This window comes from Sesamum indicum, linkage group LG2 (genome assembly GCF_026168435.1).
Source record: "Sesamum indicum cultivar Baizhima isolate 11 linkage group LG2, ASM2616843v1, whole genome shotgun sequence".
Lineage (NCBI taxonomy): Eukaryota > Viridiplantae > Streptophyta > Magnoliopsida > Lamiales > Pedaliaceae > Sesamum > Sesamum indicum.
The window spans coordinates 11,844,048-11,916,136 of NC_142658.1; the positions used below are offsets into that span (position 1 = coordinate 11,844,048).

Below are 72,089 nucleotides of genomic sequence, written 5' to 3' on the forward strand. Positions count from 1 at the left end.
ACGACGACTCCTATAATTTTTAATTCTTAAACAAAATGGCGGGATTTATTGTTTAAAATAATGACTAGGGCTCGTTAAATGAAAGTAACATGTGGGCATGTTTTAAAAAATAAAGATCATTTAACATATGTGTAGTGAAAAATTATTCATTGGGAATAATCATTTTAAATGATGAGTCTGACCATTTGATACTCGTTACTCATTTATCAATTTAAAAGTCAAAGTTATAGAAGTCGTCGCGTGATGACTTCTATATTAAAAAATAAGTAAAAAAACATTACGAGTGCCGTAAACTAAAACATTGATCTCCAAGGGACCTAATAAATCAATTATGGGCCTATGGGTCCAAAAATATGAATATGGTCTATTTTAGGTCATGAAGTGAAAGAATTCTTCTAGATTTTGGAACAGAAAAAGGAAAAGATAACTGAGTTATCAGTGGCAATTAAGTGGGTTTGGGTCAAGTGTAAATGGGTTGATTTAAAAGCTCTAAAATTTTAATCTATGGGTCCAAATTAATAGGGTTGCAAATGGGTCAAGTCCGTAATAATCATTTAGAATCACTTTAGTCTCTCAAATTTAGTTTTTAACTTTAGCATCCTTAAACTTTATTTTTTATCTTAGTTTGGTCTCTCTAACCATTTTTCGACAAAAATGTGGCTGGATTTTAACTCTTTGGAGTGTCAAATGCTCAATAAGTTTGATTTTCACTTTAGTCCCTTAAATTTGTAAAATTGTCAAATTAATTCTTTCTTTCATGAAAAAAAATAACTTTTCTGTATTATTTTATGCTTATATATTGTAATTATCTTATGTGAATAATGAAAATTTTGAACTCTTGTCGACATAATAATAATATATTGCGTAGTTCAAAATAAACAGTCTCTTTTTTTAGTACATAGTGAAACAAAAACTAATATTATGAATAAATTTCATAAAACTTTATCTAATATAAAAATATAATATATAAGTCCACCAAATAATCTAATTAAAAGTACATTACATCAATTTTTTCTTCAAAATTGTAGTTGTTAATATTTAATAACATTATTAAGATTTAATTTTATTAGATATAAACTGAAAAATTAACTTAAATTTTTTTATTATATTTTTAGATTAGATAAATTTTGCAATATTTATTTATAATTTTGATTTTTTTGGTCATTTTTGAAAGTGAAGAAAAGAGACTATTTTATTTTGAGCTAACAATATATTAATATTCTGTTCACAAGAGTTCAAAATTTTTATTTTTTATACAAGATAATTACATCATATTCACTATATATAAAAATATAAAAAAAAATAGTTTCCTTTCTAAAAAGAATTAATTTGGTTATTTTATAAATTTAAGGGACTAAAGTGATAAAATTAAATTTAAATTGACCATTTTACCTTCCCAAATGTCAAACTCCGGCCACATTTTCGCCGAAAAATGGTCAAAGGGACCAAACTTAGATAAAAAATTAAAGTTTAGGAATGCTAAAGTCAAGAAATGAATCTAAGGGATTAAAGTGATTTTAAACAAAAATTGTAGGGACCAAATATAACATTTATCCTTTTATATTTAAAAATTTCAAAATTTTACATAACGAAAAAAAAAAAAAAAAGATTTGGTTTTATTGTTTATCAAAAGATAGACAACATCGCCTTTGTCTTAAATAGATTTAAATTCAATCATGTGTTACTAAATGCAGTTCAAGAATGAGATCTAATTATTTGAATCTTCAAAACAAGGATAACAAAAACTAGATATTCTTACACAAACACTACAAAAAATTAATTATTTGTTACATTATAAATCACTGCAATTTATAAACTCTGATATATTGATATTGTTGATCATGATTAAATAAAATTTGTAGCACCCTCTAAGACATTACACATAATTACCGCTAATTATTATACAACCTTCTTAATCATAACCCGTCTTATAAGAATTTTTCTTTTAAAATGAATAAGATAAATTCTATTATTTTTTTGTCACTTTTGGCCCAAGATCATTTTTTATTGGTAGGCCCAACCCACTACCTGATGGCCCAAGAACCCGACCCAGCCCACCAACCCATGACCCGACCTGATCATATTAAAAACCCCTAAAATTCGCCTACATCCTCATTTTGTTTTGCTACACTCTCTCTCTTCTTCACACGACTAACTCTCTCCTTCTCTCTTCTCTCTTCTCTCTTCTCTCTTCTCTCTTCTCTCTTCTCTCTCTTGTTTTTTATTTTCTACCATTTTCAATATTTGGAAATACTTACCACTGCCCAAAAATCTTCATCATTTCATCAGTATAAATCACCCACTTTTTGGACCGAAAATAAGAGAGCCAAGAATGAGAATCTAACAAAGGAAATCGAGAGTTTATGAGAAGTGGGTCTGTGCCTTGGTGGCCATGGTTTCTTGGTGCAACTGGTGGTGTGCTCTCGGTGATGAGGCCATGTGCTTCGCTCCCCGAGCTGGCTCCCTGAGCCTCTTTGATTATGTTTCGATCATTTTATGTTTCTGCCTTATTTTTTAGTATTACTGTTGATAAACTCTAATTGTTGTTATAATTAAATGTGGTTGTATAATGTTTGGGCTCATCATTTTGGGATGAAAAATCCTAACAGTGGTATCAGAGTAAGGTCTCTGATCTTTCGCCTCGGTGGTGGTAATATTTTCTCTAAACCCCTCCTTTATTTTTTGCGAAAATTTGCTGCTGTTTTTTATTTGCTTTAGCCGAAAATTCTTGTTGTTTTTTAAGCGAAAAATGCTGCTGTTTTTGGCGAAAATTGTTGTTGTTTTATATTGTTTTAAGTGAATATTACTGTTGTTTTTTATTTGTTTGGGCCATAGTCTGCTGAAGTTGAAATCTATTTTTGGGAGATAATTTTTTCTTATTATTCCTATCTCGAATATCTCTGGTTGTCGCCATTATTTTTTGTATTACATTGAAATATTTGTTTGAGATATTTCTTGTAAATATTATTGTTGTCCCAATCTCCCTGTCAAACCACTCACCTAGCCCAACCCTTGCGGTCGCGGGTATCTAGTCGAGTTTTGGCTTTGGAGTTCTTGGTTTTCTTGCTTTGTGAATGCTACGTGCAATTTAACGCTAAGTGCATTAATATTGAAGAATATTATTGGCTTTGTGCATATGATCGCTATGTGTATTTCTGTTGTGTGTAATATTAATGCTTAATGCATTAAGGATGGTCCTTTGTGGATGTTGTGTTCATGTTTATACTAAGTGTATGATTAGTGCTCCTAAGTATTTTTTGAGCCTTAGTGTCATTAGCCTAGGTGGCTAGCTGTCTTTGAAATGAGCTTATGTGGATGTTTAATTGAGCCTTAGTGGTTGTATGAATGTGCCTAAGTGGCTAGTTGAACCTATGTGATTGTGTGTCTTTGTGACATTGCCTTGGTGGTGGTTTTAGCCTATGTGGCTACGTGGATTAGCCTAAGTGGCTGATTGAGCCTTAATGGCTGTTTGATTTAGCCTTGGTGGCTACGGGTTTTATAGCGTCGCTATCTGCTTGGTGCTTGCTGTGTGCAAAAGTTAATTATGTTGTGTGCAAAGGTTAATTGGTGTGCAATGCTCTATGCATGAAATATCATAAGTTGAATACTATTACTAGCATCTTTGTTTTCCAGGTATAAATGTAATGATGATAGGCCAGATCGGTTCTTAGACTAGGTTCCCTTTTGGGACCTAGTCCAAGGGAAAATTTATTGAATTATTTAGCCCGGACCAATTTTTATTGGTAGGCCCAACCTACCACCTGATGGCCCAAGAACCCGACCCAGCCCACCAACCCATGACCCGACTCGGTCTTATTAAAAGCCCCTAAAATTCCCCTCCATCCTCATTTTGTTTTGTTGCACTCCCTCTTTTCTTCACACGGCCGACTCTCTCCCTTCTCTCTTCTCTCTCTTGTTCTTTATTGATGTAGGTCGTGCGAAATCAGGATAGTTGGGTCGGATCGCAGTACCTGGGTTGCTGAATCCTTCTTTCGAACTACCTGATAGTGGATCCTGAGAACGAAGCAAACGTGAGACTAGTCGAGTATTCCTTATTCCTCTCTTATTCCAGCTTTTAATATCATGTGTTCTAGGTCTAGGAGTCTTTTCGTTCCTGTGTCTGCTTCCGAGTCTGACTCGAGCTCCGATACGAGCTCTATGTCGGGATCGTCAGCGACCTCCCTAAGGGAGACCGCTGGTACTTCTCGCGATCCCACTTCTTCCGTTCCTAAACCTCATTCTGACCTTCCTGAAGAAATTGCTAAATCCGATGAGGCCCCTGTTTTTCAAAGATATACTGAAATGATGCAACAAAAGCCATGGTTATCGATCGTGAGCATCATTAAAACAACTCCTGTGCAATTAAAAAGAAAATATTATATTCCTGCTGATTATGATATCATCATTCCTCGTTCGTTTGATCGCATGCATTAACCCCCAGAGGGCTATTGTGCATTATCCATACTCCATTTAGATGCTGGATTACGTTTTCCATTACACCGCGAAGTGAACAATATCGTTGTCCGATTAGGTCTCTGCCCTATGCAGTTATCCCCCAATTCTATTAGCCACATACTCCTGTTTATAATTGTCATGAAACACCTTGATTTACCTCTCTCCTTGGACAATTTCTGGTCGTTATACAATATCACCGCTTCCAAAAGATCAGGGGAAATTGGGTGGTTCTACTTAACCACGCGCAAGGACTGTTGTTACTTGGACGATTTAAGGTCCAATGTTGGTCCTTGGCATGATAGGTATTTCTTTCTTCGACCTCCACCTGGGCAATCTTGCGATTTTTATTTGGGTTGGCATAGGTCTAAGCCCAAACCCGAAACTTATGGGGAGGGGTTCGAGAGCGACCTCATAAATTACATAACTCTATTTTGGTACCTTCCGAAAGTATTACTACAGGAGAAAGTCTTGAAGCTCGTGGGCCTCTCCCCTGTATTCCAGTTAAAAGCTCATTAGGTGATTTCAGAAGTCCCATTTCTTTGTTTCCTTTCTCCTTAAGCGATCTCTAACAAATTTCTTTTTGCAGAATCTGAAATCATGCTTGCCAAGATCGCAAACAAAGCCAGAGCGAATAAGGGAACACTACCTCCCTCCGTTGATCACGAACTCAAACGTGCTGCAGCGGCTGCCAAAGGGAATCAAAAGAGTGTGTCCCAACTCCTACCCCATCTCCTACAACCGCCACAGCCTCCGAACAACCATCATCTCCCACCGAAGCATGGGATCATACCCCCGACAAACAAGTAGAAGTGGTGGAAAGAGGTAAGGAGAAAGCGATCCCCGAAGCAGAAACTCCAGCAGAACCAACAGAGAGCAGGAGTGATCCTTCCTCAAGATCAACCAGGCAAGGCAGACTAGAGGCCAAGCTCGCTGCCGACCGGATCGCCGAGCCCGAGAGTAGAAAAAGATTTGCCACGTTTCAAGAAGTGTGGCAACGGACAAGAGACGAGCGATCTCCCTTTGCTCGAACTACTGAGATATCTGGAGAAAAATGGGCCCCTCACTGGAAAATCTCGAAGAACAGCAGCGTTCTGCGGACCCTAGCCAGACAAGATTCTTGGGAGATCTACAAGGCTGCTTGCCTCGAACGGGATCAGATCATCCTTGCGTAGACCTCTCATACCTCCATGGAGGATCATTTCGCGCACAACATGACTCAAGTAACCAACAGCTTCCCCTTCTCACGAACTGATTTTTCGTAACTAACTCTTTCCTTTTCAACAGGCCATGGCCTTTGCCCATAATCTCTCCCTCCAATGCTTGATGTGGAGGCATGATAAAATTGTCCTCGAAGCAAAAACTATGGAGATGAAGAAGAAGATTTTGGAGCAGCAATCCTTGATCGAATCTTTACAATCTGATGCTCGAGAGAAAAGAGAATTTTCTTCCAAGCTTGAAACTTCTGAGAAGGAATTGGAGGAAGCAAGATCCACGGCCCGGAGCGATCGTGAAGCTGCCTTTGAAGCAGGCAGGGAATAGGGTTTTTTTGAAGGCCGGCCCAATTTTTGCAGAGCCAAGAGCACAAGAGCATGTTAGATCAAGCTCACATGAATGGTGCTCGCGATTTCCTGAAATCCAGAACGTTTAGGGAGGCCGTGGAGAACCAAGCATCAGAATTCATGATCGAGGGATTTGAAAAATGCCGAGGCCAAATTCAGAAGCTCGAAGGATTTGTGGAAGATTTTGATCTTGATCAGCTGGATGTATATTTGGATAAAAATCTCGAGCCATACCCTCCTGGTCCAGCACCTGTCGATGACTTCCCTGAATTTCTACCTTTAATGGACGAACTTCCTCCCCCAGCTCCTATTTCATAGATGTATATGGATAACAAATAATTTTTGTAACTACCATTCAACTTTTTGTGTTTTGAACTGTTGATGGTGATTTAGGGATTAGTTCCCCTTTTTGTACACTGATAATTATCAATATAACATTTTGTTCAATTAAGCCTCGGGCAGTTTGCATTCTTTCATATTCATGAAGATTCCTGCTAAGGTCATTTAATTGATTTTGAATCTTTGCCAGATCATAAATGTTTCTTTGGCAAATCCCAAAAACATTTTCAGATCGCGTAGTCACCCCTCTTTTCAGATCGAGCTTTCCAACATGCTTCGACACTTCAACTTTCTTCAATACCAGGTTGCCGACTTGAAAACTTCTCGGTCGCATTCTTCAATTATAATTTCTGGTCATCATACTCTTGTATCTCAGGATCTTTGTATACACGTGATCTCTACCTTCTTCAATTACTGTAAGGTCAAATGACCGTTCTTGAGAATTTCCTTCTGCTTCATACTGGGCAACTCGAGCAGTCTCTTCCCCTATTTCAGGAGGTATGACGGCTTCATTACCATATACCAAACAAAAAGGGGTCTCGCCCGTGGTTATTCGTGGGGTCGTTCGATATGCCCAGAGTACTCCAGGCAGCTCTTCGACCCATGCCCCTTTCGCTCCTTACAACTTGGTCTTCAAGTATTGTAACAATGTTCGGTTTGTAACCTCGACCTGCCTATTCGCTTGTGCATTCCCGACCGCTGTGAAGTTCTGTTGGATTTTCAGCTCCCTACACCATGCCATGATCTTCATGCCTTGGAACTGAGTTCCATTGTCTGACACCGGAACGCGCAGGATCCCGAACCTGCAAATAATATTTTTTCAAATAAAATTAATTACCTCGTTTTCAGAGAGTTTTGCCAAAGCTTCAGCCTCGACTCATTTGGAAAAGTATCCGACCGCAACAATCAAGAAATTTTTTTGAGCCACTGCTTGAGGAAATGGACCAACAATGTCTTTCCCCTATTGATCAAAAGGACATGCGACCTTTAAAGGCTCCAGAGGGGTCATTGGGGAATGCAACAGTCCCGTATATTTCTGGAAACTTTCACATTTTCTAGCGAACTCCTTCGCATCTTCCACCATTGTGGGTCAAAAATAGTCTTGCCTGAGGATCTTCTGGGCCAACGATCTTCCTCCCGAATGATTTCCGCAACTGTCTTCATGTACTTCTTTCATAACATACAGCGACCTTTCAGCATCTAAGCATTTCAATAAAATACCTTCTGGAGTTCTCTTGTATAGATCGTCTTTGATCAAAGTAAAACGATTAGTTTTGAACTGTAGTCTCTTTGCAATGATCGCATCACTAGGAAGTTCCCCATGCTTTAAGTATCGAACAAAAGGCGTTTTCCAAGAATCTGCCACCTCGACCGCGTGAACTTCCACCTCATCTATTACTGGTTGTGATTTTACCATCACAGTGATCTTCCTCTAATTAACTCCTTCCACCAACGATCGAAATTTTGATAGGGCCTCTGCTCGCGCGTTTTCGTCCCTCGGGATCTGGTTAATTGTGCATCTGTCAAATTTTTTCATCATGTCTTTCACCTTCGCCAAGTATTGTGTCATGGATCTCTCTCGCGTCTCGTAAGTACCCTGTACCTGCATCGCGACCAGCTGTGAGTCCGTATAAACATCTATCTGCCTTATACCTCCATCCCAAGCTGTCTGCAATCCTTGAATTAGAGCCTCATACTCAGCTTCATTGTTGGTCGCCGAGAAATTAAGCCTCACGGCAATCTCGATCTCAACACCATTCGGGCTCTGTAGGTAAATTCCAGCTCCTCCGTTCTTTGAAGTCGACGACCTATCAACGTGTAGCAGCCATCTTTCCTCTTTTTCTAGTTGTTCGCCGACGAGCTCGATCAAGAAATCAACAAATACTTGCGCTTTAATTGCACTCCTCATTTGGAACTCTATGTCAAATTCGCCCAGCTCCACCGCCCACTTGACCATCCTACTAGATGTATCCGGCCTTGACATAACCTGCTTCAGCGGATGGTTAGTTAACACAACAATAGGATGGGACTGGAAGTAAGGTCGCAACTTCCTTGCCGTTGTAACCAAAGCCGACGCTAGCTTCTCGATCTGAATATACTTTTTCTCCGCCCCTTGCAACATTTTGCTTACGTAGTAAACAGGGCTTTGCTTTCCATTTTCTTCACGAACCAGCACCGAGCTAACCGCGTTATCTGAAACAGCTAAATATACATACAATGTTTCCCCAATCATAGGATTAGAGAGTAGTGGGGGGTAGTCAAATACATTTTCAGCTCTTAAGAGCTTGCTCGCACTCATCATTCCACTCAAAATTATTTACTTTCCGCAGAACCTTAAAGAAAGGTAAATTACGATCAGCTGACCTGGCTATAAAGCGATTCAGCGAGGCGACCTTCCCCGTCAATTGCTACACCTCCTTTATCGATTTTGGCGACCCCAACTGCATAATCGCCGTTATCTTTTTAGGATAGGCCTCTATGCCCCGCTCGCTAACCATGTAGCCCAAAAACTTGCCCCCTCGTACCCCAAAAGTACATTTAGATGGATTCAACTTCATGCCATAGGATCGCATGATGCTAAAGGCTATTTGCAGGTGCGCTAAATAATCACATTCTTGCTTGCTTTTGACCAACATGTCATCTACATATACCTCCATCGTACTTCCAATGTGGTCTTTAAACATACGATTCACCAGCCGTAGATAGGTCGCACCTGCGTTCTTCAATTCGAAGGGCATTACATTGTAGCTGTAGACTCCTTTTTCGGTCACGAATGCGATTTTTCAGCATCTTTCTTCGCCATAAAAATTTGATGGTAACCCTGGTATGCATCCATCATACTAAACAGCGCACACCCCGTAGTTGAGTCAACCAGCAGATCGATCCTTGGGAGCGGGTACGGGTCCTTTGGGCATGCTTTGTTAAGATCAGTGTAGTCCGTGCATATTCTTCATTTTCCAGCGGCTTTGGGAACAATAACCACGTTCGAGAGCCTAGTCGTATATTGGATCTCCCTAACGAACCCGGCTTGCAGCAACTTGTTGACTTCCCCTTCGATAATCTTATTCCTCTCGACCCCGAACACTCTCTTTTTCTGCTTCACCAATTTAACCTGCGAATCAATGTTTAGGCTATGCACTCTGGCTTTAGCCTGCTAATTGTGCATAAATGTTCCGAACAACCTAATTTTTATAGCAGGCTAATTTTTACTTGATATATTTTTTAAGAGGGACCCATGCAAAAAGGTCGTTATTGCTCCGCAAGAAGTCAATCATCATCGTTTTCATTTCCGCCGTCAACTGCGACCCAATACGGGTCGTCTTTTGGAAATTTCCCGAAATTAATTCCACCTCCTTGTATTCCTCTGACGGTTCGATTCTTTCCATATTTCCTCGCTTTACATCTTCACTCTGGCTCATGTCTTCCTTTCTTTTCTCTTTTTTCGCCGTCTCTTCCTGCTTAATAGCCAAATTATGACATTGCCTGGCTATTCGCTGATCGCACATCTTACCTCCCCAACTCCCTGCGGTGTTGGAAACTTCATCTTCAAATGGTACGTAGATACCACTGCCTTAAACTTGTTCAATCCTGGTTGCCCCAATACCACGTTGTATGCGAATGGGCTGTCGACCACCAAAAATTAAACCATGCAAATCTTCCTTCTGGGTTCCTCCCCCAAAGAGACTGGTAGCTTGATCACACCTTCAGGCACGACCTCACTGCCTCCAAATCCGACCAGAGGTGTTCGAACTGGCTTCAATCTCAAATTTCCCAAGTCCGCTTTTCCTGAGAACATCACTGAAAATAATATAAACGGAACTGCCATTATCTATCAACACTTTATGTACCTGATAGTTGGCAATGTCCATCTTAATGACCATGGGGTCATTCTGATCGCGCACATCCGAACTTAAATCTTCATTTTCAAAGACTATATTTTCTTGCTTCTCTACATGCATCATTTGTTCTCCATACTTGAACCTGCTATCCCTGGCATATTTCTTTCTCGCTTCCATCAAATCTCCGTTCGTCGGTCCACCCGAGATAGTATGGATAATACCATTCGTGGGTGCATTATCCCGAGCTATGCTCTTTCCTGCTTCATCCTTATGGTGCCGCTCACGGCTCCGCGACCTGTTACAGTCACCTGCTTCAGCCCTCCTTTCGATCAAGTATTTCAGATAACCTTGTCTTATCAGTCTTTCAATCTCGTCCCTCAACTGGTAGCAGTCTTCAATGTTATGACCTTTGTCTTTATGGAATCTGCAATACTTATGAGAATTTTTCTTTGCAGGTGTACCTTGCATCTTACTTGGCCACTACAGAAGGCCTTCCTTCTCCACCATCGTCATCACTCTTTCTCTGATCGTAGTTAAGGGAGTGTACTTGTGATATCGAGGTTGGTATGGTCCTTTCCGTTCACGATCTTTTTCAGATTGCTGTTTGCCATCTCTTGATCGTTCTCCTCTCGATCGCCTCGGATCCCTTGTCCAGTCATTATCCTTCATGGCATTCATCTCCTCTTCATCAATGTATTTTTGTGCCATTTCCACTAACTGCTCTGTTCCCGTTGGTGGATCTCGAGCCAGTGCCGACGCGAACGGGCCTTTCTTCAATCCATGTATCAAGATGCTCACCATCATGTCGATTCGTAAGTCTTGGACCTCCAACACTTCATTATTAAATCTCCCCATGAAAGCCTTCAAAGTTTCGTCCTCCCTTTGTCTGATCGTGAAGAGGTGAGTGGCTGACCTCTTCGTCTTTCTTTTGCTAGCAAAATGAAAAGAAAATTTATGAATTAACTGTTCGTAAGAATCAATTGTTCCACTACCTAGGCTCGTGAACCATTCCTGAGCCTTGCCCTTCAAAGTAGTTACAAACAACTTCGCTTTGATTGGATCGGTCTGGCCGTATAAGTTCATGACCAGGTCGAATGCAACCACATGTTCCCTAGGATCCTTGCTCCCATCGTACTTGGGAAGATCCAGGAACCGAAAGCTACTATCCACCACCTCCAACAGGATCCGATTAGTGAAATGTGAGCTCCTGTTCTGCAACACGATCTCTCCTCTTTTCTTCAACTCCTCAATTTGCTTTCCCAGCTTCTCAATCTGCTTGCTAACACTATCCACATCTGCTCGCGATATGCCTGGTTGTCTAGTGACCGTTCTTCTGTTGGTCATTGTTCTTTTGCTGGTCACTTTGTTTGATAAAGTTCTTTCAGGGCCTTTTTCAGGCACCCTCGAGACCTCTCTCCTCTGCTCTGTTTCTCCTTCTTGGAATAACTGTCTCCTAACCCCTTCTCTAGTTGGGGTTATCGTTCTGCGTTAATACTCCACAATGGCCTTTCTACTTGCCTCTTCGATCATTCGTTGCAATTCTTCCTTCGTCATCTGTACCATTCGCTCTTCTGCTCTCACTGGGGTTTCTTCCATCTGTTGAAATCGCCGAGATGACCCTTCCATTTCTAGTTCGTTCTCAATTTCCCACAGATGGCGCCAAATGATGTAGGTTGCGCGAAATCGGGATCGCTGGGTCGGATCGCAGTACCTGGGTCGCTAAATCCTTCTTTCGAACTACCTGATAGTGGATCCTGAGAACAAAGCAAACATGAAACTAGCCGAGTAGCCTCGGCGATGGCCCTCCGATGCTTAAGTTAGAAAAGTGGGGTCGAAAATATGAAAATGGGATCGAATGAGATCAAGAAATGGCGGCAAAATGGTAGATGAAAACGTAGTTTGAATAATCATAAATGGAGCTATTTATAGCCGTACGGTACCGTCTACGAGGGCGTCACGTGTCCCCCCTAAGATGCTGCCACGTCATCATGATCCTAAAGCCTTGATTTATTCCCTGGTCAAAATGATCAAAATAGTCAACTATGGGGATTTAAATGCCTTTAATTGATAGGGGTATTTAGGTAATTTAATAATCTCCTTCATCATTTATTTTATACTATTTTCAATATTTTGGAAATACTCACCACCGCCCAAATCTTCATCATTTCATCAGTATAAATCACCCCCTTTTTCGACAGAAAATAAGAGAGCCAAGAATGAGAAACTGACAAAGGAAACCGAGAGTTTGTGAGAAATGGGTCTGTGCCTTGGTGGTTCCCCTTTATTTCTTAGCATTACTGATGATAAACTTTGATTGGTGTTATAGTTAAATGTGGTTGTATAATGTTTGGACTTGTCACTTTGGGATGAAATCCCAACAATATATATATGTTTTAAGCAATGACAGACGTCGTTAATATTCTATATTTACCATGCTACTGGTGTACTCATGAACAAGAACCAAAGAAAAGGAAAGTGGACTTTCTAGTTATAATAAATATTGAAATACGATTTCAATCAAAGCTTGTAACTACAGCATCGAACACTTTGTTCAGAATGTCTTCTCAATTTAATATATTGAATAACATGACGAAAAATCATATGTGCAATCACAATCTCAACTAGGATCTACTGCACTACGATCAAAGCCAACATTCTACGGCTTGGCCTCATCCTAATTTCGGTATGCACAACTCAAGTACCTTACATTATTTAAATTGAGAAGGCCAAATCTGAACCACAAAAATTGAGTATGGAGAAGAGTATTTTGAAGTTCAGTTAGTGTGGGATCAAATGAAAACATTATTTTAACAATAAAGCAGGAACCTTGTCAGATGGAGTAGGGTAAAGTAATCTATTGTTAACAATATTAACCAAAGTTACATAAATAGAATTAATTTGGAGCAATAAAAAACGAATATTCCACAAAGTCTCGAATAATTCAGGACATATAGAAAAATAATTATTTGCATACATTTGGTAGAGTAGTTCCATCAGACTGAAAAACTAACATTAGGATAATGCATTAATCGAAATGTGATGTGTGTATTTCCCTGTAAATATGGCCTACAGATATAGCCCGACGATGTATCAATATAATGTATCTTAGGGGATGTGTGTAAATCTTCAAAATAGTAAATGTATTTATAATTACTACAACCTCAAGAATCGTATTTATAAGTAAAAAAAAAAAAGTATAAAATATTCGTATAATTAAATTTCAATTTTTGTGACACTTATATAATTTGTCTTAAAAATTATTTATAGGGAGTCAGCGCCTAATTGATTGAGACCATAGAAATAGAATAACGTAAAGTTTTAGGTGACAACCCCAAATCATAGAATAGTGATGTGACAGGTGCAGACAAATATCATCTAAAATTCTTTGAGGAGAAGGAATTTATTTATACTAATTATTAAATATATATACATCGTATTAAAAGAACCTAATATCAATCATTAGCACTATGTCAAAGTCAAATAAGATAAAGTCCCTTGATTACAAATCCATGCTCACAAACATATTAAATCATCATTTACACAGAGCTTTATTATACTTATTTAATTGAATAAAAATTATAAAATATAAAACCAATAGTTAATCAAAATTAATACAACCAATTAACTATTAATCTGTATGATTAATAAATTATTGATAAAAAAATAAATTTTTGTAGAGAAATATGTGTATGAGGGATATTTTAGGTAATTCACATTTAGTTGTGGTTAAAATTCAAATTTATAATAGGCAAAATTAATAGACCATAAAAAGTATAATTTTAGTCCTGTAACTTATGAGGGTGACATTTTTTATCCTACACGAATTAATTTTCACAATTTAGTTTTGTCATTTTCAAAATTTTGCAATTTTCGTCATTTTTCTGCTAATTTGTGACTTGCACACATAGCCCAATTAAATTGCAATTTTAGTCCTTAACTTAGGGGACGTTGTCAATTTTAGTCCTACAACTCAAGGGAATTTTCAATTTTGGTCGTGCATGAATTTATTTACAAGACTAAAATTGTCAAAATTATAAAATTACATAACTAAATTGCAAAACTCAATCATACAAAACTAATAATATGTACCACTCCTATATTGCAGAATTAAAATTGCAATTTTTTCTAATTTATAATATATAATATCCATATTTATGTGGCGTTTCCTCGACAATTAAATTTGACTTAAACCCATACTTATCAGTTTCGTGTCGGCCGAGTAGACCAAAAAACAAAAACGCTAAAAGAAAAGTATAGAGGCTGAATATTAACACCCACGTCTAAGACATGCAACCAATTCAAACAGACATGGTGGCATACATGATACATGGTACATAGATGTTAGGTACTACATAAAAGTCAACACTTTTTATAAAATCCACAGATACATATAATCAAAGATATTGTCTGAAATCGATACTTCTTGGTAGGATACATCTCTTGCACGAGTTCATTCTTAATTGAGATTAACTTTAATTACAACTTCAAGCAAATCGATTAGGGTGATATAATTATCGATGTTTAATGGGAACACATGAATTTAATGTAATTTATCCCCATGTAATATTGCAAACCAGTAAATTATCTTTAAATAAAAAAAAATAATAATTTATTTTATTATATCTTTTAAAACGAAATAGTTTACCTCTTTGTTACCTCACTAAATTATTGTGTTTTAAAGAAGATATAAAGATAAATTATTGTATTTTTTATTTGGATTGATGAACTGAAAAACAAAAGGAGACCTTTTTGTCCCATATAACTGTTTGTCTCATTATATACCTAACCCTATCCGGCTACCCATAACCCCCACTCGACCGAACTAACAAAACACCCAATTTCGATTTCTTCTGCATCTGTCGGAAAACTATATAAAGCTCAGCCAAATTTCCTTCAAGGCACACACACAAACATCCAAAATCTCAATCAAGAACAACATTGACAACAAGAGAATCCAACCATGACTCCATCTCTCATTCTTGCCTCCCTTCTTCATTACCTTCTCATACAACTACTCTTGCTGCCATGTCAGCAAAACACTCTCACACTCGCGGCACCTGGTGGCGGCAAGTGGAACCTCCTCCTCTCCGACATAGGCGTCTCTGCCATGCACATGCAGCTCCTTAATACAGATCGTGTTGTCATTTTTGACCGTACAGATTTTGGACCCTCCAACATCTCTCTCCCCAATAACCATTGCCGCAATGACCCCAATGATCTAATGCTTAAAGTCGATTGTACTGCCCATTCGGTAGAATACGATGTAGCTTCCAACTCCATCCGGCCTCTCAACGTTCTCACCGATGTCTGGTGCTCCTCCGGCTCAGTCATGCCTGATGGCTCTTTAATGCAGACTGGTGGATTCAATGACGGAGACCGCAATGTCAGAGTTTACAAACCATGCGGGGATAATTCTTGTGACTGGCAAGAATTTGACGCAGTTCTTAGGCAGAGAAGATGGTATGCCACCAATCATATTTTGCCTGATGGTAGACAGATTATTGTTGGTGGTCGTGGGCAGTTCAGTTATGAATTTTACCCTAAGAAAGCTGGAGCTGATCAATCATACAATTTGCCATTCCTTTCACAGACTAATGACCCGAGAATTGAGAACAATTTGTACCCGTTTGTTTTTCTTAACGTGGATGGAAATTTATTTATTTTCGCCAACAACCGAGCTATCTTGTTCGATTATACGAATGGGGTGGTGGTGAGGAACTACCCCACAATTCCAGGTGGGGATCCGAGGAGTTATCCTAGTTCAGGGTCTGCAGTCTTGCTTCCATTGAGGGACTTGCAAGCTGGTTCGAATGTTACTGCTGAAGTTTTAGTGTGCGGTGGTGCACCAAAAGGATCTTTCACTAGTGCAAACAATGGAAAATTTGTTGGGGCACTTAATTCCTGCGGAAGGATCCGAATAACCGACCCAAATCCACAGTGGGTCATGGAGACCATGCCTTTGGCTCGAGTCATGGGTGACATGGTGTTGCTACCGAATGGCAATGTACTGATCATCAATGGGGCATCCACGGGTACGGCTGGGTGGGATTTGGGTCGTGATCCAGTATTAACACCCCTCATTTATCGACCCAATAACCCAGTGGGGTTGAGATTTGAAGCCCAAAACTCAACTTCCATACCTCGAATGTATCACTCAACTGCGATCTTGCTTCGTGATGGTCGTATTCTTGTTAGCGGTAGCAATCCTCATGCTTATTACAATTTCACAGGGGTACTTTTTCCTACAGATTTGACAATGGAAACATTTTCACCCGACTATTTGGATCCACGTTTGGTACGTGTACGCCCTAGAATTGTTTCGCCGGCTTCACACTCTCAAATCGAATATGGACAGCAACTTGTTATTAATTTCACAGCTCAAGGCAGAATAAATAGAGGTTTTATCACAGTAACAATGGTTGCACCTCCATTTACTACGCACTCTTTCTCAATGAATCAAAGACTATTGGTTCTTACGAACAGGACGGGAATCAGTGCTAGTGTGACACCACTTGGAAGATCGAATTATCAAGTTCGGGTTATGACACCGGGTTCGAATATTCTTGCTCCTCCCGGATACTATCTTCTGTTCGTGGTTTATCGAGAAGTTCCTAGTCAAGGCATTTGGATCCAAATCAAGTAGTTAATAACTCAGATATCATTTATTCTCTTCCAGTGCTTCATTTGGTGTCACTGTGTTTTTTTTCCCAGGAAAATGGGAAATGTATAATGGGTGATCTAAGTGATAGATATTATATATTCAATTTGGAACTGTAAAAATGTTTTGTTTTAGAATTCTGGTGTAAAAGATGTTGTTTCGTTTTACTTCTATTTCAGTATTGCAAAGTACCTCTCACTTTTTACTAGCCTTATTCCCATACTATTGATAATTATAACATATTAAAAATACTATAATATTTATTATATAATTAATTATTTTTTCTTAAGTTGTAAATTGTACTCTGGTCACCCAATTGGAGTTAAGAATTTCTAAAGTGTTATAAAAAAAAATGTTTGCGTATATTTTAAATTAAGACTGAGAACAAAATTATCAACATTAGTTTAAACAAAATATACGTTAAATATACAATATGAAATCAACTAATTATAACTACATTTTCTATCTCCAGACAACATTGTACGAGCTTTGTTCTTTTCGTAACGAACAAATTACCCTTATATTAAAAATAATAGTAATTTACCCACTATATTTTTTAAAATGAAGCAACTTATCTCCCTATCTAAGAAGGTAAATTGCTTCATTAATTTTAAAAAACATAGAGAGGTACATTGTTGTATATTAAAAAATGCAGGAGGTAAATCGCTATTTTTTATCATATGGGGCTAATTTACTCTGTTTGCAATATTACAGGAGGTTGCTTGCATTTTTTCCATAAAAGAATATATGATATATGTTCGTACTAGTCGATGTAAATTTTTGGTATTTAACAAATATAGTTTAAAATGAGAATAAAATAATTTTAATTATCCAGATAAATCCAAACGTTTCATTATTAAGTATTTCAATCTTATTTTTGTTTTCGTTCTATCAATTTTTTTGTTATATTTGATTGTGAGATTTTACGAAGGATTCCTAATAAAATAAGACTTGTAATGTATTTGCTTCCCCTCACCAACAATAAATAAATCGAGTATAATCTATACATTAACCTCCACACTCATAAATAGCAGTTAATGACACAATCACACCACTTTTGTGTGAAGCAAAAAAGCCCTTCAATTAACTAGTAACTAACTTATTGAATTTTTCAAATTTTATATTAATTGATAAATTAATTTTCTATTCTTTCTTTCATTCTTTTCGTTTTGATAATATAATACATTATTTTATATATTTTATTTTTATTTATAATATACTTTAAATATAAAATATTATTAATTATATATGTACAAGAACACCGTGCCACAAAATATAATATATGTGTTGTTGTATAAAGGGTATGTAGGTAACAACCCCTGAAACCTTGAACACCAACGTGGCCACGGACCAATGATTCTTGTAATGGGAATGAAATATCATTAATTAATATATTTACAGTGTACTCATAGCATAAAAGAACATAATCTAATCATTACCAGCAGGTCAAACTGTATAAAGAAATTATGAGTTCTGTTTTCTGTTTGCAGAAATTATGAGTTGTGAGTTATCCATTACTTTTCTGTTTGCAGAAATTATGAGTTATGTTTTCTGTTTGCGTTGGTTGCATTGGTTGCATTGTGTAAGTGAAGTCAAATGCCATGAAGCAGGGGTATTTAAGTGTTCTGTTTTTCTTTGTATTGTTGAAGTTTTGGTGTGCAGAAATTTTGCCAGAAAGTATGTATATTACAGTCCAAATAGTAACATATGAATTTTTGGTTTGGTTTGCAGGAAATGTTGAAGTTTTGGTTTGCAGGAAAAGTAATGTGCAGAAACAGGATTACACATAACCAAATGGTAGCATATGAATTTGTAATACAATTAATTGAAAGATGAAACTAAATACTAAATACTAAATACAATACAATACATTGAAACAGGGGAAAATTCCATTACATATAACCAGTGATACAAGTACTTCAAAAATACCAAATACAATACATTCAAAGCCTAACCATCTTCTTCATCTTTTACACCCTACTAAGCCTAACCATCTTCTTCATCTTCTACACCCTACATTTTTCTTGTTGCTTCTTCGAACACAATCCAACATTCACCCAAATGCACATTATGCAAACAACCAACAAAACAACTGTCAGTCTCCAAAGTCTTCCATGTCTGAAGTTTAGTTTCAAAATTTCAGCTTCCATTTCATTCTTCTTGTGCAATAAACCTGGGATAATTGTACGCGCCCTTCTACACATTGGAGGGTCCTCCCAATAAAAAACACCACACCCACCCATCTACAATCAGTTAAGAAAATAAGAAAAATATAATGAGGAGAAAATTCAGCAAAGTGGAGATGAACAAAAAAGAAAAACAAACTTACATTGTAGTTTTTACATGAATGAAATCTCCTTCCAGGATTGATCTCAGTCCATGAGGTCCGAAGCACTGCCCTCTTTCCACAATAGCAATCGACAAGAGATGAAACGCTGCTCATTTCAATTCCTTGCTCAATTTCTCCTTAAATCGTGCCTTGGGAGCGAATTTTTTCTTGCGTGCCAAAGATTGGGAGTAAGCGAACTAGGGTTCTTGCAAAGATTAGGGGTAAGCTGTGAATACGTTTTGCAGAGCAAAAAGAGCGATTTTAATAGGCAAGCTGACGTGGGCTTTTTTCCACGTCAGCTTTGCCACGTCATCTTTGGCCCCCTTTTTTTTTTACACGTAAGCGGTATCACCGGACACGTATGCTTCCCCCAATTTTCAACCGCTCACGTGCCCCAAACGTGCACAATTCCGGCTGATTTAGGGTTCTACGTCAGCTTTGCCACGTCATCTTTGGACCCCCTTTTTTTTACATGTAAGCGGTATCACCGGACACGTATGCTTCCCCCAATTTTCAACCGCTCACGTGCCCCAAACGTGCACAATTCCGGCTGATTTAGGGTAATTTGTTCTAAAATTGTCAAATTTTTTTAATTACTGTTCTACTATACTATTTTGAAAAAGACCTGAACTGGAAACGCCACTGCCCATAAGAAACTGGACTAAAATTGCAATTTTCCCGAGACAACCTAATATCAATCAAAGTCAAACAGGATAGAATGCCTTGATTATAAATCCATGTTGACCACTCATAAAAATAAAAAAAAATCCATGCTCACCAACAAATTAAACTATTATTTACGGAGAGCAATTATAATATTTGTATATATATGATATTTATAAAATATCATATATATGAATGAATTACGTGGTGATTATATGAATAGATAATAGAAAAATAAATGAAAAACATCAATTCAACAAAACAATATTAATGATGAAATTTTGAGTATTATTCAATATGATAAAATTATTTCTTAAATATTTTTGTATCAGAGTTCAACGAAACATTCAATTAATGATGTTCAGAGTTTAAAATTTTGTCATTAATAAAAGGTTCACTATAAAAAAAATTGAATTTTTACTATACTATAAATGACCACGGCTTAAAAATCATGATAAATCAATACTATTAACCATGGTTAGATAAAACGAAACCAAAAACTTAATTTTTTTTACAACGACTGATCAATATTTTCCATAATTTTTAGCTATAGCCAAAACATTTGCCATGACTAATATTTTGATTACAATTACAGAAACAACAACCAATAGCCATTGCGAAGCATTGATTGATTTGTATTTGCCACTATTTTCTTCTTTTGACTATAATAATTAACCATAGCGAAAAATCACATTTTTTGTAGTGGTTTTTAATCGTGTCTAAATTAAATACATATATATATATATATATATATAAAATTACGTTAACTATTTGTACATTAAACAAAAGTTATCTATGAGAGCAAATTCGATGCATGCGCATAATTTATATTTTTGTATTTTTATTTAATTATATAGAAAAACAAAAAATAAAATAAATAACTGGTTATAACAGATACTTTTAAAATAATTTTTATTAATTTTAAATATTTATGAATAGAATAGCTCGGATCGAATCAGTAAATCCGATCTCTTATCATTGGAATAAGTTTGGCAGCAGATTTTTTATAACATTTTAAAAAGTGGCCATTTTGTATAAAAATAAATGAATTTGATTTTATATACGTACATTTAATTTTTCTACTAGAGTTGGTTACTCTAACTCCCAAAAACTTAATAAATAATATGGATATGACTTATTCTTTGTAAGGATTCACTTGTCGCATTACATTAACCTTAATCGTATGTTGACATAGCGAAGCAATATAATAAATTGCATCTAATCAACATTAAATATTTCAAAATTATAAGGCTGTAATAAGTCAATTTTCTAAAATAAAACCTCCACTAAAAGACAGCTTAAAATATATGACAAATCAATATTATATATCATGATCAAACAAAATCGATACAAAAGTTTAATGATGGTTAATCAACATTCGTATAATTTTATCTATGATCAAAATATTTAGCATAGTTTTTAATTGTAAGAAATGTTTTTGGGCAAGTGTTAATGTGATTATTTCGGCGAATATATATTTTTGGTCTTATAAGTTTGGCACTTTGACATTTTTATTTTTTATTTTTATGGGGTTGCAAAATAGTCCTGTAATATTTTTGATAGTTTGTAATTTTGGTCCTTTCGGTACCGAATTTTTATAAAAGTTGTCATAATAAAGTACGTGCCTCTGCAATTTTTTTGCACTTTTATCTTTTATCTTTCTAGGGATTGAAAAAGAGTCCTGTAATTTTTTGATATTTTGCAATTTTGGTCCTTTGGATTCCAGATTTAGCAAATATTTTTGGAATAAATCATGTACTAAATTATTTTTTTTTATTTTTTCTTCCATATGAACCAATCAGAACAAAAGTTCCAATTTAGATAAACCACATGAGGCATACATAATTTATTCTGACGACTTTGATAAACTCGGGCACCGAAATGACCAAAATTCCAAAATATTAAAAAATTGCAGGACTTTTTTATAATTATAAAAAGATAAAGAATAAAAATGTCAAATTGCTAAAATTACACGATCAAAACTATATCCAAACCTGATTATTTTCATCAGCACATTGAATTGACAGTGTTATATATATATATATATTAATGAACAAGTTTTAATAACCAAAAGTATAACGAAGTAATAAGATGCATATATAAATTAAATTTGAGTAAAACCCGTAGCATTTCTGTGTCAACACTTCGTAACTGGATAACAACATCCAAAATTTTAACCCAAAACAATTCCGCTAAACTAAATCAATTCAATGATATACTATTATTTTTTTTAATTGTATATCAATCACATCATAAATATACTACATTTGACATATAATTGATTTAAATTTGATTAAATTCAATTTGGATCAGAATTTCAAATAAAAACATTATCCTTTTTATTGAAACGATCTAATACATTGAAACAAACAAACAGACATTCCACGACGAGAGTGAGAGCTTTGAACAAGAGAAATAAAGCAATATTAATTGAAACTTGTCAAGTACGTAGGAATCCACAATTAAACATATACATATATACATGGATGGCAGATGGACGTACGTTTTGAAGAAAAAAGTCAAACGTTTGATAACATCCAATCATTAGATCACTGTCTGAAAATCTCACTGCCTCCTTATAAAGAAATCAATAAGTTGAGTTTTCTTCTCCTTTGTTTATTTCAAACATTTTTAATGACAATTATGTAATAATTTTGTATTCTTCTACTTTAGTCGTTTGCATTATGTGTCTTTTCTTTCCTGAAATTGTATTATGTGTTTCAGATTTTTTTTATTAAGAGTAATAAATGTTATTAATTGAAATAAATAAATTACATTATTCTTGTCGAATATCTAATAAAGATCATTACGACAATCTTACCTTGATCGATAATATCAAATAAACTAAATTTAACCAACACCTACATGTAATAGAAACAACATAGCACGCACATGAGGGGTTCAAACCCATGACTTGGAGCCTCAACTTCGTCAAGTGAGCTAAGCCTCATGCGAAACAAGTTTAGAGTTTTAGAATTCTATATTTTAGGATAATAATATCTTCTATGTTTAGGCTGCTTAAATAATTTTATGAGAAGCAAGTTATAATTCTTTTTGTGATTGAAAAATAGTAATTTTAATACTGTAACTTAAAGGAATGACGTCTTTAACCTTGTATAAATTGATTTTTCGCAATTAGTCCTGTAAATTTATGATTCTTTTGGCAATTTTAGTTCTTTTCTAACCAATTTAGCTGGAACTGCAATTTACTTGCAATTTGAGTCCTACAAATTAATTAATGTAGGATAAAAATATCAACTATTAACTACAAATTAATTAAAGTGGTGGGGAAAGCACGTGGTTAATGCCGCCTCTCGCAACCTATTAGCATCTCTAGTATATCACATTTGGCAGGAGTGCAATAGGAGGAAATTTCAGCAATTAGATCGAGACCCGTAGGCAATGCCTAAGATTATTCTAGACGAAATTCGATTATGTATACTTAGTGCAGAATTGCCGAATAAAATTAGTACGATAGCATTGTATAGATTATGACAAATTTCATGGCACAGAACATCAACCATATAACTGTACATTACGATTTTTCTTAATGCAATTTACCTTTACCGAAAAAAAAAAATATTAACTCCCCTAAGTTATAGGACTAAAATGTCAACACCCCCAAGTTACAAAACCATACAATTATAATTTAATAAGGTCATGTGCAAGTGGCATACAATTTTCCAACCAAAACAATGAAAATCGTCAAATTTTTAAAGTTACAAGATTAAAATTGCAAAAAAATCTATTCGTGCAGATCCAAAATGCCAACCTCGTAAATTACATGACTAAAATTGCATTTTTTTAATCATGTTACAGGACTCTTATTCACATTCACATTGCTTAATTAATTTTATGTGAAGTAGGTTACTAAATTCTTTGTGTAATAGGATTCACATTCACGTTCAGATTTCTTCATTGCATTGATAAGATCTTATACCTTAAATTATAAAAAAAATGTATAAATTTATAAAAACTTTTGAGTGAATTTACCCAAATACCTTCTAAATAAAATATAGCACTATGATCCATAAAAGTTCCATTACTTACAGCATTTAATAATCGAGAATTTTAGGTAACAGCCCTCCAAAATCGTTGAACAATGATTAGCAGATATTCCACGACGAGAATGAATTAATCAATATTAAATGCATCTAACACGTATTAAAACGGTCTAATCAATCATTAGCATTATGTCAAACAACATGAAGTTAATCTACCTAATTAAAACAAAACAATATAAGTTAACTGAGGATAACAGAATATGCATGAAACCTTTCAACACGAGAAATAAAACTATGTTAATTGAAGCTTCTCTTGTATGAAAAAGCATCACTCAGTGATCTGTCATGTTGGATAGTTCACACTCATGTCTAGTACGTAGGAATCGACAATTAAACATATTCATATACATGATGCATGAATGGTAGATGGACATACATTTTGAAGTGAAAAGTCAAACGTTTGATAGCATCCAATCATTGGATCACTGTCTGAAAATCTCACTTCGGTTAGGAAACATTAGTGTGTTTGAATTGAAGGATGTGAAGAAGCAATTATTGATTCCAGGAAAGAGCTTTCACAAACCCAAAACCAAACTCCTATCTAAGCAAATGCACTACTATATATAGCCCAACCAAACTCCATACATGACCACAACTCACAAACATCTAAACACCGTCGAGAGCAAGGACAAACAAAAAAACCCACCCATGGCGACAACCCCGACTCTCATTCTTGTTCCTCTTCTCCATTACCTCCTCATACAACTACTCTTGCTGCCATACCAGCAACACGTTCTCACACTCGCTGCACCTGGCGGTGGCAAGTGGAACCTCCTCCTCTCCAACATAGGCGTCTCCGCCATGCACATGCAGCTCCTCAATACAGATCGTGTTATCATTTTCGACCGTACAGATTTTGGACCCTCCAATATATCTCTCCCCAATAACCAATGCCGCAATGACCCCAATGACCTAACCCTTAAAGTTGATTGCACTGCTCATTCCGTTGAGTATGATGTAGCTTCCAACTCCATCCGACCTCTCAACGTGCTCACTGATGTCTGGTGCTCCTCCGGCTCCGCCATGCCAGATGGCTCTTTAATGCAAACTGGTGGGTTCAATGACGGCGACCGCAACGTTAGAGTTTACAAACCGTGTAGTGATGATTCTTGTGACTGGCAAGAATTTGATGTTGCTCTTAGACAGAGAAGGTGGTATGCCACCAATCATATTCTGCCAGATGGTAGGCAAATTATTGTTGGTGGTCGTGGGCAATTCAGTTATGAATTTTACCCTAAGAAAGCTGGAGCAGATCAATCATATAATCTGCCATTCCTTTCGCAGACTAATGACCCACGAATTGAGAACAATTTGTACCCATTTGTTTTCTTGAACACGGATGGGAATTTATTCATTTTCGCCAACAATCGAGCTATCTTGTTTGATTATGTTAATGGGCTGGTGGTGAGAAACTACCCAACAATCCCAGGTGGGGATCCGAGAAGTTATCCTAGTTCAGGATCTGCAGTTTTGCTTCCACTTAGGGACTTGCAAGGTGGAGCAAATGTTACCGCTGAAGTTTTGGTCTGTGGTGGTGCACCAAAAGGATCTTTTACTAGTGCAAATAATGGAAACTTTGTTGGGGCCCTTAACACCTGCGGGAGGATTCGAATAAGTGACCCAAATCCACAGTGGGCCATGGAGACCATGCCCTTGGCTCGAGTCATGGGTGACATGGTGTTGCTACCAAATGGCAATATACTCATAATCAACGGGGCATCCTCAGGTACTGCTGGGTGGGATTTCGGACGTAATCCAGTATTGACACCAGTCATTTACCGACCCAATAACCCTGTTGGATTGAGATTTGAAGCCCAAAATTCGAGTTCAATTCCTCGAATGTACCACTCAACTGCGATCTTATTGCGTGATGGCCGTATTCTTGTTAGTGGAAGCAATCCCCATGCATACTATAATTTCACGGGGGTTGTTTTTCCTACTGATTTGACGATAGAAGCATTTTCACCTGACTATTTGGATTCACGTTTGATACGTGTGCGTCCTATGATTGTCTCACCTGCTTCACATTCTCAAATTGGATATGGGCAACAACTTGTTATTAATTTCAAAGCTCAAGGCAGAATAAACAGAGGTTTTATCACAGTGACAATGGTCGCACCACCATTTACTACACACTCATTTTCAATGAACCAAAGACTATTGGTTCTTACTAATAGCACTGGGATCAGCGCTAGTGTGACATCTCTTGGGGGATCAAATTATCAAGTTCGGGTCAGGACACCAAGTTCAAATATTCTTGCTCCACCTGGATACTATCTTCTATTTGTGGTTTATCGAGAAGTTCCTAGTCAAGGCATTTGGGTCCAAATCAAGTAGGAAAAGGGGTTCAACTATATATGTAACTAACGTTAATGCTGCATTTTGTATACACCATTCTATTTGAAACTTCAAACATGATTTTCTCTTCCTAGTTTGTTGATGTATCTTAGGGCTTCTTTTAATTATTTGATGAGGTGTAATCACACTGTACTGTTTATCGTGTTGTAGTCATTACCTGGGTACTAAAGTGATTACCAAATTTAAAGCTTAAAAACCTTATTTTAAAAACAAATTAGTATTTGAATAAAATAAGGTGACGGTGTTTATAAGATGTAGTAACAACAGATTTATAATGTATTTAAAGAATTTTTTTAAAACCTTAAAATAAGTTAGAAACTTTACTTTTTTACAATGAACTTATAAGCTTCTAACATTTTTTTGAGCTTATAATTTTTTTTCCTTAAAAAAGTTTGATATCACAAAAACTTAAAAAAGAATTTATTCCATGTTAAATTAGTCCGTAATTCACTCTCTTTTTTAATTTTTCTTACAATTTTGACATAATTTCTAATAATGAATTGAATAATTTTCTTTTATCGAAAAGATGTAGAGAGTCAGCTCTCAATCGACTATAGGGCTGCAAGATTGGATGAAATTTGGTCAGGCAAAAGAAATAGAATTATCGAGATTTTTAGGTAACATTCACCCAAAGTCGTTGAACAGTCATGGTATAGAACAATGATTAGCAGATATTCTACGAGGAGAATGAATAAATCAATATTAAATTAGTACTTCTAACTCGTATTAAAACGGTTTAATCAATCATTAGCAGTATGTCAAACAACATAAAATACTTCTATCTATTTATACTTTACTATTAAATTAAATCAGAGTATCCTTTTGATGCTTTTATTTCTTTTTTTTTTATCGATCAATTTTTTAATTATATTATTTGTTTTTATTTTTCTTTCCCTTCTCAACTTCCTATCCCCCTCTTCTCAATTTCTATATCTATTTTTGTTTTCTCTTTTTTTTCCCCAATAATTTCCTATATTTTGTTGTATTTTTTTTAATCTAATGGATAAATTTTTATTTTCATTATCTGGGAGAGCGTCCCGAGAGGTCTCAAGCCAGCGTCCTTGCTCTGGTCTGGCAGCAAGAATTTTTGTTGCGTAAGTTTGCACTCCTACTCCTCCAAGTACTCCATGGTTTTTGCAATTTAGTCATGTAATTTTAAAAAATTGGCAATTTTCATTCTTTATTGTACATGATTCAATAAAAAATTACAATTTTAATCCTGTAACTTATAAGACGTTAACATTTTTAGTCCTATAACTTAGTAGAGTTGACATTTTTGGTCCTGTATGAATTTATTTACAAGACTAAAATTGCACGTAAATTGCATTCTTGGTCCAGTATGAATTTATTTGTAAGACTAGAATTCCCGAAATTATAAAATTATTGGACTAAATTGCAAAAATCAAATTATATAGGACTAAAAATGTCACCCTCTAAATAGTAAAATTACAATTTTCTCCATACATGCAAGATGTTATAATAAGTGGTGTCTGATATTTTTTGCCTTGTATGCTAGGAACTCTCCCATCTTATCGCTCTCTGTCTCTCATCCAAATACACACACTAGCACACACATGTGCTTTGAATCTTTCAACTAGTTTCAAGAGGTTGAAACCTTCGATTGAGTATCTATTCGATTAAAAGTTGTTCTAATCATCTCTAGTGAGTTTGAGACCTCTAGCAAAAAAACTTGAATAGTCCCTTTCATAGAGGTGGTAAATTTAGTAATCACTTTAGTACCTCGGTAATGACTGCTACATGATAAACAATGCACTTGCTGTTAGACCTCATCACATAATTAAAAGAAGCCTTGAGATACAATGACAAAATACAAAGACAAAATCATGTTTGAAGTTTCAAATAGAATGGTGTATACAAAATGCAGCATTAACTTTAGTTACATGTATAGTTGAACCCCTTTTCCTACTTGATTTGGACCCAAATGCCTTGGCTAGGAACTTCACGATAAACCACAAATAGAAGATAGTATCCGGGTGGAGCAAGAATATTTGAACCCGGTGTCATGACCCGAACTTGATAATTTGATCCCCCAAGAGATGTCACACTAGCGCTGATCCCAGTGCTATTAGTAAGAACCAATAGTCTTTGGTTCATTGAAAATGAGTGTGTAGTAAATGGTGGTGCAACCATTGTCACTGTGATAAAACCTCTGTTTATTCTGCCTTGAGCTTTGAAATTAATAACAAGTTGCTGCCCATATCCGATTTGAGAATGTGAAGCAGGTGAGACAATCATAGGACGCACACGTATCAAACGTGGATCCAAATAGTCAGGTGAAAATGCTTCCATCGTCAAATCAGTTGGAAAAACAACCCCCGTGAAATTATAGTATGCATGGGGATTGCTTCCACTAACAAGAATACGGCCATCACGTAATAAGATCGCAGTTGAGTGGTACATTCGAGGAATTGAACTCGAATTTTGGGCTTCAAATCTCAATCCAACAGGGTTATTGGGTCGGTAAATGACTGGTGTAAATACTGGGTTACGTCCTAAATCCCACCCAGCAGTACCTGAGGATGCCCCGTTGATGATGAGTATATTGCCATTTGGTAGCAACACCATGTCACCCATGACTCGAGCCAAGGGCATGGTCTCCATGACCCACTGTGGATTTGGGTCACTTATTCGAATCCTCCCGCAGGAGTTAAGGGCCCCAACAAAGTTTCCATTATTTGCACTAGTAAAAGATCCTTTTGGTGCACCACCACAGACCAATACTTCAGCTGTAACATTCGCTCCACCTTGCAAGTCCCTAAGTGGAAGCAAAACTGCAGATCCCGAACTAGGATAACTTCTCGGATCCCCACCTGGGATTGTTGGGTAGTTTCTCACCACCAGCCCATTAACATAATCAAACAAGATAGCTCGATTGTTGGCGAAAATGAATAAATTCCCATCCGTGTTCAAGAAAACAAATGGGTACAAATTGTTCTCAATTCGTGGGTCATTAGTCTGCGAAAGGAATGGCAGATTATATGATTGATCTGCTCCAGCTTTCTTAGGGTAAAATTCATAACTGAATTGCCCACGACCACCAACAATAATTTGCCTACCATCTGGCAGAATATGATTGGTGGCATACCACCTTCTCTGTCTAAGAGCAACATCAAATTCTTGCCAGTCACAAGAATCATCACTACACGGTTTGTAAACTCTAACGTTGCGGTCGCCGTCATTGAACCCACCAGTTTGCATTAAAGAGCCATCTGGCATGGCGGAGCCGGAGGAGCACCAGACATCAGTGAGCACGTTGAGAGGTCGGATGGAGTTGGAAGCTACATCATACTCAACGGAATGAGCAGTGCAATCAACTTTAAGGGTTAGGTCATTGGGGTCATTGCGGCATTGGTTATTGGGGAGAGATATATTGGAGGGTCCAAAATCTGTACGGTCGAAAATGATAACACGATCTGTATTGAGGAGCTGCATGTGCATGGCGGAGACGCCTATGTTGGAGAGGAGGAGGTTCCACTTGCCACCGCCAGGTGCAGCGAGTGTGAGAACGTGTTGCTGGTATGGCAGCAAGAGTAGTTGTATGAGGAGGTAATGGAGAAGAGGAACAAGAATGAGAGTCGGGGTTGTCGCCATGGGTGGTTTTTTTTGTTTTTCCTTGCTCTCGATGGTGTTTGTAATTGAGACTTTAGATGTTTGTGAGTTGTGGTCATGTATGGAGTTTGGTTGGGCTATATATAGCAGTGCATTTACTTAGATAGGAGTTTGGTTTTGGGTTTGTGAAAGCTCTTTCCTGGAATCAATAATTGCTTCTTCACATCCTTCAATTCAAACACACTAATGTTTCCTAATCGAAGTGAGATTTTCAGACAGTGATCCAATGATTGGATGCTATCAAACGTTTGACTTTTCACTCAAAATGTATGTCCATCTACCAGTCATGTATCATGTATACGAATATGTTTAATTGTCGATTCCTACGTACTAGACATGAGTGTTAACTATCCAACATGACAGATCACTGAGTAATGCTTTTTCATACAAGAGAAGTTTCAATTAACATTGTTTTATTTCTCGTGTTGAAAGGTTTCATGCATGTTCTGTTATCCTCAGTCAACTAATATTTTTGTTGTTTTAATTAGTTAGATTAACTTCATGTTGTTTGACATACTGCTAATGATTGATCAGACCTTTGTAATACGTGTTAGATGCATTTAATATTGATTAATTCATTCTCGTCGTGGAGTATCACTAATCATTGTTCAACGATTTTGGAGGGCTTTTACCTAAAATTCTCAATTATTAAATTGTTGTAAGTAATTGAACTTTTATGGATCATAGGGCTATATTCTATTTAGAATATTTTGATAGTGGATAATTTGTAAATATATGAATAATATAAGGTTCTATATAGTAAATCGAATTCATCCAATTTGTTTTTTGTAAATAACGAAAAAAAAAAAGAAAAGCCGTTAAGTACAAATGCGATGTAGCTAAGCTTGTCTAAAGCACACTTAAGTTAAAAAATAATATCATTAATAAAATATTGAGTGCTAATTTTAAGAATAGCATTAAATATATTATAGGAAACACAATAATTTTAATAGTAAGTAGATTCCTTCGTGCATTCAAAATTCACTAAATTTACTAATATTTATTAAAAAAAAATTAATGTAAATTGATATCCCTAAATTGATTTATTACTAACTAATTACAGGTTAAACATATCTTTTTGTTACTAAACTACCTTTATAATGGTGAAAAGGCTAAATTGCATTTACTGCCCCGTATATTAGGGGGGGACGGTAGCATTTCAGGGACTGTAGTTAAGGGTGTAGCAAATAGAATCCCAAAATTAATTTTTTTTTTGCGATTAAAGGACTCCGGCAACCGAATTTTGCAAATTCGTCGGAAATTGCCTACCTGGACATAAATTAGGGTTTCAATTTGGGGCTTTTGCTGATGTGGCGGGGGGGGGGGGGTAAAAAATTATTGCCAACTAAGCTATGGTCTATGATATTTAAGCCAAGTTACTCGATGATGTGGAAAATAACATAAAACAAAAAGAAAAAAAAAATAAAAACAAAAGAAAAAAGCAAAGAATGAAAAACGCGTACGTTGTCACTTTCTCTCCCAAAACGACAGACCAAAAAAACCCTAATCCCCAACAATCCCCAACCCTAATCTTTGACCACAGCACCTGAAGAAGAAGATTAAGCAACAAAACGGCGAATAGAGAGTACGGAAGGCGAGAAAATGGTGGTTATACAGAGTAAACGGCACCTAAACCTCCCACCGTCTTTATACCGTAAGTTTTTCGCCTTTATGCCGGTCTGTGGTCCCCCGTTTTCACTTTCTCCCTCCTAATATTATACGCATTTTGTCTGTGGTACCCCATTTTCACTTTCCCCCTCCTAATATTATATGCATTTGGTCTGTGGCCCTATTTTCGCTTCTTGTTTGTGGCTTTCTCAACAATACAACTCCAGTTAGTATAAGTCTGACTTATTTGGTTGTGTTCCATCAATAATTTCCACCTGCTTGTTCTTCTAAAATGAATGTCTATACGGAATCACAATTTTCTGCTGTATTTTCTTCCTTTGTAATGTTGAGACAATTGGAAACCATCTATCATTTTGCTGTTGGTGATGGTATTTGATTAACTACTGGAGCACTTGCCAATTTCTTGTGTTTCAGCAGTAATGCAATTGAGTAAAGCGATTTGAAGACTTGAAGTCAACTTAGAAACATTGAGTTAATCTTTTTCTGCTATATTAGTGTTCTAGATCAAAAGCTACTATCCCAATGACACCGAGTTGATTTCTGTTAAATTAGTTTAGCTTGTTGATTAATCATTGGAGCATCCATAGTTGTAGTGTGAAATTTTAGTCTCCTATGAGCCATGTTGGATTATTTGGCCCCATTTGGCCCCATTTTCGCTTCATTTTTCTACTGTTATTAATGGTTCTGCCACTTGTGTGATGGTGATATATTCCTGATTGTTGGTGATGGTGATATATTTCTGATTTAGTATTATATTTTTTTTCTTTTTTATTTACAGATCCGGACAGTAACTCAACTACTGTCACATATTATTATGGGGGAAAAGTTAGCCCAAGTAATTGTACTGTACCTTATTATATTGGTGGTGAGATTGCTAAGTTTGACTATGTAGAGTCAAGTCACCTATGTTTTGCAAACCTCAACTTATTCTGTGAAAAATTAGGGTTGGTTGGTGAGAGATACTATAAGAAAGTAAAAACTGGTTTTCAGCTCCTAACTACAGATTCACAGTGTTCAGAGTTGGGGAGGGAGTACAGGCATGCTAGGGATGTTCCTGTATATGTTGAGATGTTTGGTGCTGATGTAGATGAAGATAGTGAGAGGGTTAGAACGGAGGAGGTTGTTCATGTAGATGAGGAGAGGGGTAGAACAGATGATGTTAATGATGTGGATGAGAATGAAGACTTGTTTGATTCTGATTATGATTTGTCAATAGAGATAGATGATGATGACATATTATTTGATGATTATGTGGATGATAAAACAACATCAGATTTACCCATTGACGATGAAAACAACTCTGAAGGTCGAAGTGGGTCTAGTGATGATGGTGAAACAGATATTATGGGTGATGAAATTGATCTTATTGAAAATAAAGTCAGTGATGATGAGCAAAGTGAATCTAGCTACCCTATTTTTAATCCTGTTGAAAACTTTGATCCAACATTTACATTGAGGATGATGTTTAGCACAAAGGGTGAGCTTAGAAAGGCTATTCAGTCTCATGCAATTAAGACAAGAAGACATGTAATTTGCACAAAAAGTGACCCAAACAGATACTATGCTAAATGTGGTGATACAGATTGTGATTGGAGGTTACATGCTCATAAACTAAAAGATGAATGCACTTTTCAAATTAGGGATTACAACCCTAAACACAAGTGTGCCAAGACTTTCAATCTTAAAAATGTAAAGTCTAGTTGGCTCTGTGATAAATATCTTGACAAATTCAAATCTGATCCCAAGAGGTCTGTGAAGGGTTTTAGAGTGGATGCTATAAATGAGATTAGATGTCATATCTCTAAACATGAAGCTTATAAAGCCAAAAAGAAAGCATTGAAAAAACTTGAGGGAAGTCCTGAGTACCAATACACAAGACTTTGGGATTATACAGATGAGATTCGAAGAACTAATCCAGGTAGCACTGTCATTGTGGGGACTGAAGATGTGGATGGGGAAAACAGATTCAGTAGGTTTTATGTTTGTTTTTTAGCAATGAAAAATGGTTTCAAAGAGGGTTGTAGGAAGATAATTGGTGTTGATGGGTGCCACTTAAAGGGGCCTCATGGGGGAATTCTTTTAACTGCAGTAGGACTGGTCCCAAACAACAATCTTTACCCAATTGCATATGCCGTTGTAAACGCAGAATCAAGGGAAACTTGGGAGTGGTTTCTGATTTTGTTGAAAACTGATTTGGGTATTGAAAATTAGAGTGAATATGTCTTTATGTCTGACAAACAAAAGGGGTTAATTCAAGCTTTTCAAGAAGTATTACCTGCTGCACCTCATAGGTTCTGTGTAAGGCATATGCACAGTAACTTAAAAAATGTAGGTTTTAGAGGGTTGGCATTCAAGCATGCCTCATGGAGAGCTGCTAAGGCATGTACCAAAGGGGAGTTTAAGGCTAGAATGATGGATATCCAAGTTCTTGAGCAAACTGCTTTTGATTGGTTTTCTGATAAACCTCCTAAACAATGGAGTAGGTCACACTTTAGTCCAAATGTAAAGTGTGATATGTTGCTGAACAACTATTGTGAGACCTTCAACATGATGATATTGGATGCTAGGGAGAAGCCAATACTGACTATGCTAGAGTGGATAAGGGAATTTTTGATGAAAAGATTGCAGGAAAATAGGGACATGGCTGAAGTAAAATGGAAAGGAAGAATCTGCCCAAAAATAAGAAAAATACTTGACAAACATATAGAAAAAGTTGGTGACTGTATTCCCATCAAAGCTGACAATTTTCATTATCAGATATCATGCTTTGATGGTGGTCAATATGCACTGGACTTGTCAAACCATACTTGCAGTTGTAGGAAGTGGGAACTTAGTGGGATTCCTTGTAAGCATGCCATCTCAGCAATTTTCAATGAAAAAGATGATCCTGAGGATTACATTGATGGCTGTTATTCTGTAATTGCTTACAAGAGGATATATGCAAGTGCAATTATGCCAATGGGTGGTGAGAATCAGTGGAATGAGACATGTTTCATACCTCCATTGCCACCAAAGTTTGGCAGAAGGAGTGGTAGACCTTCCACTACACGCAGAAGAGATCCAGATGAGCCTATGACAAAGAAGAAAAAAGAGAAAAGAGGTAATGGAATGAGGGTGAAAAGACAACAGCTAACAGTCAAATGCTCTAAGTGTGGCCAGGAGAAGCATAATGAAAGGACATGCCCAAATAAAGATCAATCTCAGTGTTATGAAGAAATTACAGACTTGACAGTTGAAGAAGCAGCTTTTGATGTATTTGGAGCTGATGAAGCTTTACCAACAAAGCTCAATGTAAGGAAGAGAGGGAGGATTTCAACACAACAATCTCAAAATAAAGTGGTTTGTTCCCAATTTTGTGAAATTACAGACTTTTGCTTCTGTTGTATTTTCCTACTTCTGATAGCTTCTTGTGATGTTTTTTGCAGGTGGCAGACAAAGGAAAAAAGAAGGTTACAAATGAGGCTCCAATTATTTCAGCCCCAATTACTGTAAGTATTTTTTCTAGTTGATTTTTTGTTAAGATTTTGTATTTTTTTTAGTAATAGTTTATTGTGATGTTCCTTAGGGGAAAGACAAAGGAAAAAAGAAGGTCAATAGTGAGGCTGAAATTATTTTAGCCCCAATTACTGTAAGCATTTTTTCTAGTTGTCTTTTTGTTAAGATTTTGTATTTTTTGTAGTTGTCTTGTCATATTTTGTTGTGATGTTTCTTAGGGGAAAGACAAAGGAAAAAGGAAGGTGACAAATGAGGCAGAAATAATGCAAGTGGACAATGAGGCAGAAATTATTCTACCCCTAATTACTGTAAGTATTACTTTACATCTTTTTGCAGCTTTCTTGGCTTATTTATTTGACACTTGTCCCTGTTCATGCAGAGCCTTGTCACCTCACAATCTGCAGAAAATGAGATGTTTACTACACTCCAAGTGCCCAATCCAGTTTCCAACTCTCCTCAGTACACTAAGGGACCTTCAATGTACTCTCAACTACATAGTGTTGGACATCCCAGGAGTGCAACATCAAGGATAGATATTAGAGCCCCACCTCCTATGCTTGGTATCAATACAGTGTGACACAACATATAGTCCAAGAACATTTTCCAGTTATCATGCAAGGGGAAAAGAAGTTCATCACATTGTCAAACTTGCAAAGCTTAAGCTCAAAAGGGCCTCCAGGAAGCAGTAGCAAGAACTCTGTAGGAAAATAGACTTCATTTGTACTTTTTACTACATTGGCATTTTGGCTTATTCGTTTGGCATTTTGACTTGTTTGGTATGTTGGCCACAACAATGGCATTTTGACTTGTTTGGCGTCTTCTTGATGGCTCAACAATTTGTTCCCCAGATCAGAGTTACGAATGTATATGAATAGTGCTGTTCATTGAGTAGAATGTGTTTTGAGGAGGAAAATTCAGTATATGGTCATTTGGAATTCCTAATTTTATGGTTGTCTGCTTCCTATGTGTGTCAGTTTTGCTTCCTTCTTTATTAGCACTAAGATTAACTTATTGGACAAAAGTTGTTTGATTCACCTTAAGCAAACATGGAATGTATCAGATTTTCTCCTTAAACCAAGTATAGACGTTCTAATTCTGATTTGCCTTAGTCTTCATATTTGAGCATCTCCTCTCGTATCTCTACGTTAATTGTGGTTTGAAGAAAAAACATCACCACTTTTGGCAAATTTATGTTCTCAATGGTTGAATGATGCCTTTTCAAATTGGTTAATCCTATTTATGTTCTCAATGTTTTTCTATGCAAGCCCACATCTTCAGTATTTCTCTTGAATTATAGTATTTGCTAGCATGTTAGTTTCCAAGATATATGCAGAACAAGGAAATACTTATTCTAACATCTTTGTCAAATTCTTGTATATGTGTAATTTCTTCAGAAATTTCCTCTGAAGGAATGACTGATATTGTTGGCAGGCGTTTTGGAAGCCAGAAGCTTCCCTACAATCAAAATACAAATTCATAATCCTTACTAAAATATAGCAAAACACCAAACACCATCAATTATATAGCAAAACACCATGTAATTAGCAAAACACCATCAATTACATAGCAAAACACCATCAACAGAGAAATCCACTTCTTTACACAAATTACTCCATTTATGCACGACTTCCTAGCATCCAAATAAAAATAAAAAAAAAACCATGAAAAGGCAAGCAACTTGAAGTAAAATTTCATCTTCTTTTCCATCTTTGTCTTCTCTATTTCTAGCTGATTCATCTTCCTCACCAACCCAAGAATTACAGACCTTGCTCTTGAGCACATTGAAGGATCTTTCCACTGGACAAATCTACACCCATTATTCTACATTTTTCACCAAAAAAAAAAATCAGAGTGTATGAAAACGGAAAAATAGAAAGGAAAGACGAACTAAACGAACTGCTCTCTACATACCTTGTAGTCATGGCATGAATGGAATCGTCTACCTGGGTTTTGGTCAGTCTAAGATGTGCGAATGTAAGCTGGCTTACCACAATAACATTGTGTCCAACTAGGCATGGAAGATATCTCAGCAATCGGGCTCGGAGCAGGGAAAATGGTGGCAGGTTGGGGTCGATCGTCTTCTTCAGCTTCAGCGATGGGATGGCGAGTGTAGGGGGTTAGGGATTTTGGTCTTCAGCTTCGATTGATTTGAGAGAGAAGATATTTCTTCTTCTTTTATTTTGGGTTCTATTTTTTGTTTTCTCTTTTATCTTGTGTTCTTTTAGCTTAGTTGGCAATAATTTTTTACCCCCCCGCCACATCAGCAAAAGCCCCAAATTAGAACCCTAATTTATGTCCAGGTAGGCATTTTTCGGCGAATTTGCAAAATTCGGTTGCCGGAGTCCTTTAATAAAAAAAAAAATTTAATTCTGGGATTCTATTTGCTACACCCTTAACTACAGTTCCTGAAATGCTACCCCCCAATATACGGGGCAGTAAATGCAATTTAGCCATAGTGAAAATATACACCTCCTCATATGTATTAACGTGTAAAAATATATAAGGATAATTTTATCATAAAAAAATTTATTCGACCTGCAATAAATAAGTAATAAAATTAACCTTAAAAAATATAATATTCTTTTGTTAATATCAGCAAATTTTATGAAATTTAATGAAAGAACTTTTTTATTAAATGAAAACAAACCTTAAAAATATAATTTTTGAAACCACCCAAAGATTCTCGATCTTCATTGCATCGGACGAAAAAAATTGTCACGCTTGGTTTTTGTTGCAAGTGAATCCAAATTTGAGAAAATAATTCAGGCTTGGGAAATCAAGAACTAATAAAATTGATGGATTAAGAAGATATTCCATCTTAATTATCTTAATTTATAACAATAAAGTAATTTAGCCACACTATCAACCAATTTGTTCAAACCTAATAAACACGAAGTAATTTTATTTTTCGTACCCGTATACATCCTTTTTAGTTTTAGTATCTCAATTTTGTAAGTCATCAGACTTGACAATTTTTATCCACCTGAGTACCCTCTGTTAGGTTGACCGTTAAAACAAACGGTCAACCCAATTTTGGAGGAAAAATTAGGGGGGATCTTATATATACAAAGGCATGTTTGGCTACCATTATTTATACACAAAAATTTATTTTGATTTTAATTTTATAATTGAGGATAATAATATAAAAAAAAAAGAACAAATGCATAATATCCCCTGTGATATGGGTAATATTTAAAACACCCCCCTGTGAAAAAAATATCAAATACCTCCATGTGTTATACAAATTGAAGCAATTTCCCTTGGAGGAGGTGTGTAATGCAATCGCCCCTCTCGTGACTGGGCATGATTTTTTTTAAAATAAATATTATTTTTATATAATATATTATATATAAAGTTTATTAATAATTATAATATATATCAACACTAATTTTTATATAAAATATATAATATTTTTAATAATGTATACTTTTTTTATTTAAAACTAAAAAGGAAAAATCTCCCCCCCCCATCGGCCACAGGCACCCCCTCTCCCTGCCCCTGCCTCTGCCCCCTCTTTCTCCCCCCTTCCCCTCCAACAATAATGCGCTAAAGTCCTCTACCGTCGTTTTTATCTTCCTTTTCTCACTATTACTTTTGCTGGGGATGGAGCTATCATCATCGGAAGAAAAAGAATCGGAGCTCAAGAATTCGATTACGGCAGTAGAGGTGGTGGAATTCGGTTTGGGTTTGACTCTATGGACCAGATTAGAGTCTACGAGCTCTTGCTTAACATGGATTTTGGTGTTGCTGGCTATGGGAAGGGTAGATCCAACCATCTCCCGCCCCCATTCCCCATCGTCGGTGTCCCCCATCTTCCCCCTTCTTTCCCTCGCCTGCCCCTTTACCCGTCGCCCGCTCTAGGCCCCCCCTTCCCCATCGCTGACCCCCCACCTTCTCCCCTTTCCCCTTTGCCTCCCCCCCTCCCACCTTCCCCATCGCTCGCCCTCCTCCTCCTCCCCTTCCCTCTTCCCCCGTCGTTGTCTCTATTATAAAAATGGCCCAATGACCTCTAATGGTAGGCCCATCTAATAAAAGTCCAACCCACCTGGCTACCCACTAACCTACCCAACCCACTACTCGGTGACCCGACTCATCTCACTACCTATTTATTCTAACCTAACCCTAATATCTCTCATTCTCTCTTCTCCCTCTCATTTGTGCCGACAGTCTGTGATTCTCTCTTCTTCTCCTTTTTCCGCCATGGATATTATGTGATCTTCTTTCTTTCCTTCACCACCAGAAATGGTGGTGGCTTCCCAAAGCCAACCTAATGGCTTTTGGAAAGCCACCATAGACTTCCATATCTACAGTTTGTTCTCCCCTTTAAAAGGGGTTCTCCCCTTCGGCTCTTAGAACAGATTACTACACACACACTCTTCTCCTTCATTCTAAAAGTTCTAAGTGAGCTCTGTAGTGGGTCTTTGTGACCGAGTTAAAAGTGAGATCTCTGTGATCCTTTAGTGTGGTTCATTGGTATAACCGTGGGTGTGGCTGTCTGTGGTGGCTAATTCTCTGTAACTGAGTATTTTGAGCGTATGTGGTTTGGATCTGGCAATATCGGAGCCTATTCTTATTCTCATATTCATATTCATTATTCTGTTTATTTTGTTAATGTATTTCTTCATATTTTCGGCCTGTAATTATTTAAGGAGTTTTGTACTCCATTCTTCTGCAATAGTTGATTAGGAACTTCTGAAAGGAATACCACAAAGGGGTTTTTAAACCCTACAGTCTCTCTCTCTCTCTCTATATATATATACACATACATGTATAACTATTAATTATATATAATATATAAATACATTTCATTTATATTTTTAAGTTTGTATATTTGTTTAAATAGTAACTATCGATTGAAATAAAAAATCAAAATCTGGATCGTAGATGTAATAGTTTAATTTGGACCTTAGATTCAAATTAGATCTAATGGTTATTAAATAAGGCTAAAAATATAATTTCATAATAAAAAATTAAAAGAATATGTGAATTACACGAACTCACGTGAGGGGTGTAATTGCTCTATTTTTCTTTTTACAAGGGGGTAATTTTTTTTTTTTTCAAATGGGGTAATTTGCTCAATTTGCATAACACAGGGGGGTAATTTGCATTTAACCCTATAGAAATATATTTATTTAACCCAATTTCTATAATAAAAAAAATACTAATTTAAATCATTATAGAAACACCATTTCAAATATTTTCTCCCAATTCAAATTATTATGAAAAAAAAAAAACGCATGCTAAATGTGAAGTAATGTAGATAACCGACTAGTAATAATTCAGAAAAAAACTAACTGAGTTTTATATTCGATCACTACTCACATTGTTCGTAGAAACATATAAAGAAAAAATGTCGAATAATCCACTCATAGGGTGTTTGAGTCAAATAAGATTGACTACCCATACTTTGATATATTATATTGTTGCTTTTTGCACAAAATAAAAAATATATTTCAATTATTATTTTTTGCTGAAAGAATTTTATTTATAAATTTATTAAAACTTTCTATTTAACTAGTAAAAGAAAATTCAAAAAAATCATTTGATAAAATAATTAAAGAAGTATGAAAAATTAGAGTATGACAACATTTACATTGTGACCAAGCAAAAAGAAAAAAGTTTACTTTATACAATAAAATTGGTAATTTTTTATAAAAATTGAATTAAATATGTATTTTTTTTAAATTATTGTTCTCAATTATGAAATTAAAATCAAAATGAATAAAAATAGAATTTTTTGTGTGTCGAATAAAGTAAAAACCACATATACCCTTACATAGACAAATTCAATCGTAATTTTTCCTCAAAAATTGGATTGACGGTTTGTTTTGTGGTCAACTTAACAGAGAGTACTCGGGCAGATAAAAATTTAAAACTTTGGGTACTAGGTGTGATTACTTGAAGACCTAGGGTACTAAAACTGAAAAAAAAATATACTTTAGGTATGAGAAGTAAAATTATCCCGAATAAACACACATTAATGACAATCAACATATAAATAAAAAAATTAAAACAAATAAATAACCTATGAATCAGTAACTTATAAAATTAAAAAAATTATTATTGTAGTCCGCTAAGTATGCCCATATTAATTTTAGTCCAATAATTATGTTCATATCCAGTAACTTATAAAATTTTTAAATTTTGGTTATCTGACAAATGTTTGGACAATTTTAATCCTGTGCAACTTTTAAAAAATATTTTTAGTCTATATACACTCATTTTGCATTTTATTGCTAATACCAGTAAAAAATGGTATTAGAGCCTAAGTCTATTGAAAAAATATTCAATTATATTATATTTAGATATTTTATCTACTAACGGGGGATACTTTTTAAGAGAATGGAACCGAATGAGAGTCGAGTTACAATAGAAAATATTTTCAGATTTTGAAAGATCTAAGATGGAACTTCTTTATAGAAATTCTACCAAGGAGAGAAGATTATTTCCAAACACTGAATGATGTTTTGAGTAACACCCAGGAGTATTCTTAGATCTTGGAAAGACAGAGAAATGATTCTGTCCTAGAAATTCTAGATAAGGGCACGGAGTGGGATTCTACTTTTATTAAGGAGGAACAAGCAGGATGGTGGAGAATTCACCAGATTCATGGGCTGCTACAAGGAAATATTGTGAAAGGCCTACAAGCAACCGAAGTCCATGGTAGAATACCAGCAAGGGGAAACGGAACGAAAAATTTCTATTACTAATACAGTTCTACAAATTATGATTATTATGATTAAAGGGACTGATAGGAAATAACTTGAACCGGATACCTCGAATATCTCATAAGATCTAACAGAAATTCAAAAGATAGTTCAAGACTAAGGACATAAGTTAATCCAAATACCTATAAAAATAGACACCTTGAGCCAAAAGGTGGATGAGATCCTTAAGATCCTTCTGATTTAAACAAAGATTTTACAGATCTGAAGACAGAAGTTACAGACCTAAAGAGAAACCAAAGGAAAAACCCTCAAACATCCAAATCCAGACAAGAGCAGATTAGGGACGCCCTTGGACCAGTATCCTTCCGACATCAAAAGTGAAAGGCAATGGAGATTCGAAAGCCCAAGACAAGAGACGATCTGATCATTGTAGCCATAAAATCCATAAAATAATAGAAGTAATGAGGGCGTATCGATTAGATTTACAGGAATTGGTTGAATCTTTTTCTTAGCTCGGGATTCTGGACTTAGTCAATATACAAACCAATGAGATCACTCTAGCACTACCACCAACGGAGGAAAGTATTCCAATGATCCTCCATAGGATCATCCAATGAGAGAGAGTATGAATTTCCACACCAATGTGACACTGATGTTTGTGGAAACCAGACTTAGAGAAAATCCAGGGAGGAATCCAAGGAGAGTGCCAGAAAATACACCTTGGGTGAGAACCATGTTCCAACCCTTCCATCCATATCACGCCGTGCTCAACCTGAATGTCATCGACTTTCGAAATACCGAGAAGTTGATAGATTAGCGGGTTGCAGCCATAAAGGTAGCAGCAAAGTAGCCTTGTCAGCTACAAAAGTTGTTCCAATTTTAAAAAGCGGCTACAAAATTTTAAGTCGATCGTTACAAAAACTATTACAGTAAAATATTTTTTTTTGTAGTGTATCAATTTTTGACTCATCGAACCTAGAGTCTCTTCTTCAGTAGACTGATTTTTTAGTAAGAAATCATGGTAAGATAAAAAGAGGTAAATTCAGGTTGATAATTAACTATCAAAGCATTAATAAAATGTTGGAATTTGATGATTATTATATTTCTAGTAGAGAGCAGTTAATTGATAGCATTAAAGGTGCGAAAGTATTTTTTAAATTCAATTGCAAATCTAGTTTTTACTAGATCAAGATGGAGAGTGAATCAAGGAAATTTATTGCATTCTCCACACTACAGGAAAAATATATCTAGAATGCTGCCAATTGGATTAGCCAATGCACCTCAAATATTTCAAAGAAAAATGAATAATCTTTTTTAAAAATTATTTTGAGTTCATGTTTGTCGACGTTAACGATATATTGATTGCATCTAAGAATATGAAAGATCGTATTAAATATTTTTAGATATTTTCTGATGCATGCCATAGAGAAAGATTACTGCTTTTCGAAAAAAAAAGCTACTATAGCTATCAATAAAATTGAATTTTTAAGAATTCTCATTGACGAAATAGGTATTGAGTTACAGGATCATATTCTGGAGAAAATCCGCGCAATTTTTCGTACATACTCATGGATGATAAGCATTTGTAGAGCTTTTGGGAGTTGTTAATTTTGTTAGTATCTTTATTAAGGATCTTGCGAAATATAAAAAAGATTTCTGACCACTTTTGAAGGAAAATGGAAAGTGTGAAGTTGAAGTGGGAAGAAATTCACACTCAAAGGTTTCATGACCTGAAACAAGTTTGCAGTAATTTGCCAAAGCTTGCCATACGACAAGACAAGGATGAATAGGTAGTCTACACAGAAGTCAATGGCTATAGATGAGTAGCAGTGCTCAAAAAAAGACTACTATAGGAGAAGAACCTTATAGATATACAGGAGGGCTATTCTCAGAACAACAAATCCAAGTCTGACACATTAATAAGAAGGAGTTCTCTGTGGTCCAGAAGGTTTTTAAGTAATGACCTTTATTTTTTCTTGCTAAAGAATTAACATTAAAAGTTGATAATATTAATGTTAAGGTTTTCTTGAAAAATAAATCAAAATCTAAAATTGAGAAAGCTCATATTATCAGATGGCAAATTGAGAAATCACGAAAATGTTCTTGCAGATTTCCTGATAAGAGATGGAGGCATTTGAAGCAAACTTCATCATATTGAGGCTCAGACACCTCAGAGAAAATCTTGAGGAGCTTGATAAGAAGTTTGCACGGTTAGCGGTGAATGCCCAAGTGACCGAAAATTCAAAGAAATGATCTTGACGTTGTCCAAATCGAGATAAGAAGTAGCATGGTTGCTTCAACCTTACTATGGAACAACCTACAAGAACCAATGCGAAAGGCATCGCCTTCGATGTTGACTCGCGAGTTGAGAGAGCAGAGCTCTAACCTACGTTTAAAGCACAGGACTCTAGACTTGTAGCGTCGGAGAGGTTAGCCTTAGGCCGATGACAGACACCTCTAAGGTAATACTAACGACTTGATAACTTCTTCTTCTTCTTGGCAGGTTTAGTAGAGAATGTTGGAAAAATTGATTTCTCGCAAAGGAGTAAACCCAAGTAAGACCTTAATCGAAACGTCTGCATATTATTACAGAGTTTGGATGTTAAAAAGGTTCAAAATGGAAGATGTCCCGGGAATGCTATGATTTTGGAGCTCTGGCTTCATTTTATACTATGTCACCAAGTTTTCTGAAATTTTAGAGTTTTCAGAATGAATTAGTGGGGCGGTCTATGATTCATGACAAAACAACCTCCACTTGAAAAGGGGAGATATTTTGGAGTTAACATTCATATCAACCACTCCAGAAACTGCAAGAAAAGGGTCTCATCCAGCATTCTATTTTATCAAGCTGCAAAGATCGGACATGGTAGTTTTCAATAGAATCCAAGCTGGCTTAGGAAAAGCTCCGTTGGTATTAACCATTAGTGAGGATGATATATCCACCAAAAGAGCTCGAAGTTTATGGATCTGTTTCACCAAGATGGATAACGTCAAGTATCCATTTAAAATATTTTCACACAAATAAATGGATCATTCCTGTTAAACTCCATGACTAAGATAAGCACCAAGTTCGCAGAAAGCATGTTCGAGAGAAAGAGAATGCTTATATGGGAGAACAAGCTGCTTGCAACCAAGGCTATGAGGATTAATTCATGCAACATGTTGTATGTTCACCAAGAGCATAACCACATATGCCCTTTATGTGAAAAACAAGAAAAACCCTTGTTCGGGACAAAAGTTTGATGTAACCTAAAAGAAACCTAAACCAAAACAGAACAAGGGTAAAAGAAAAGATTTTTACAAGACGAAGTAAAAGCTGCAGAATGTAGAAATTCAAAGGTGAGACTGTCGGCAAAATACAACAAAAGGCAACAATCAGCAAAGCAGGAAAGTCAGCAAGCAATCACAAAATCGACAAGGCCATCATGATGAACAGCTGGAAAGGATGCGGTGATGACAAATGCAATAACGACACTGAAAAAGACAAGAAAGGCGACGAATGCAATGACGTCATCAATAAATAAGTTTAAAGTCCGTGTTTGCAGTCCGCAGATGTCTACAAATAAAGAGGCAATGCAACAGATAGAGATTATTGAAAATTTTCTCCAACTCTTTAAAATATAACATTTTGGGTATTCCAGATCTTTGTAGTTTTAATTTTTAATTTTTTTGGGAATTTTCCAACGAGTATAATTCTGTATATGAGAGGCTAAATAATTATCTCCTCCTATAAAGGAAGAAGTATCCATATAATATTTTAAATTTTTTTTCAATAAAAAAATCTTCTATTCCACTTGTTTTTTCAAAAATTTTATTAACTCGAACACAAATTTTATTAATTCTTTGTTTTCGAGTGTCTTCTATACCCTCAGATAGAAAATGAAATAAAACTATGCTGTTTTGTTATTGAAAGAATCAAGTGCCTGCAAACCATCAGCTGCAGTTGCGTGGTTGGAGAAAATTCGTAAAACCAACAACTTGCGATACTTGAAAGCAAAATGGTTAAAACAAGATACGAATTTTAATGGACAAAATCTAAATAAAATTAAAAGTCAAAAGACTGAATCTAATATTGTTAAAGTGAAAATACAAAAAATAATATAAAACATAGATAGAGGACGGAAAAATTCTTTTCATGCCACCATTCCACAAGAAATCCCAAATTCACTATTTGGAGAATCATCCCGTATCCTATAATAAACATGGCCTACATTTATTTAGGTGCTGGATTAGAACTTATAAATCCCACTTGAATCAACGCTAAAGGATCAAAACCACATCATAATTAATTTGAAGCACAAAATGAAGATCATCAGCCACCACGTCAACGCCTAAAACTACAAGTCATATATATACTCCACAATTCATATACTTCGTACTATTCGAATACTTGCTTAATAGTTCACTCCGTTTTCTTATCGCTCTTGAGGCCAATGGATTGAGACACTGCCTCCTCAGCGGACTTCAATTTTTCAGCCACTTTCCCGGCAGCTTCCGCCACAACGTTACCGGTTCCGGGCTTGTAGTCGGAACGGATCAAATGAGTCACCTCCGCCTTCTCTTCAACGGCGTCTTTGTCGCGGCCCGCCGGCTTTCGGTAGTCCACCGTTTCCACGTTTATCTCCACCGCACCTTCGTCGTTAATCCTTTCAGTACCCTGCATGCGTTCGAAAACACATAAAAATACTCTGCATTTTTGTACATATACATATATAGATACAGTGAAATCGGCATAATATATACCCCATACATTTAAATTGTTTTTTTCTCCAGATGTTTCATACCTTTGAAGTATTCATGGAGTTGGGCAGATTGATTTCACTGAGAAGAAGAGTATGAGGTCTGGTTTGGTGTGCAAGTCAGGCAGTCTTGTATTATAAATAGTGTGTGGCGGAGTGGTGTTGGTTTATGTTGTGGAAATTTATGGAGGAGACACGTAACAGAGATGTTGATGAGTCATTCCTATATCTGTAGCTTACAGAAGACGGATTTATATAAGAATTAAATACAACTTGTCCCCTATAATATATAAAATGAGCAATTTTGAAAAAAGAACTAGCAAATCATTGCCTGCATTTTGAAAAATGAAGTAAATATTTGCTTCATTTTTCAAAATATAAGAAAAGTTTTGCTATTTTATTTTTCACATGATTTTTGTTCATTTCTCATATCAAAGGGAATAAATTGCATTATTTCCACGATCTCTGATTAAAACTTATTGGCATTCTAAACTCAAGATGCAGAGTAGGTCGGGTTGTAACCCAACTCAAGATCGAATTAAACCAATAAAAAGATGATCTTGTTCAGCCCAAGCTCCCTTGGTACTGGGTTGCTTTGGCCCAAGCCCACTTAGAACTGAACTGATCCTGGGCCGGTCCCAGGAATCAATACTTGGAACCAGCCCAACCCAGTGGGCCAAGATTATTTGGTCTTGGACAGGGTTTGTTGGGCCCTTTTTTTTTAAGTTTCATTATATATTCTTAACTATTATTTTTCTATATATAAATTTTTGTGTGACTTAATTTATTATTTACTTATTTCATAAGACAATTATAAATTTAACTAATTGTTTATAAGAAAACCTCAATATCAAAAAAATAAAACAAGCACATTTAGGCTAGATACTCTTATTGGAACTCACCATCCTCACTACATATTCCGATTGCATTGGACAAGGCTTATGATAATCATGTCTGTGAGACAATCACCTCTCACGCAGATCTAAGATACAATCATCGTATGCACGTGACTGCCGTGATTCCACAAGTCTGAGGACTACTACCATACTATTAGGGTCGGGGATTCGAGTCATACCATCCAAGCTTCCGAAGTTTCCATGTGATGATCCCCATGAGTCAGTGCAGTCAGTTGACCACCTTTTCAACTACCACTAAAATTGCATAGTCGTCCAACGTCTGTCGCCAATGAAATGCGGCAATCATCCAATGAATGCAGTTCTGAGAGGACTCTCGATGCCCAGTCTACTTGAAACATTTTAGACCAATCCTCAAAAGTTGATTTTATAGTCGCCACCCAATGCGCAACCCAACTATATGGGTCATTAAATGGTTTGTGGGCATTTATTGTGACGTCAAAGTAGTGCTTAACGTAATTGGTAAGCACTACACAAATATGTATCAGAGACGAATACTTACCATAATCACGGTACAACAGTTAAAATAAAGATTGATGGTCTTCAAAATCTCTAATCAACTGATTTTTTGGTCACTTATCGCTCTCACCTTGATACCATAGAATAGCCCGAATTGTTCCTCCACCTTGCAATGTTGCACGACCCTCGACAAGAGTTGATTGTAGAGTGGGCCGCCACGCCTCCACTCGCTTATCTGTGTTCCTCCAATGGCACAAGGAACAAGACCGATTTCCCCAATGCTTAAGTTCTTCTTCACAATTGAATTGGCAAATGACAGCCCGGGCCCTATCCCACAAGCTTTTAGGTAATCTATGTCGTGGTGGAGCGGCGGTCGAGCCTCTTCCCATTTATTTTTGGCATTGAGCCGGAGGATTTTTGGACTTGATTGGCATTCAGGAGGGACATATCCATCCCACATACCAGACTTGAGTCCTCCTCGGCCTGGCATGTTGCTCTGTCCAGCTAGTATGAATATGCTTTTGTCTTGTGAGACATTGCTGTCGGATGCATTTTTGGTGCTGATCACCAAAGTGGAGCAAGACAAAAGCACTAACAAAATTAAGGAAGACATGGCTTCCTTATGAAAAAGAGCATGAAAATGGAGGCTATTAATTATCCTTCCGATTTTGTATAAATAGATAATTATAGTCGACGTTTAAAAGGAGGTTTTCGTGAAAGACCTCTTCTATGCACCTATAAACATGGAGGAATAACTATTTTTCAATTGCTTCCTTATGTGCAGTTCCTTCAACTTGGGAAGTGTTGGAAAAATTTGTGGCCCAGGACCAAATGGTAGGCCCAACCACTTGGATAGCTCAAGTTCGGCCCAAGCCCACGTTACAACCCGACCCAAGTGCTGAAAAATAAAATCCTAACCTCTCTCATTCACTAATCGATCTCTCTCTTTCTCTACGCTGTTTCCATGGCTTTTTCTTGGGACTTTGTCACCGCCTCCTTCCTCCATTCTGCCTTCGAGGGCCGCCTTATAAATATGTTATCAATTCGTGGTTGTGGGCAACTTAGTGTATGCAAGAACTAAGTGTGAAAACCAAGGGCATTTGTGGCCAAAGTGCTTAGTGCCAAACTTGAGCAACCGTGGGTGTTTTCGACTGTCGATCTCTGTGATTGTGCGTAAAAGCCAAAACAATGGATCTGACTCTCTGAGCCTTTTTTGTGTTTAATTTTTACTGCTTTGATACTTGGTGTATTTTGATATGTAATATATAATCCGCTTGTAAATTTTGAGGGTTTGAAACTCATTGACTTGTAACCGTAAATGGGCCCTCCACCCAACAGGACGCATAATTGTGACGAGTCTTAAATTGTTGCCCATTGCTATAATAATTTTTTGATGGATGTTACCAAGATTTTTAGAATTATCACAAAAATCTATCACAAGATGTTGATAAACTTTCCCAGCGGTTGCTCAGTCACATATTTCATAGCAATTTTTAGATGGATTTTGCAATGGAAATGTGATATTACTTATTTACGATGGTACTGAATGTCTTTGGGATGTATGGCTCTTGAAATTGCAGGCTGTTGCAAAACTCTTCACAACATGCGATAAATTTGCCACAAGCTCTGATATGTCGTCGTTCCTCACATGATTTTGGGATGGATATCTCCACGGTCACTATTTTCATTCCAAATTTTAATGTTAAATTTGCAACTATGGTATTATCCCATTGCAATGTTTAAATGCCTGGCACAAAATTCATCCCAAAAGTGACGTTGATTTGTTTTGGTTAGACACTTCCCTTATATCCCTTGCATTTTCATAGGTATATTGAAAGTATCATTTCATTTGTATTCTATTCCTATATCATAAAACATATCCACAAACACTAGCTTTCTCTATATTTATTAACCACTGGATTGCTAGTTTTGTCCCCATTGAACAGTTCAGTTCATTTTATTCAGTTCATATTGTTTGAAATAAAGTTTGAGGTGCAAGTAATTGAAACCTTTTCTTTTGGCATGTAAATATATATTTAGGAAAATACATATGTATGTTTATGTGTGCATACTGTTCTTTTGAATGTGGGAGAAAATGTGTAGTTAATTAAATTATACTTTTTATGTACCTATGTTTCGGTAGTAGCATTAACAAAATTTCAGAAGTGGATATACAAGGAATATGATGATCCTCCTGCCTTGAGTATTAAGCTAACTTCTGTTGTAGTTAACACGATAATAAACTGGGGCGGTTACTAGAAAATCAACTAGGATGAAAGGATGGTGTATGATATTGTTGCGCCTAACTATTTGTCCTCATATGATAAGTCAGTAGGTCATAGCTTCATTCTACCAAATCTTGATGAGGCAGGCTCAAGTTCTTACTCTGGGAAGCATACGTTTGTAAAGTCTGCAGGTTATCTATTTTTTATGTTGTATGCACGATCGGCCAACCATTGTATGGTGGTCGAAAGATCAACTTCCAGTTGGCGATGGTTGTGAGGCTGGCTAACATCAAGTCCAATATAGTATGCCCCAAAAATAGTAAATGATGGTCATGTCTCAATTGATGGGTGAGTTCTCACCCCTTAATCAGACCTTTCTGTCATATTACTATAGTATGAAGAAGTTTAAAAGGGAATTAAGTTTAACAGTCATGAAGATTAACACATGCAAAAATGCCTACATGTTGTAGTGGAAGACATCCACAATATAAACAGTGTAGCACCCCCTTCGCTATAAGGACTATATCTACCCTAAACATCATACTTATAGTAAACCCTGTATTTATAAACATAAATGCACAAAATAATTTAATCCATATGTATACGTAACCCCAACGTCATAACAAGCGTAATCAACCTACAATATCATATATGCACGTCAAACACCACACGTAGTCCATCATAAGTAATCTCCACGCTTACGTTCTCTCTATACAACAAAATGTGATTTGTACTCTAACTGACAAAGAGGAGAAAACAGCATACTGGCCCGACTTGCCTGAGTATAGCGCGTAGACCTACTCTTCAACAGTCAGATGCCTCAAAGTCTATTCCTGAATGAAAATGTCAGCAGAGGGATGAGCCTGCCACTCAGTAAGTAAATAACCAGCCCTATCTATATATGCATGTCAAACACAGCCCAAACAAGATAGGTAGGCAACACGCATGGAATACAATCAATTAATTCCAACCTAATCAACTTTATTACACCACATGACTATCTCATAATAAGACAATAAATCAAACTCTATTTTTTCCTAGTTTGCTTACCAGAATGTGATATTATTTTTTCCGTCAACTCAATCTCACTGTTATATAAATTCAAGTGAATCCCCTTGACAGCCGGCTCATCAATCTCATTTTGCATCATAGCTCTTTCAGTTCGCATCATACCTCTTTTATTTCGCATCATAGCTCTTTTATATTGCAGCATCGCTCTTTTCATATCACATCTTTTTCATATCGCATCAATGCTCTTTTCATTTCATTTCTTTCTCATATCGCATTAAAGCTCTTTTCATTTCATTTCGCCTTATAGGCTTTTCAACACATCAAGGGGTATTCACACCACAATTATATTCAATTTCCGCTGCTCCCTCATTTCCACATATCACCATTCTTGTAAACAACTAGTAACATAAAACAATATATTAACATATTCTCATTTTCAGATATCCACAACACATCAAACAACAAACATAATATTTCAACGTATTTCCTTATTCCACGTACACAATACCGTCAATCAAATCAAATCATCCATCACTCATATACTTCAGATAAATCAATGTCAGCACAAACCACAAATTCATATAATAGTAATACCACAAATAAAGAGAACATATATAGATAATACCAATTATTTACTTACCTCGCCCTTACAACGCCTTTATCTATTCAATAGGTAGTGGTTCGGTCTTTTCACTTTACCCCCGTATCCTATAATGAGTTATTAAACCACATACAATTAACATATCGAGAATATCGTAACTTCTTTTAAATATAATATTAAATATTATTCGTACGATTTTCAATAATTCTTTAATACTCCACTTCTATCGAAATATAAATCTTCCTTCTAGTTCTTCTCAATAACTAGACACTATAGGCTTCATAAAAATATTTATAATTTATCAAGTAATTCATAGGAATTTATTTAACGAAACCCCTTATACATTTATAACTATCATTTTTAATAACATCCTTAAATTAAATTATCATTAAAACCTCATTCTTCCTCTTTAATAACATAATATTTCTAAAATATAACTTCAGAAATATTTCTATGAGTTTTCTGTCAATTTATCATTGCTATACAATTTAATTAAGTAATAATACATAGAATTACATATTTGGCTAATCATTCCGATGGAATTGTGTAAATTGGCTATAATAATATTTAAATCTAACAAATTTAATAATCTAATTAACCAACGATATCATTTTTATATCCGATTTAATATTTAATTCGACACTATTTTAAATAGCCAAAATCATAAAATATTACGGTTAAATGGTAGATCACTCAATATAATCAATATTTAATAAATAGACTATTGAATAATATAATTATATAAATTAATAGGAATTAAAATTAAAAATCTTACCTCCTCCGCGCGGTTGATGAAGCAGAAACAGGAAATTACAATTTGGTAACATTGCAATTATTCAACATACATATATATATTTATGTGGGGGGTGGGGCGGTGGGTGAGGGCCCACCCCCAAAATCCTTTCCTTTCCTTTTTTTTTTCTTCTCTTTCCTTTATATATATATGTATGTATATATATATATATATATTTTTTACTAATGTATATATCATTACATATATATATAATATTATTATTTTATTTATTAATTTAACTTTTCTTAAAATATCCATTACGTCCTTCCTAATTTCTTAATTAATATAATTTGTTCTCAAATATTATAACGAGCTCCAATTTAACCCGTTCAAGTTTTATTATATTCCAATTATGAAACATAATTTATTTACCAATTAACTAAATTTTATAAAAATTTATCAATTAATCCCCCAATTATATATTATAATTTTTGGGGCGTCAGAAACAGAGCAGGGTGCGAGTCCCTGGGTCAAGAAGTTTATGTATGTCGTGGTAAGGTAGTTACCATTAACTTCCTGATTTGAAGGTTATATATTTCACTAATAATAGTTGAGTACATGACATAGCATACCAATCGTTAGATCTGGAGAAATCGATATGTCATCATCCATATGCCCAGATATTGAGACATTTTGACCGAAAACTGTGAAGCATCGAAATATGAGATTGGGCCTTTATACGGATGGATATGTACTGTATGGATACTATGACACGACTTACTCAAGTTTTTTAGTGATTTTGAAGTCGTATTAATCTTCTCTAAGGGACGTTTATGAAGTTCGAATGCATATTCCTAGCATTGGTGATTCTTGGTCCACCAATGAACTAATAATTCATGATGCTTGCAAACCTTCTCTCCTATAGCATATTATCCAAATGGAGTACTGCAGATGTTAAGGATTCTCTAGTATGTACGGACATACACAAATATTGCACTTTAGCATGACAAGAAGACTTTTTACTTTGATTACCACAAGCAGTTCTTGATGCTTGACCATCTGTACTAGAGGTACAAGATACCACTCAACAAGAATCGATCGGAGAGGAAGATTAAGAGATCTAGGCTGACTAGAGTTGAGATATGTCGTTGTGTGAGTCGGTATAGCACAATCATTGAAAATCCTTTGACACAACAATTGGGATAATACATCCCCACTTGTGGAACAAGAGAAACATCTTCTAGGATTTTTCATTGTGGTACGACTTGATACGCCACAATCATGACTCATGCATATTTAGTAGAATGTAGATCAAAACATCACCAACAGTATCATGAACATCAAAAACTAAACAAAGGACAATCTCAATAAGAGAAAAGGATTCAGAAAACATATGCAATTGTTTGGAACTTGAGGCGTAAGATTTTTCATAGATTGTTAGACTAATTAACAAGCGCGATGGTGATTGGAATAGCTCGATAGTTGCGGAGACAACGGGACATCCTAGTTCGCTATTTTTTTTCATATTCAAAATTTTTAAAACTCTAATTTTTGCTTAAATTCTTTTTCGTTTCTGGAGAATTTTCGAAAGTTGGTCAAGGAGAATGTCTCCCAAAGTCTGCGAAAGTCGATGAGTTGGCTGCCAGAGCGTCACACGAGGATGAGTTGTGATTGACTCTAGTAAGCCGATGAGTATTTGGGATGGGTTACTAGACCCATTCCTCATTCAACGATCACTCGAAGACGGTAGCCACAACTATAGGTGCTAACCCTAAGTCTGTGCAAATTCACGGGCAGAACGATGAGCATCATCACCTCAACACACCATACAATGTAACACATGGGGATCTCGTAGTCAATAGTCACTAATTCAACACCACCGATCCCCTAATCGCCCCTCTGGATGATGAAATGGTACAACAGTCGACACATGACCCAGATGTGATGATGATCATGTGGCCACTGAGGTAATTATTTTTATAATATTTTCTTTAGTTCAACAATTTTACAAATACTATATTAATTTTTTTATCTTAGTATCAACTGAAATTATTTTCTACAGTTTGAATTTCATATTTGTACTGCTTATTGTCATTTATAAATAAACTTCTAAAACTAATAAAATTTATCATTTTTGGCATAATTAGAAAATGTTAAAAAAAATTGTTATGGATTTGGAACGTCCTCTACAATCACAACAATTCAAATCTATGTCTTAGATTATCACAAAAATAAAAGTCATACCGAAATTCCCATTTGAAAAATTATGAATCGAAAACCAGTTGCAACACAAATGAGAACTATGAGCATAAAGCTACCACAAAATTCCATTTGGATAACTTGCACAATTCTCATCACTATTTTTGTGGCGGGATCCAGCTACGTTCTTCCGGTTGTTCAATGCCTATCACAAAATTATAATTGTGATGCGTTTCTTATTAAATCCATTGCAATTATTCGTTGCTACAATGCATTTTTTTAAGTGAATAATATATTGGAAAACCACATATAGCTCTTACCTGGTCTATTTTGTATTGTAGTTGTGGCATAATTATGTAAACTAGCAATGTGACAATAGATACTAAGTCTGAGAATGAATTTGAGTGATTATAATCAAACTTGAGTTGAATTTTTCATAACTTTTGGCGAAAAGATCAAATTTTCCATCATCTTTATATACTTGTATAAGTTATTTGGAGTCTTTGGGATTTTATCCAATTGGTAAAGAATAAGTCTAAAGCCTGAAAAATATTTCAGGTTCAAGTTCCATATATATTTTTCATTTAGTCTAATTTATATAGTTGATCACTCTAAGACAGTTATTCGGAGCCAATGAGAATCTCATATTTAGCAATATCGAATACATACATATGTATTTTGATAAAAGTTTCCAACCAGACCATCTGAGAATGAAGCTAGGCGAAGAATATTAAGCTATAAATTGGGCAAAGGCATCAGCCATCATCTGTCCAATATGAACTTCGCCTTCCGTGCTGAGATGCAACCCATCATACCCGATCTTCATTCCCTTTGCATCAACACATTTCACGTTTGGAAGGTCAATTCCCAGCTGAGCTTTTCTAATATCATCTATATAAGGCCCTTCTCCTGATGCCAATGCCACCTGTACCAGAAATAGGCAATCCCAGAAAACACTTATGGAATTTATTGTAGATTCATATGCATCTTTTGTTTCCTATAGAATATATTTTTAGAATTAATAGATGACGTATTTTGTGTATACGTAGGTTACATATATTAAATTTTTATAAAAGAATGGTATATTTATTAAGTTCAATACAATTTGTAATAAAATATTTCAACTTGCAAAAACAACAACAAATCGCAAATTCAAGTAACCATCATACCTGGACCACAGGTAGCTCAGGTAACTTCAAATCAAATCGAATGTCGGTAAAGAACTTTGCCAACCTCGTCTTATATAATTTAGCATCCTCTTCAGAACGTGTGTCACTCTCACCTTGGTACCATAGAATAGCCCGAATTATTCCTCCACCCTGCAATGCTGCACGAGCCCTCGACATGAGTTGTTTGTAAAGTGGGCCGCCACGCCTCCATTCACTTATCTGTGTTCCTCCAATGGCGCAAGGAACAAGGCCGATTTCCCCAATACTTAAGTTCTTCTTCAAAATTGAATTGGCGAATGCTAGCCCGGGCCCTATCCCACAAGCTTTTAGGTAATCTATGTCACGGTGGAGCGGAGGTCGAGCCTCTTCCCATTTATTGTCGGCATTGAGCCGAAGGATTTTTGGACTTGATTCGCATTCAGGAGGGACATACCCATCCCACATGCCGGACTTCAGTCCTCCTCGGCCCGCCATATTGCTCTGTCCAGCTAATATGAATATGCTTTTGCCTTGTGAGGCATTGCTGTCGGATGCATTTTTGGTGCTGATCACCAAAGTGGAGCAAGACAAAAGCACTAACCAAATTAGGGAAGACATGGCTTCCTTATGGAAAAGAGCATGAAAATTGAGGCTGTTAATTATCCTTTCACGTGGGGTATATATAGACCAATATAGATCCCGATTTAAAAGGAAGAAATCTTGTAAGACCACTTCTGCACCTATAAAAGTGGAGGGACAACAACTTTTCAGCTATTTCTTTTTGAGAATCCTACGCCAGATATTAAGAAGTACATATACAGTTTTGCTTCAATATTGCGAAGGATTTGAATAGTCCCATTTCTATTATCTACTCAATATATTAAAGTGCCAATTATTTGAGAAAGTTTTTTCCTTCTTTTTTTTTTTAAAATATTTCTGATTTGATTGATTTAATATTGACTGTAATATTATTTTAAAAGATATATAATAATGTAATTAGTACCTCGTCTTAGTTATTCATTATTTAAGTAGGGAACTCTTGAATCTCCGTGGGCACATGCACTGATAGGACTCTACAGCAGAGTAGGGAAAAGGCAACCCAACAATGTTTCTCAAGCTAAAATGTCTATGCAAGGAGCATTCTATTTGAAATCTTGCAGCTATACTTCCTAAGCCCAAGTACAAGGAGGTGCCCCCCCTCCCGAAAGGTAGCCCACTAGGCCAAGACTTGTTGTGCCAAAAGCAAGGTATAAAGGCCATAAAATTGTTTAGCTTAAAGGCAATTTTCGTCCCTTAACTTCAAATCATTCTCGTTTTAGTCCCCTAAGTTTGTAGGATTCCACTTCGGTCCCGTAAAATTGAAAAAATCTCAATTTTGGTACAAATTTTGTTCAAAAGTTGAGTCACTCATCGGAAAATATCACATGCAAGGCAGGTAACTTTTTAAATTGGGGCTTGCATTGTGATTGGCTGAAAATAAAAGGCTTAAAGGCAATTTTCGTCCCCTAACTTCAGGTCATTCTCGTTTTAGTCCCATAACTTCAGATCATGTCTTCACCACATCATCTTTTTTAGTCAATCACAATGCAAGCCCCAATTTAAAAACTAACATGCCTGACATTTGACTTTTTTCGATGAGTGACTCAACTTTTCGATCAAATTTGTACCAAAAATGAGATTTATTTTAGTTTTACGGGACCAAAATGGAACCCTAGTAACTTAGGGGACGAAAACGAGAATGGCCTAAAGTTAGGGGACAAAAATTGCCTTTAATCCAAATTGTTTCTTCTCCTAACCTAGTGTGTCTAAGAAGTTATCCCAATACTACAAGCCAAGTCATCTTACAGTAGGGTGACCATCTCCAGATAAGTCCAGATCCCATGACTCTTTTTCTGTTACAAAGCTAACACTTCCCAAGTATCTAACGCCATCAAATTTGCGACAACTAACCCTCTAAAGTTGCTCTATGGGTGCCTATAAATTGGGACATAATGCTGTCAATTTGGTAACACAAGCTATTACACTCAAATCTCAATCTTAGCACACTTTTGGCACTCCACAGGATTTTCTTCACTTTCATACTATCTCAACCACCATTCTCACTTTGATCCACGTTTCCCATTTATTTCTTCAGTAAAAATTTTACTGATTTAAGAATTGGAGTGCTAATCTTTATTTTATAGGGTTAGTTCTTATGTAATCTTAGAACTTTTGTGAAAGCCTTTCGACCGTTGTGGTGCTGGAAATTTCGTATGCATCAAACATATAATTAATTATGATAAATTAATTCTATAGATTCTCAATGTATATGCTTATAATTATGTTAAAATGTTATGAAAATTGAGGAGATGGATATATGAGAAAAACCTGCTCGAAAATATAGGAATTACATAGGAGCATGAGGATGCTACTTAGGATTTCATTAATTGGGCTAAGGATCAATAAGCACACATGGACTATGAGAAGATTAGATACTCGTGTCATAAGTGCAAGAATCGTTTGGCCAAAAAAGATAGATACGGTTATTTTCTACTTATGTAAGAAGGGTTATACTGATGGATATAATAATTAGACTGCATATGGCCAGGCAACCATGATTGAGTATTATGATGATCCACCCACACTGGTTCCTTGCTTCAACAGTTGATGCACATGACATCGTAGCACACTAGAGTGATTACTAGAAGATGAATTGGGACTAAAGAATGTTTTATAATGCAGCTCGGCCATAATTTTATAGTTGCGTGTCGAGCATGACCCTAGCCCGAGCTAACTCCTCGACTACTAAGGTTGTATGCTTCAACAATGATGATAGGCACATGATGTGGCATGCTAGCAATCATATAGAGGAGAGCTTGATGTTTCATCGTTCTTATGTAAAGTGTGGAGGCATTTCAACTAGATGCACCCAGATTTCGTCGTGCGACCACATAATGTTACACAGAGTTTGCTCACCAATGGGTTTGGGGTGTAGGGGCATTACAATCACACGCACTCATGTTTGTCGGTAATCTTAACAGTGTAGAATCTTCGACCATTGGTGCGTATGAAGTTTGAGCAATGTTCTTGATGTTGTTGATCCCTAGTCCGCTCAATCCAAAACATTTGAGCAATCTGTACATGCAACCGTTGATCAGTGAGTTGCTTTAGTTGTGGCATGTGGTAGACATAACACCATGCTACAATCTAGGCATTTCTAATGTGTGCAGTGCTATGATCATGGGCACGGACACGGCACCGTGGACAACGCACGACATGGACACAGCGATACGGAAAATGTAAAAAAAATAGGACACGATACGGCACTGACACGGCTACGTATAATATACTTTTATCATATATATTCTTGATTTTTCATAAAACTAAAATATGTTATATGAAAACTATTAAGATCAATATAAAATAAGCATGTCTTACATCTACATTTATCAAATGTGACTTAAAAAATATATACATAATTAGATTATTTTTAAGAAAACGCAATGAAGAATTTTTAATAATTTAAATTGGTTAAATTATCATGAACATCTATCGAATTTTCAGTAATTTCATCGTAATATTTTTAGTTTAAGAGAACTGAATTAGATCTTTTTTTTTATTAAGCCTAAAATTTAGTTTTTCTTAAAGACAACCCAAAATATTTTGAAATTATAAAAAAAAAATTCAAAATGTGTTGGACAGTCCTCCAAAACATGTCGGACATGCCAACAAGCTTGTCTGTGATGTGTCCGACGCCGTGTTCCATTTTTTCTTTTTTTTTTTTAATTTTGGGCACGCCAATACTGTGTCCTACACGTGTCCAAGCCGTTTTCGAGCAGTGTCCGTGTTTGAGACGTGTCCGACACTGCATTGAGTAATTTTTTGGATTATCCATGCATTATAGGTGCGGTGTTGATGTGGCTAATGCATGGCTTCCCTGCCCTTGGAATAGCGTATAGATGAAGTATAGCGAGTATTATCGAGTTCCCTAGTTTTATGGATGACATATGAGCATTTTGTCTATAGCATAAGAGGAAAGCATGCTACTTGACTGCCCCAAATACTTCCTCTCTCATGACCATCGGTACCGGAGAAACAAAAAATCCTTCAATAGAAATCTATAGGAAAAGATAGCAAGGTCAAGGCTAACCAAAGACGAAATTCATCGACGTGCGGGGTGATATAATCCAAATGTTCATAATTCGTTGACAGACCAACCAAAGTACAACATCGAGCACAAGTGGACGGAAAAAACATTTATGGGATCCTCAATAGGAGGGATGCAACTGATACGACACAACTTTGATGTCATGCACATTGAGAAGAATGTATTTCACAATATCTTTAATATCATCATGGACATCAATAGGGAAACAAAGGACAATATAAATGCATGGAAATATTTGAATACCATATATAACAACTATGTAAGTTGCTCATGTAGAGGTTTGGATGGAAAAACTTATCCAATGATTAGGTGTGGTGGTCAGAATGACCAAGCCAGTAATTACCTTGTAAAGTTCGATATATATTTTTTATTTTTATTTAAATTATGTAATTGATCATTCTAAGATACTTATCCGGAGCCAATGGGAATCTTATATTCAACAATATCGAATACATACATATGTATTATAATAAAAAAATTCCAACCAAACCATTTGAGAATGAAGCTAGGCGAAGAATATTAAGATATAAATTGGGCAAAGGTATCAGCCATCATCTGTCCAACATGGACTTCGCCTTCCGTGCTAAGATGCAACCCATCATACCCGATCTTCATTCCCTTTGCATCAACACATTTCACATTTGGAAGGTCAATTCCCAATTGAGCTTTTCTTATATCTTCTATATAAGGCCCTTCTGCTGATGCCAGTGCCACCTGTACCAAAAAAAGGCAATCCTAGAAAACACTTATGGAATTCAATGTAGATTCATATGCATCTTTTATTTCATTTAATATATAGTCCATGTGCATAAAGTATTTTTTAAAATTAATAAATAATATATTTTATATGTATGTAGGGTATATTTATTAAATTTTTATAAAAAAAAATGGTGTATTTATTAAATACAATACAATTTGCAGTAAAACATTTCAACTTGCAATAACAACAGATCGTAAATTTCGAGTTATCATCATACCTGGACCACAGGCAACTCAGGCAATTTCAAATCAGATCGAATGTCGGTGAAGAACTTTGTCAACCTTGCCTTATATAATTTAGCATCCTCTTCACTTCGTGTGTCGCTCTCACCTTGGTACCATAGAATAGCCCGAATTATTCCTCCACCCTGCAATGCTGCATGAGCCCTCGACAGGAGTTGTTTGTAAAGTGGGCCGCCACGCCTCCATTCACTTATCTGTGTTCCTCCAATTGCACAAGGAACAAGGCCGATTTCCCCAATGCTTAAGTTCTTCTTCAGAATTGAATTGGCGAATGCTAGCCCGGGCCCTATTCCACAAGCTTTTAGGTAATCTATGTCACGATGGAGTGGCGGTCGAGCCTCTTCCCATTTATTCTCGGCATTGAGCCGAAGGATTTTTGGACTTGATTGGCATTCAGGAGGGACATATCCATCCCACATGCCGGACTTCAGTCCTCCTCGGCCCGCCATATTGCTCTGTCCAGCTAATATGAATATGCTTTTGCCTTGTGAGGCATTGCTATCGGATGAATTTTTGGTGCTGATCACCAAAGTGGAGCAAGACAAAAGCACTAGCCAAATTAGGGAAGACATGGCTTCCTTATGGAAAAGAGCAGGAAAATTGAGGCTGTTAATTATCCTTTTGCCGGGGGTATATATAGATCAATATAGGTCGTGGTTTAAAGGAAACTATCTTGAAAGACTACTTCTGCACCTATAAACATGGAGGGACAACAACTTTTCAGTTATTTCTGTTTAAGAATACTACGCCAGATATTAAAAAGTATATATGCAGCTTTGTTTCAAATTGCAAAGAATTTGGATAGTTCAATTTCTATCATCTACTCGATATATTAACGTGCCAATTGTTTGAGAAAGTTAATTATTTCGTTCTTTTTTTTTAATTTCTGATTTTATTTATATAAGAATGTAAATTAATTTAGTACCTCTAACTAATTAATTGTTACTTAATAATTAATACACCTGTATATGAAAATGTTAATTCTTTAACTCTATTTATGTATATACATATATATATATATATATATATGAAATTCCATCTTCTTATTTTTTCATAAACATTAACAGAATAAATTTATATATAACTTACAAATTTTGTATGTACGTATATTATGTTTCTATTTTGAAAATAAAATCACACATATAATTAATAGAATCTTTCATTCCAAAGTAATAAAACGAAGATGGATGACAACTTTGAATGTATTGCATTTGGGATATGTGATTAGAGAAAATTGTTGGATCTATTTTTTTGTTGATATCACTATATTCTCATGATATAATATTTTGCTTGGGCGTATTTGTGACATTTTAGGTGATTTCATAAGAAAAAAAAATAAAGATAAGTTGCATGAAAATAGCTAAACTTTGTGAAAGATCCAGAAATTCAGCCGATATGAATCCAAGATAACTCGTGACCCATGGATTATCAGATATTCAGTTGATAGAATAGCAATATGTCTAACCATCACGCACAGGTGATTAGATATGCGGTGACGTAGAAATTGAAGATTCCCCAACTTAATTGCTGATTTAAAATGTTATGCCACGGAAAAGGATAAGGCGTCAAGTATAAGGAGATGTACAAAAGCATTTTTTAGTATCTTCCGCACCAGGGGGCGAATTTGTAAGGACACAAACTTAATGTCATGTCTACTGAGGAGAATCTATGAGGCTTGGTCAATAATCTTACTGTGTAATAAGCTACTTGCAGGCACATGCATACCTACTGGCTCTAGGCCTTGATAAGCCGCTTTGTCTACGCACTCATTTCTTACTGGCTCCGAACCTTAATGAGCAGCCCTGCTGGCACACTGATTACCTACTAACTCTGAGACCTAATAATCTGCCTTGGCACAATCATTTCTTGCTGGCTTCGAGGGCTAATAAGCCACCCTGCTGGCATACTCAGTTCTCACTTCTTAAACCCCTAGCAAGTCGCCCTTGGTTTGCACATTCCTGCTCATTTTGTAGGCAATAAGCCCTACTAAAATTTCCTTTAGTAAGCAATTTAAGCTGCATTCTTTTCAAATGCTTAGCATCTTTTTGCTTCTTGTTAGACAAGGTTACACTCTATAACTTAAGTAGATAAAAATTCCAATCACGAGAACAAAGTCCTGGAACAGGTGTAGTCCACATGTTCAGATAGCAGCCCATAACTTCTTCAGGCTAAGTTATTCTTACTTGTCTGGTACCTAGTAAAGATGTGGTATTACTTAGATAATTTTTTTGATCAGACCTATTAACTAGCACTCCTTATGTCAGCATTTATTTCCTATCTATGCAAAACATACATCGTGGGCAAACGCATATTTTAAAATAACCACAAACATAATCATCCAAAAGCACAACAACAGGAAAAACATTCATACAATGAAGGGGGAAAGAATAGAATGCAGAGCATCATAATGCCATTAGCAAATGAAAATATTAAGCATACACCCTAGCATTTATAAACCTCACATAGAAGTACCTAATATGCAAAAGTTAACTTTTTTGTTTTACCAAAAAAAAAAAGAAAAGAAATAAACATGTTCATCTACCAATAGAAGAATGCAGGTTTTCCACGCTGGGAGCTCACTTCACAGAGAAGTCGCATCCTCCACCACTTGACTTGTAAGATCCAGTGGGATGGGATCATCTCCAACAGTAGGACCCTCCAGTACCTCAGCAATATCTTCATCATCTCGATAAGGAGTAGTAGCCAGGCCAACCCTAGCATCTAGGATGGAGATAGCTGGGGGATATCCAACATTTCAAAATTGTTGAATACAGGTCTGAAACCTATGGAAAGAATAGTTCAAAGCATAGTCAGACAGTAAGCATCGAAATCTGAGAGACTTCTTATACTCCATTAGATGAATACTCCAGAACCCATCTAGCATATATTTTCTTTCCTTAGTCCTTGGACAAGTGCAAATTATCTCCTATCGCACCTGCTGTGCCTTTTGCACGACCTGCTCCAGACAAACATGCAAGCTAGTCACCTCCTCTCTAAGAGGATGGATGCTAGCAGTATCCTCCACGTACAACTTGTCCCTCTTCTTTAGGGTTTCACTCAGATGATGATTAGCTTGCTCTAGTTCCTCTACCCTCTTGAGAGAAGTTTCAAACAAGGCGTCTCCCCACTCAAACTAGTTGAACAAATTGCCTCCCAGCACAAATGTATGCACAAATTCATACACGTCAAAAACTTTTATTACTCTCACTAATTATATGGACTCTGCTAAGACAAGCACTGAATAAGTTAACGGCTAGGGCTCTGGGCAAATTGGCCACATAAGTCCTATCCATATGAGGCCTAGCCCTAGCCAAAAACTCGGCAGTCCGACTGCCATCACCTCGCTCGAACAACAAGGAATGAGCCTTAGGTAGGGACCAGTTCAGGATGAACATTTTGTTCATCGTTCTTTCCTCAACTAGACGAGGGATCATGTTCGTGCACCAGGACAGGAAGCGGGAGGGACCAAAGAACTCAATTGGCATTTAGCTCTTTCTAGAGGGGTTAGAAGTAGGTCAGCAGGGCACTTATTCTTAGGACCCTCCGTGGAGGCAATACTAGCAGGTGTGTAGGGAGGACTCTTCAGCAAGGTTCGCTCGGTGTAATGTCCAGCACCAGAGGTCTACACCCTATCTTGCAGCAATTTTTAGAACATTTTTCCTAAACATAACAAGTAAAATGTATTAATTTTTTTCTCAAAACTCCTTTGCGAGTAGAGACCAACAAATACAAAAAACTGAAAAAAGAAAAAATGAAGGACAAATAGGGTATACGAATTTGGAGGATCAAAAGAAAAAGGTTCAGGCAATCTAGCAAGATCTGGAATGCAACTGGTTGAGTGCGACAGAATATTTCAACTATTCAGGAGGGTTGACAGCCCACATCTGAGGAAACGCCTAAGGTGTAGGTGAAGAAATAAAGAAAAGTGGCATTTGTATTCCTTCACAGATGATTCAGTAGGGAGAAATTCATCTTCCCCTCTAGAGGTGAAACAAAAGGGCCCTACCCTTTTGAGCTTAAAAAAAGAGTAAAACTGAGCGGCAGATGGTGTCTCTCCTAGATTCTTCACCAGAATATAAAAGTGGAAAAACAGGCTAAAAGGCTTTGAGACTAACCAATTTAAAGGAACATTGAACAAAGCAACTACACTAATGGTGGTGGTGGCGGTGGTGGAGCAGCCGCCGAGGTGGAAAACTGCTGTAACGGGTAAAATGGGGGGAAAATGGATGAAAAGTGTGGTAAAAAAAGAGAAGAAAAATGGTGGGGGTGGGCGGATATCAAATAAAAACTCAAGTATCGACAATTATGGAGAAAAAAATGGAGAAACTCAAGTATCAACCGAAGCATTTGTAAAAGCTAGAGATAGATATCTATTCGACAATTATAGAGAAACTCAAGTATCAACCGAAGCATTTGTAAAAACTAGACATAGATATCTATTCGACAATTATAGAGAAACTCAAGTATCAACCGAAGCATTTGTAAAAACTAGGGATGCGCAAACCGGTTAACCGAACCGAATCGAAATGAATTTTCGATTAACGTTCGGGGTTTTCTGAAAATCGAAAATCGAACCAAAATTGATCGGTTTGGTTCGGTTAAAAACCGACCAAATTCGATTTGTGCGGTTTAAAAATAAAAAAATTATTTTTTTAAAATAGTAATATATATATATATATATATAAATAATTGTGATATTTTTTCAATTTTATTCAAAAATACAAATACCAAAATACCACAATTAAATTCTAATTTAATAGTACAAGTCACAAGTCGTCGGTCCTTTCTTTTTTTTTTCTTTCTTCCGCTCACTCACTCAGTCGTCGCCCAAAGACTCTTTCTTTCTTTCTTTTCTTTCGTTGTTGGTCTGTTTCTCACTTCTCTCGTTCTCAGTTATCTGTTCCACACTCAATCAACTCAAGTAAATTCTATCTATATTTTTATATATATTCTATAATTAATGTATATTAATAATATAATATTAACATATTATATATAAATATAAATAATTATATAATATTAATATGTGTAAAAATATATTTTATTTATTATATTATTTAAAATTTTGATTTTTCAGTTCGGTTTGGTTACCAAAAACGATGGCTATAAACCGAACTGAAAAATCAAAAGTTTAAAAAAAAGAAACCGATGACTGGACCAAAATTTTTGGTTCGATTTTCGGTTCGAACCGAAAATTTGATTGATCCGGTTCGGCCAGTTTAACAGTTTTCTGCATACCCTTAGTAAAAATTTATGTATCAATTTAATATTTATGAAGAAACTCAAGTATCAATTAGATCATTTATAAAAATTTATGTATCAATTTGATAGTAGTACCAAAACTCAAATACCAAAATAATTTTCTACCAAATTAAATGCTAGTGAAGTAGGTGCCATGTGAGACGTGCGAGTGGAACATGATGGTTGACTAGTTGGTTTGAGATGACTTTCCTTATCATTTTTATTAGTCGTAGTGACACGTCGTTTTTGTGTGCATATAATAAATAATATTTTATATTTTAAAATATATTTATGAATAAAAAAAATTATACAAGCCACACATCGTATTTCTCAAAAGAAAAAGAAAAAAAGAAAAAGAATCAACTTAAAGGTATTATTGATATAATAATAAAATTAGTGTTGTATGGTATAAACGCCGTTTATGAGATAAAAAGGCATTTTCTTTTTATATAATATAGATTATTTTTTAGGATAAATTACAATGAACTCTCCTGAAATTTAGCATCATTATGAATACCCCCTCATTATTTGGAAAATTACAAATACCTCTATAATATTTGATAGAATTATTTAATCATTAAATAGAGGTATAAAATTGTAACTATGCCCTTACTGAATTTGTTTTCTATTTTAATAAAATGAAAAAATTTGTAAAAAACGGACAAAGTGGATGAAAAAGTTTGAAAAAATTGAATAAATTATCCACTTAATCAATAAAAAAATAAAAACTATTTAATAAATAAATAAAATTGTAAATTTTAAGTTCCAAGGATATTTTAGTTAGTTTATCAAGATGGATAGAAACCTAACAGAGACTAACAGAATGAGCTAATTGTTAGATGTGCGTTAAAATTAGGGGGGAGGGGGTGGTTGGTAATTTGTCAAACAATAGGGGTATTCATAATTATGCCAAACTCATAGAAGGTTGTTATAATTTACCCTTTTTTTTAATTTTCCTCTTTCGATAATTAAGAGGGTGTTTGACTAAGTTTTTTTAAAACATCATATAAGTTCCTACACCTTATAAGATATTAAAACTTATAAGATGTGAAAACATCTTATAAAATGTTAGGGTATTATAATAAGGTCTTTTATTGATAATAATGACTAAAATGGGCATGATACTATTAGAATCAAATAAGTGGTTATTTGTTGACATATTTTGTTTTAAAAAATTTTAAAACACTTTTATAGATAATAGCATTAGTTTAATTCAAAATAAAAATTTAATAGATAATCTATTTACAATAAAAAAATAATAATACTAGTCGAATATTAATTTAGATATATAGTTTATATGGTCTTTGTTAATGCAGTGATTAATTCTAGTCGTATAATTTATCATTTCTTGAATTTTTATTTTTTAATAAATATAATGATAATACCAAAATTATAATAATTTATTATTAAATAATTGAGTATTTTTACTTTTTTGAATGTTAGAAAAATTAAATAGTAAAAGTAGTTTTTTAAATCCCAGAGAGATAAAGAGTTTGTGTGTGTCTGTGTGTGTGTGTGTGTGAGAGAGAGAGAGAGAGAGGAGAGTGTGGAGTTATTTAATAATTTATTATTAAAAAAATTATATTATTATAATTTTATTTAATGTAATACAAAAACATGACAAGTCGTGATTTTATATCACGACTCATCAATAAATAAAGCAACAAAAACCAAAAAAAAGCCAAGTCGCGATCTTGGATCGCGACTTGGCCTTTTTCCTTTTTTTTCATTTAAATAAATTTTAGAACATATTAAAATTCAAAAAAATATAAAATTAACATTGCATTAATTTAAAAAATTACAATTAAGGGTACAAATGTAATAGTGTATTTATTTTGTACAATTGTAAAAAATTACAATGAACTATATAATTATAAATATAAAAAATGTCCACCCGTTCCACAATTCCGTCTGTGGCGTTGACGCCGAGATCTTCTTATTTCCTCGCCCACATTTTTAATTGGCTCATTTTGCACCTCATTTTCATCACCACCGAACCGATTTGATATTGTTGCGGAACATGACTCCACATTGTCACGATACGCACCAAATGATGAAAATGGAATTGGTGAAATATTATATCTTTGTGTATATGGTTGATTAATATCAAGACCAAGGTCAAGAGAATAATCTTGTGTTTGGTTTGGCATATATTGAGTCGATTGAAACCATTCGTCTTGAGACGGTTGAGGCATGTAATAATCTTGACGCGGTTGAGGCACGTAATAATCTTGAGGTGGATATAATGTAGAAGGACCAGCTATATCCACCCCAATATCATGACGTTCAACTGAACCAATAGACATTCGGCTAGAACTTCTTCTTTGCCTGTGGGATGTTGTAGGAGCATCATCGGATGGAGAAGCAATTGTTGTGATTGTTGGTTATATCTTCCTTGATAATATGTAACTCATGTTCAAATCTATCCACCAATTGACTATATCCTTTAATATTTGGTGGTCTAGATCGACATAAAGTTTCAAGAGCATTCACCTCATTTGCCTGAAAATTGTAGAAAAATAATGAGCCTTGTGTTGTTAAAAGAAAAATCTAAAATAAAATATGTAATATTATATAACAACGTACCACAACTTGCAACATAGGTGCTTCTCCAGGTTGTTACCCGCTTTCCACACGTCTATCAGTAGATGACGATACGAAATTTCTTGTTATGTTGTAGTACCATTCCCAAAAACCTCGTTCTGTTTCCCTTCTATTCGAAATGGGTGGCCTCTGTACAACCGTGTCATATCGTCATTGCCATCTAGTGATATATTGTATGTGTTGCAGGTACCAATCCGCGCCCGTGTGATTTTTACGGGAAATCTAATGGAGGCTCATTTTGCCTCATTCCGAATTGGCGAACAACCCGTTCGGGATGATGCATTTCAACTATCGCGTACAATGGACATGATGACCTCCACAACTGGGGGTTCAATTCATCAGCGTAAGCCATAATGACATTCGAGTCCATGTCATATGGTTGCTATATGAATTGTAATAAATACAAAGATGTGAATTAATACGCATTTAATTCATGGTATAAATATACGTATAATATTAAAAATAAGTTACCTGGTCCGCTTGCATCTCATCCAATATTTCTCGTATGACTCGGACAGTTCCCCGTACTATGATGGTGAAAGTGTGCTGACAATTCCAAGTAGCACCATATGGTGCTGCTGGGAGCCAGCGATTGTTGTCCATTTGGACTTGGCCCATAAATAGTCACTGGACACTAAGTCCAGGACAAAGTGGTGTAATCCGTGACCATGCCCAAATCTGCACGAACAATACAAATATATATTACTAATGAATATTTATAGCAAAAAAATTGTGTAAGAGTTATTAAGTAAATTTTACATGTAACAATTGCAGCGCGCCACCAAATTGCCACTTTGCCTTTTGTGCTGGCATTGCATAATTCGCGATATAAAAATGCAAGCACAGCACTTCCCCAACTATAGTTCCTCGCTGTTTCTATATCTTCTAATTTTGAGAGATATAGTAATGATACATAGTTACCTGAGGAATTTGGGCACATCAATCCCCCCAATAGAAGTAATGCAACAGCATGGGCATACTGGATGACGACATCGTTGGGGAGTTATAAGTGATCTCGACCGCCGCCAAATGAGATGTAATTGCAGATGTCTGTAGTCTCGAGCCCTTCAATGCATTTGCATCCGGGCTAAAGCCTAAGTAAGTAAGGCAATATTCCTGCCATTGTTGTGTTGTGCGGTCGCGATCAATTCCAGTCACCGGCTTGCCATCTATTGGTAGTGCCCATATTATTTGAATATCTTGTAAGGTAATTGTGGCTTCCCCTACACGAAAATAAAAAGTGTGCGTCTCCGATCGCCACCTCTCCACTAATGCAGTGATGAGGTGTTGATTTAACTGAAGGCCTCCGCACCTGTAAACTCCATAAAATTCTATTTGGTGTAGGATTTCTTGTACACGCTCGAACATATTATTTTGGTGAAAATGAATCCAAAAGCTACCATCCGCACGCTTTGAAATTAGTACGGCATATAGGTCACCTTCAGGAATATCGCCGGACCTATGTTGGGCTTGTTGAGATAATGCAGTCCCATCACAAGGCCCGTAAACTAAACGTCTATCCATTTGTACGAAAAAATTACTTTGTACGATAATAGGTACTCCCTCTTGCTTTTGTAATTGTCGACGAAGAATCACATTTATCTTGAAAGTGGTTTCTTAGACAATTGAGCATACACATTATACGGGGGCAACGGAGTATCTGCCTTATTTCTAACCGCCATGCTGGTATCACAAGAGATGTACGTGAATGTCCAGATTTCGTGCCACCTAACGGCGTGCACCGGTATTGCTTGCGGCATGTGTGTTCCAATTTCAACAGTAAACACAAAAATGTTGTGTTGAAGAATCTTTGTTGGAAAGCTGACTCTGAATATCAGATCAGAAAATTCAATTGCATTGTGGAGGAGATAAAGAGCCAGAAACAAGAGGCGTTTCAGTGGTTAGATAGGATAGACAAGGAAAAATGGACAGCATCTCATGATGGTGGATGGCGATGCGGAATTCTGACGACAAACATGTCGAAATGCATAAATGGAGTATTGAAAGGCGCTCGCCCCAATTGCTAAGATGACGTTTCAGCGAAGTGTCCATTATTTCCGTGAGAGGTTAGCTAGAAGTTCTATAATGTTAGCCAACAACCAATTGTGGACGGATTTTGCACACAAGATGTTCACACGTTGGCATCAAAATTCTGTTGAACATACAGTCACCAAATACCATCTGTTCCAACAGACCGCCTCGGTTGTTACAAGACGTCGTAGTGGACATGGAGTCAACACCCATGTTGTCAAAATTGCGAACCGAGAATGTTCTTGGGGCAAATGGACTTAATTTGATATTCCTTGCAGTCACGCTCAAAAGGTATGCACTGCATACATGATTAATGCTGCATCAATGGTGAAGGATTATTACGATATAATGGCTTATAAGAATACATATTCTAAGTTATTTAACCGGTGCATTCCAAAGATTATTGGGATGTATCGGGATTTGAGTTGGTCCACGATCCTACTATTCGCATCTCTTCGCGTCCTAGTCGAAATCAAACAACACGTATTCACAACAAGATGGATTGGGCGCTAACGCGTGCACGACAACAACCCCAACAAAGAAATTATTCAACAAAATCAGATATGCCAGTACCGGGTTGCCAGGACTAATTGTATACTTTTTGTATTTTTCACAATTGTACATAAATATACACTTTTACATTTATACATTTAATTGTAATTTTTTAAATTAATACAATATTAATTTTATAATTTTTTAGATTTTAATATGTTGTTAAAAATTAATTATATAATTAAATTATACAAATTTATTTAAATATATAATAAATATATTTATACCTATATAAATTACAATATATATAATGTATATATACATATATACATATATATAAGTTACAATATATATATTATATAAATATGCATATATATATGCATATATATATATATATCTATACTAAAAAAGCTTACCACACGGTCAGCCTTTTTAGTGATCACAAGGTGGTGCAACAGCCTTTGATTAAAGGTTGTTGCCAGTCTTCTTTAATTTTTTTTTAAATAAAAAGTTGATCCCTTCGTGTATAATAGCAGGCATCAACGCGTTCACTCTTCGCCAAACTCAATCATGCATTATTTTTCAATTTCTTGCTAATTATGTCTACTTCATTTTCTCGAATTCAAATTCTTTTGCATTTTGGAGGTGACTTATGCAGCGATGGATGGTCTCTAATCGCACTGAAGTTTTTGTGTATTTTGAGAGTGTGCATATTATTTGAATATCTTATACTCTTGAATATCAGGAAGTTTTTGTATATTTTGGGAGTGCCTAACGCATTTGAATATCTTGTACTCTTGAATATCAGGAGTACAACTTCAACGGTGCGGAAACTCGTCCAAGTATGATGGCCACAT

The 72,089-nt window shown here is 35.8% G+C and overlaps 6 protein-coding genes, 1 long non-coding RNA gene and 4 pseudogenes across 7 annotated transcripts; 2 read left to right on the forward strand and 9 right to left on the reverse strand.

Moving 5' to 3' along the window:
* Positions 1 to 6,972: 6,972 nt before the first annotated feature.
* LOC148789174 (uncharacterized) lies at positions 6,973 to 7,770 on the reverse strand. The gene is made up of 2 exons (XM_088877899.1): positions 7,460 to 7,770; positions 6,973 to 7,156 (listed from the first exon to the last, which is right to left on the reverse strand). The coding sequence occupies exons 1-2, from the start codon at positions 7,768 to 7,770 to the stop codon at positions 6,973 to 6,975; spliced, it is 495 nt and encodes a 164-aa protein (XP_088734025.1).
* Positions 7,771 to 7,785: 15 nt separating this feature from the next.
* Positions 7,786 to 8,652, reverse strand: LOC148789175 (uncharacterized). The gene has a single exon (XM_088877900.1). It carries the CDS (start codon positions 8,650 to 8,652, stop codon positions 7,786 to 7,788), a length of 867 nt encoding a protein of 288 aa, XP_088734026.1.
* A 2,020-nt stretch (positions 8,653 to 10,672) lies between these two features.
* Positions 10,673 to 11,536, reverse strand: LOC148789176 (uncharacterized). The gene has a single exon (XM_088877901.1). The coding sequence runs from the start codon at positions 11,534 to 11,536 to the stop codon at positions 10,673 to 10,675; it is 864 nt and encodes a 287-aa protein (XP_088734027.1).
* A 3,544-nt stretch (positions 11,537 to 15,080) lies between these two features.
* Positions 15,081 to 17,023, forward strand: LOC105155558 (aldehyde oxidase GLOX pseudogene; annotated as a pseudogene).
* Positions 17,024 to 24,463: 7,440 nt separating this feature from the next.
* LOC105155557 (aldehyde oxidase GLOX pseudogene) lies at positions 24,464 to 26,279 on the forward strand (annotated as a pseudogene).
* Positions 26,280 to 28,059: 1,780 nt separating this feature from the next.
* Positions 28,060 to 29,912, reverse strand: LOC105155525 (aldehyde oxidase GLOX pseudogene; annotated as a pseudogene).
* A 15,814-nt stretch (positions 29,913 to 45,726) lies between these two features.
* LOC105155524 (uncharacterized) lies at positions 45,727 to 46,580 on the reverse strand. The gene is made up of 2 exons (XM_011071415.3): positions 46,471 to 46,580; positions 45,727 to 46,343 (listed from the first exon to the last, which is right to left on the reverse strand). Exons 1-2 carry the CDS (start codon positions 46,483 to 46,485, stop codon positions 46,089 to 46,091), a joined length of 270 nt encoding a protein of 89 aa, XP_011069717.1. The 5' UTR covers positions 46,486 to 46,580; the 3' UTR covers positions 45,727 to 46,088.
* A 1,331-nt stretch (positions 46,581 to 47,911) lies between these two features.
* On the reverse strand, positions 47,912 to 48,411 carry LOC105155555 (putative carbohydrate esterase At4g34215 pseudogene; annotated as a pseudogene).
* A 2,174-nt stretch (positions 48,412 to 50,585) lies between these two features.
* Positions 50,586 to 52,463, reverse strand: LOC110013109 (uncharacterized). The gene is made up of 3 exons (XR_016064150.1): positions 52,411 to 52,463; positions 51,675 to 51,742; positions 50,586 to 50,856 (listed from the first exon to the last, which is right to left on the reverse strand). It is a non-coding gene; the product is annotated as an uncharacterized LOC110013109 (long non-coding RNA).
* Positions 52,464 to 55,106: 2,643 nt separating this feature from the next.
* LOC105155523 (putative carbohydrate esterase At4g34215) lies at positions 55,107 to 56,363 on the reverse strand. The gene is made up of 2 exons (XM_011071413.3): positions 55,737 to 56,363; positions 55,107 to 55,492 (listed from the first exon to the last, which is right to left on the reverse strand). The coding sequence occupies exons 1-2, from the start codon at positions 56,331 to 56,333 to the stop codon at positions 55,298 to 55,300; spliced, it is 792 nt and encodes a 263-aa protein (XP_011069715.1). The 5' UTR covers positions 56,334 to 56,363; the 3' UTR covers positions 55,107 to 55,297.
* Positions 56,364 to 60,260: 3,897 nt separating this feature from the next.
* Positions 60,261 to 61,466, reverse strand: LOC105155522 (putative carbohydrate esterase At4g34215). Its single transcript, XM_011071412.3, has 2 exons — positions 60,840 to 61,466; positions 60,261 to 60,576 (listed from the first exon to the last, which is right to left on the reverse strand). Exons 1-2 carry the CDS (start codon positions 61,434 to 61,436, stop codon positions 60,382 to 60,384), a joined length of 792 nt encoding a protein of 263 aa, XP_011069714.1. The 5' UTR covers positions 61,437 to 61,466; the 3' UTR covers positions 60,261 to 60,381.
* Between the last annotated feature and the right edge of the window lie 10,623 nt (positions 61,467 to 72,089).

Bases quoted from the DNA above. Each gene is read 5' to 3' on its own strand.
- LOC148789174 (XM_088877899.1), bottom strand. From the start codon at position 7,770: ATGGTAAAATCACAACCAGTAATAGATGAGGTGGAAGTTCACGCGGTC. The intron at 7,157-7,459 runs GCAAGACTATTT...TATTATTTGCAG, and splicing joins TTGGCCCAGAAGATCCTCAG to GTTCGGGATCCTGCGCGTTC.
- LOC148789175 (XM_088877900.1), bottom strand. From the start codon at position 8,652: ATGAGTGCGAGCAAGCTCTTAAGAGCTGAAAATGTATTTGACTACCCC.
- LOC148789176 (XM_088877901.1), bottom strand. From the start codon at position 11,536: ATGACCAACAGAAGAACGGTCACTAGACAACCAGGCATATCGCGAGCA.
- LOC105155523 (XM_011071413.3), bottom strand. From the start codon at position 56,333: ATGTCTTCCCTAATTTGGTTAGTGCTTTTGTCTTGCTCCACTTTGGTG. The intron at 55,493-55,736 runs GTATGATGGTTA...TTTCTGGTACAG, and splicing joins CTGAGCTACCTGTGGTCCAG to GTGGCATTGGCATCAGGAGA.
- LOC105155522 (XM_011071412.3), bottom strand. From the start codon at position 61,436: ATGTCTTCCCTAATTTGGCTAGTGCTTTTGTCTTGCTCCACTTTGGTG. The intron at 60,577-60,839 runs GTATGATGATAA...TTTTTGGTACAG, and splicing joins CTGAGTTGCCTGTGGTCCAG to GTGGCACTGGCATCAGCAGA.